We start from the raw sequence: 72,089 nt of genomic DNA on the forward strand, positions 1-72,089 counted from the left end.
TTATGAATAAAAGGGGAGAAAATAAATCAATTTAAATCCTTAAAATTATGGAAAAAATTATAAAAATCTTGTGCATGCTTATATATATATATGTGTGTGTGTGTGTGTGTGTGTGTGTGTGTGTGTGTGTGTGTCACACCTCCTTTTTCATTTACACCCCGTAAAGGGTGTAAAGGAGTTTTTCCAATTAAAGGACAATCGAAATGGGATTTATTTAAAAGATTCAGAGTCGCCACTTGGGAGATTTATGGTGTCCCAAGTCACCGGTTGAATCCCGAATCGAGGAAAATATGACTCTGTTTAACAGTCTGCGAACCAGAAATCCGAGTAAGGAATTCTGTTAACCCGGAAGAAGGTGTTAGGCATTTTCGAGTTCCGTGTTTTTAGCACGGTCGCTCAACTGTTATTATTGGCCTAATTATTTGATTTTAAAACACTGTTGGACCTATGTGCGTTTTAACCTTTGAAAGTCGTTTTTACTTATTTAAAGAATTAATTCAAAGTTATTTAAAGCATATCGCAAGCCACGCTACATGAAATGCACCCGTGGTTCACGACACTCTCTATTTAACCTTGTTGTCATTAGAACCGGGTCATATGAAATGCACCCCCGGATTTTAGCATGTTTACTTTTAATGAACAAAATTATGGTAGGGTCACATGAAATGCACACCCAAGCCCCTTTAATCTAATTTGACGTAGTTCAGTTGATGAATAACAACCCAATATCTATATTGTGACAACATCGTGTTCAGCTATAACCAATTCGAGTAAACATACGAGCAAATAACTAAGCGGGCAAATTCGAAATTACAACGAAACTGTGACTATCCAGCTAGAGGCAAAGAGCAATCTGTGTTGCTTGCTACAAAGAAAACCGAGAAGCAGAACAAGCCTTCAAGCTTGCTAAACGAATTTGCAATGAATAAAGGATTCCACCACATGGCCAAGGCCGTTTCCAACAGGTTGCAAACAACTATTTGTGATGCCATGTAATAGAAAATTTTCAAATAAACATGTAAATAGACTCAAAAGAGTAGAGTTTCAAAATAATCCAAACGTCCAAATGATAATATATGATAATTACTAACATCATAGTTGCAAATACAATGCAACTTCAAAACGATAGCAATCAAGTTATGACAGCCAGGCCACAACTAAATGTTGTTCAAAACCATAAATAAGAATCTAGGCATAGCTCGCGTTTCATTCATACACCAAATCCATATCATCTGAACACTAAATTAAGATTAATCATGTTGACAGAAGAAACGAATTGAGAAATATGAACCTGAACTTTCGATGAAACACAATTTCACACACGAGCACTGTTTTGACGATCGAATAACAGACACAGACTCGAACAAAATGTAGCAGCACCGTAACCTCGCCGAAAATTCAAAACAGACGGAATCTCAGATAGTGTATCAACGAACACCTCGACGGAATTGAACAGATTCACTCGACCTGGATTTGGGTAGCGTTTACGAGTTGACTTTCACACTGATTTGGGTTAGTTTCAGGGAGTTTTGGAGCTAGGTTTACCGTTGGGTTCGAACCCGGTTCGCTGGATTCTATGGTAAGTCGTCAGAATCAAACATTTTCGGTCAGATTTGGTTCTGTCTGTATGTGCGTCCAACTGTTTCTCATTTCTGTGCGTGTGTGTGGCTGTGTGCGTCATTTCAACTTTTGCATTTTGTTCTGGCGACTGTTGCTGTTGAAGCAGACGACTCAACAGGGCGGGGGTCGTTTGTGTTCTGGTTGCTGGGGTGGTGTGAAAGAGATGAGGTTTCAAGGGGTGGGGGTCGTTGGTTTGGTCGATGTAGAGAGCTGGGTCGTTTGGAGAAGACGATGGGTAGGCAGAGGGGTCTCTGTTGAAACAAACGACATGCAGGGGGAGGTGAAGAAGACGACGCAGGGGGGTGGGGTCTTTTTCCAAAAGTTGCGCAGCTTTTGCGTATCTCCTTCTTTTGTTCTCCATCCCCCTTAGATTTTTAGGTCTCCTCTTTTTTATATTGTAGATTGTAGGGTTTTTTAGGTTATGGGGTATGGGCCTAGGAATTATGGGCTTGGCAACTGTGGGCTAGGTCCAAAATTAGGCCTAAAGGTGGATTGCTCGAGCCTAAGTTCTATTCTTTCGCTGCGAACGAGATTAAAAATACGGGCCCATTTATTAATTATTCCTACTATTCAAATAATTATTAAAATAAAACTAACCATTAAAACAAATCTATTTTTGGTATTTTCAAATATCATATTAAAATAAAAATATGATACTATTGTTTGTATATTTTTTTAAGATTAAAAATGACTACAAAACATTAATGAACCTATTTTTGTAATTTTTGATTTCTTGTAGTAAAATAAAGTAAAAGAGTCAAAATTACTTAAAATATCTATATTATGCCTAAACTAAATATTTTACGCTAAAATATAAAAAATCTTGTGGATGGTCAAAAATCACATGTCTGTAACACCCCTCATTGGGTATATATATATATATATATATGCTATTTTGAAGGTATTTATGCATATTTAAAATATATAGGGAAAAATTGGGTATCAACAGCTGCCCCTCTTTACCCGGGAAGGATGAAAGAGTTTTCAGGTAAAGAAATGATGGCTAATTTTGACCGGATGGGATGTTTCAAAAGATGGAGGCCGAACTCCGATTTTCGAGTTACCTACATATCCCTGGTTTTACAGGAATCAGGCCATGTGTAGTTCTGGGTTCACCTTCGAAGTATGTCGATGAAATTATTGCAAGAACGGACACGAGATGTAGAGGCGACTATGATGAGCGGTTGAGGTTCGGGACGGTTGGAGGGAACTGTAGCGAGATCGCTCATGCTAGGATAGCGTTTGCTTGTTGGTTACCTGTAGATAAAAAAATTCTACAAACGTAAACATGATGCAAATTCCCTTTGGACCATGAAAGTTGTCTTCCAACGGTTAAAGATGACGTCTTCTGACCATGACATCCCGGGCCATGAATTGTTTAGTGAGGGATTTGCAGGCCATGAAATTGTGTTCTCGGGCTATGAAAATGGTGCCTCCGAATCATGACACCTTTGAATAATGATATGCAAGTTCGAGAGATCCTCAGGCCATGGCATGGTGTCTTCCAGCTATGAGAATGGTGCCTTTAGACTATGACGCCTTCGGATACATTGGCGATATTTCAGCCCATGATATGCAATAATATAATGTAACAAGACAAGGCTTAGTCTTATGAAATGGAGGGAAGAGCTTAGCCCGATTGAAAAGCAAGTAGAAAGTAGTAGAAATTGAGCGCTATCTGTGCAAAAAGGGACAGTGCTTAGTCCCGTGCAAGTAAGGAGGCAAGGATTAGCCTTATTCAAATAGGGAAACAAGGATTAGCCTTATGCAAATATGGAGGTAGAGCTTAACCTCATGCAAGATTCAGGACAGGGCTTAGTCCCATGCAAATGGGGAGTCAGAGATTAGACTCATGCAAGATTGGAGACAGGGCTTAGCCTCATGCAGAGATAAGGAAGTGCTTAGCCTTATACAAATATGGAGGTAGAGCTTAACCTCACGCAAGATTCGGGATAGTGCTTAATCCCATGCAAATGGGGAGTTAGAGATTAGACTCATGCAAGATTGGAGACAAGGCTTAGTCTCATGCAGAGAGAAGGCAGTGCTTAGCCTTATGCTAATATGGAGGTAGAGCTTAACCTCATGCATGATTCAGGATAGGGCTTAGTCCCATGCAAATGGGGAGTCAGAGATTAGACTCATGCAAGATTGGAGACAGGGCTTTGTCTCATGCAAATATGGAGTCAGAGATTAAACTCAGGGAAATATGTAATCAAGGATTAGACTCATGCAAATATGGAGTCAGAGATTAGGTTCATGCAAATGTGGAGTCAAGGATTAGACTCATGCAAATGTGGAGTCAGAGATTAGACCCATGGAAATGTGGAGTCAAGGATTAGACTCATGCAAATGTGAAGTTAGAGATACAAATATGGAGTCAGATATTAGACTCATGCAAATGTGGAGTCAGAGATTAGACTCATGCAAAGAGAGAATAACAGATAAGGGTAGAGTATGTCTTAGCTAGGATATGTTCAGTGTCTGATGGCTGAATGGATGGGGAATTTGCTTTGTGTATATATGTTTCGCGAATGGTACCGTTAAGTCAAATGTGCTTGTGTTCAAAGAAAAATCATAAGTTTTATGAGGGGAGGTTGGTTCTTGCTTCGTCTGCCGGCCTTGCTCTGCTCCGCTCTGGAAGCCCCCTTCGAGTTCCCCTAGGTAGCACCTGACGGTTATGAAAAATAGAATTTTTGAAAAATATGCATTGATAAAATAGAATCGTTTTTGGAAACGTATTGATATATCAAGTAATTTTTGATGAACTAGCGACTGTGACACATTTCCGAGGCATTGCAACTCTCTTATGTTGGAATTTTGAGGGTCCTCCTCAAAATTCTGCCCCAATTTGGTAGATGATTTTTAACTGTTTGTGGATAGAGGACCCTGCTGAATCTTCTTCAAAATTCTGTCCCAGTTCTTGACTGATGACTGACTTCTTGGCATGTGATGGCGCTGGCTGGACTTGTTTCGGAATTTTGAGGACCCTCCTCAAAATTCTGCCCAGTTTCTAATTTTGGGAAAAATGAAAATTTTATTATGATATGACCGAACCCATAAGGCTCCCTACGTATCCCTTCTTAAACGGGAATCAGGTCAAGCGTAGTTCAATTATATCAGAAAAGAAATGTGAAATAATCTAGGCATAATATCTCTTGAATGCGTCTGAATTGATTGGTTTTGGCCAGATCTCTCCATCCATCTTTGCAAGTATGAGTGCTCCTCCTGTTAGTACTCTAAGAACCATATATGTACCTTACTAGTTGGGAGAGAATTTCCCTTTGGCTTTATCTTGGAGTGGGAAGATCTTCTTCAATACCAGCTGCCCTGGTGCGAACTGTCTTGGTTTGACCCTTTTGTTGAAAGGATCTGGTCATTCTGTTATGATAAAGTTAGCTGTGACATAGTGCGTCCATTCTCTTTCCATCTATAAGGGCCAATTGCTCATAGTGGTTCCTTATCCATTCTGCATCGCTGAGCTCAGCTTCCTGTATGACTCTTAAAGAAGGAATCTCTACCTCGGCTGGGATGACAGCCTCGGTACCATAAACTAACATGTAGGGGGTTACCCCGGTTGATGTGCGAACTGTGGTGCAGTACTCTAACAGAGAAAAGGGTAACTTCTCATGCCACTACTTGTGATTTTCTACCATTTTCCTTAGTATTTTCTTAATGTTTTTGTTGGCGGCTTCTACGGCTCCATTCATGTGAGGTCTGTAGGTGGTGGAATTCTTGCACTTGATTTTGAAAGTTTCACATATAGCCTTCATCAGATCACTGTTGAGGTTGGCGGCATTGTCAGTAATAATAGACTCAAGAACTCCATATCGATAGACAATACGATCCTTGACAAAATCTGCGACAACATTCTTGGTTACAGCTTTGTAAGATGTAGTTTCTACCCATTTTGTGAAGTAATCAATGGCTACCAGAATTAACCGGTGTCCATTCGAAGCAGTGGGCTCAATCAGACCAATAACATCCATTCCCCAAGCAGCGAATGGCCACAGTGATCTTGTTGCATTGAGCTCATTTGGTGGAACTTTTATCATGTCGGCATGAACTTGACACTGAAAGCATTTGCGGACATACTGAATACAATCTGTCTCAATGGTCATCCAAAATTAACCTGCCCTTAGTATCTTCTTGGCCAAAAAAAAAACCATTCATGTGCGGACCACATGTCCCAGCATGCACATCCTCCAGTAGCTTAGAAGCTTCCTTTGCATCGACACACCTAAGCAAACCCAAATCCGGAGTTTCTTCTGTACAAGTTCCCTCCATCGTAGAAGAAGTGATTTGACAATCTCCGGAGCGTGCGTTTCTGAATGTGATTTGCATGCTTCGGGTAATATCCTTTTGATAAGTACTCCTTGATGTCATGGAACCAAGGCTTTCCATCTGCTTCTTCCTCGACATGGGCACAATATGCCGACTGATTATGGATCCTCACTAGAATGGGATCAATATAGTTCTTACCTGGATGTTGTATCATGGATGACAAATTGGTTAATGCATCGGCAAACTTATTCTGAATTCTGGGCACATATCGGAATTCTATCTTTGTGAACCTCCTTTTCAATTCCTGCACATGGTGCAGATATGGCAATATCTTGGAATTCTTGGTGGCCCACTCTCTTTGTACCTGGTGCACAAGAAACTCTGAATCACCAATTACCAATAACTCCTGAATGTTCATGTCGACTGCCATGTTGAGCCATAGTATACAGGCTTCGTACTTTGCCATGTTGTTAGTACAGGGAAATATGAGTTTATCAGATACGGGATAGTGCTGACCCATTTCTGACACCAAAACTGCTCCAATGCCTACATATTTGAAATTTGCGACTCCATCAAAGAACATCCTCTAACCATCATATGCTTCAGTAATGTCTTCTCCTACGAATGATACTTCTTCATTAGGGAAGTACGTTTTCAAGGGTTCGTATTCTCCTCCCACCAGATTTTTAGCGAGGTGATCTGCCAATGCTTGTCCCTTGACTAACCTTTGAGTTACATAGACGATGTCGAACTCACCCGGTAGTATCTGCCATTTAGCCAACTTCCTAGTAGTAATGGGCTTCTAAAATATGTACTTCAGAAGATCCATCCTGGATATGAGGTACGTAGTGTAGGCACAGAAATAATGCCTCAATTTCTGGGCCGTCCAGGTCAAAGCACAGCAAGTGCGTTCAAGCAGAGAATACCGTGCTTTATAAGGTGTGAATTTCTTACTCAGGTAATATATGGCTTGCTCCTTTCTTCCTGTCTCATCATGCTGTCCCAAAACACATCCAAAGGCTCCATCTAACACGGATGATAAAGTAGCAAAGGTCATCCTGGTTCTAGAGGGACCAGAACTAGCGGTGTGGACAGGTATTCCTTGATCTTGTCAAAAGCTTTCTGACAATCCTTGGTACAACTTGTCTCGGCATCCTTCCTCAGCATCTTGAAGAAGGGTTCACATATCACTGTGGACCATGCTATGAATCGACTGATGTAGTTGAGCCGTCCCAGGAAGCTCATCACGTCCTTTTTGCTTTTAGGTGGTGGTAACTCCTAAATAGCTTTCACTTTAGTCGGATCTAGCCCGATCCCTCGACGAGTGACAATGAATCCCAATAACTTCCTAAGGGAACCCCGAATGCACACTTTGCGGGGTTCAACTTCAAATTGTACCTCCTGAGCCTGTCGAAGAATTTCCTCAAGTCTGCTATGTGATCTGCGGCCCTCTTGGAATTGATAATGACATCGTCCACATACACCTCTATTTCTTTGTGTATCATATCATGGAAAATGGTTGTCATGACCCTCATGTAAGTAGCCCCAGCATTATTTAGATCGAATGGAATCATCTTGTAACAGTATACACCCCAAGGCATAATAAAAGCTGTCTTCTCTACATCTTGTTCATTCATCCAGATTTGGTGATAACCCGTGAAGCAATCTATAAAGGATTGGAGTTCCTGCTTGGCGCAATTATCGATCAGGATGTGTATATTTGGTAGTGGAAAATCATCCTTGGGACTTGCTCTAATTAAATCCCGATAATCAACACATACCCTGACCTTCCCGTATTTCTTCGGAACTGACACAATGTTAGCTCACCATGTTGGGTACTCAACCACCCTAAGAACTTTGGCTTTGATCTGCTTGGTAACTTTCTCCTTGATTTTCAAACTCATGTCTGGTTTGAATTTTCTGAGTTTCTTCTTGACTGGCGAACACATGGGGTTGGTAGGCAACTTGTGACCTACTATAGATGTGCTCAAATCGGTGATATCGTCATACGACCATGTGAAATGTCCTCATATTCCTTTAGAAAATGGATGTATTCTCCTTCTCCATTGGTGATAAGTGAATGCTGATGCAGGTCTCTTTGACAGTCTCTGCATCTCCCAAATTTATTGCTTCTGTTTCGTCCAAGTTGGATTTAAGCTTGTTCTCAAAATTCTCAACTTCTTTGACAATTTTCTCGGGTATCTCATCTTCTTCCTCTGAGTCACTATTTTCATGTTGCATTGCCTCATTACATGTCACCGTCACTGGTTCATCAGGAAAAGTAATAATAACACTGTAGAAGGTAAAAGTATAAAAATAGTAATGAATAATGATAAAGGACAAATGCATTTGATTAAATTTGAGAAAATTGTTCAAACAAAGCTTGGCTCGGTGGATCGAGCATTTATTTTGAAACAAAGAAATCTTAAAACAAAATTGCTGGAAATTTTAAATGCCTAGAACAACTATAAATTCTGCCAAGCTACCCAGAGACTCGGCGGGCTCGAGATGGTGTGGCGGTCCAGTTTCTGACAACTCTCTTTGCCACAGTCTGAATGGTGAGGCCTTCTTCCTCCTCCTCCTCAATTATGGCCCAACAATCCATGTCCTCGTCTTCCAAGAACAAATCCTTCAGCCTAGTTAGTGCTTCTTCTTGAGATTCCGAATGTAGAAGACATCCGATGCATTCTCTATGTTGAATCTGAACTGGTCCATGAAATCTTATGCCATGCTTACCCAATTAGACCATTTCTTGGGATTCTAGCTGATATACCAAGACAAAGCATCCCCAGTAAGGCTCCTCATAAAGAGCTTCATTGAATTTTTTCATTTGTTCCAACCCCAACAAGCTTGTCATAGTAGGTCCTTAGGTGAACCCTGGGATCACCTGTACCATCGAACTTGGGAGTCTTGTACCCCTCTGGTAATTCCTCATCAGGCTGTATGCACAGATCTTCATAGTTCAAACCTTCTATTCCTATATCACCTTCAACGCCTTTAACTCGGCTTGTTAACTTCTTGAGTTCTTCGACCATGTTCTTAATGAACAGGTCCATTTCGGAGGGTTCCGGTGTACAGGATATTGGTTGGATAGAATATGGTATAGTTTCCACATATATGGGGTTGCTCTGATGGGTGCCAGGAACTTGGGTATATAGTGATGGTCATTGGAGGAGTTTTGTGGACCGGGAGTGAGTGATGGTGTATTTTGGGAAGTGTGGTAAGTGGTGGTTGGTGGGTACTGAATTGGTTGATGATGTTGTTGTGGAGTAGGTATTGGCAATGGATTGATATTTTGGGGTGGAGTTGTGTATTGATTTGGTGCGATAGGATTTTGTGGCTGTTGGTTTTGTATGTTCTGAGGAGGTGTTGGGTTCTTTGCGTTTTGTTGGTGGATATCAGGGACATTGAGGGTGAGTGCCAAGTTTTCCAAGTTGGTAACCTACTCAAGTTCTCCTTGTAGTTCTAGTATCTTTTGTTCCAGTCTCAAAACTAGGTCATTCGGGGCTGGAGTACTGCGGCCGTTGGAAATCTCTACGTTCTCAACGTTTTCCTTTCGTATTCCACTTAATTCGTCCATCTTTGATTTTCCTCTGCCTTTTGTGTTGCTTGGAGGAGGAGGAGGTGGAGGGCCTCTAGATTTGGTATGATATGCTGATGAGACCAGTATGAGCGAACCAACCTAAGGGGATGCGAAAAATAATAAAAAATAAACAAAAAAAGTTAACAAGTTAGTGAAGATTCTGAAATGTTTGCAGTATTTAAACACATATTGCGAAAATGTAAATCTGTGTCCTACTTTGGAAACCTCGTTGTACTCAAGGTAGGCCTAGCGACAGATAAATTTGGAAAATTTTAATGTCAACAAATGCTTCATTTCATAATATATAAAAATAGACGAATCCCAAAATGACACTAAGATAATAGGAAAATAAGTCACTACTGACACTTGGCCTTATTACATTTTAGGAAAATGCAAATAAATCTAGCCTATTTGGTCCCAAAAGGACCTTTCTCAGATTGAATGTTCTCGTTGATCAAATCCTCCAATTCGCGTAGGTTCACCAGTAAGAAGGTCTTCGCTAAATGTCCTCTTTCGTTTCCCTCGACATTCTAGCAGTCGGTGACTCTCTTCCTTACTTGTCCTTCCAATTCCAACAGGCTGTATTATAAGTATTCTAGCTTTTCGCTAGATTTGGCAGCCTTTTCTTTCCATTCATTGATTTGGACGTCTGATGGAAGATTCCTTCACCAGTCTAGCAAGAGTGGGGGTGAGCAAACCATACCGAAGCTGGGGACCTCGTTCCTCATTTTCTACAAAACAAAAGGGTTAGACCTTACCCCCACCGGACTCGACTATTTATACATTTATGATCAATATATCGACATCTACTTCTCCAAATTAATGCACAAAATGTGGTTGCGTCCGTTGGGATTAATGAAAACCCGATGGACTTTGGATAAGGCTTATCTTAAAGGATGATTATGTGGACAACATAACTGACCCGACTAGGTTTGACCATGAGGCATGCACAATTTTAAATAGAGTAAGGTTTCTATGGGTTTTTAGACTAGTACCCTCAAGCGGACAACTCGAGGGGCAAGTCACGGAACCATCGACTGCATCTCTAATCGACTGGTTTGACCGCAAATAAGCCTTTCCAAATTGAAGGTTAGTAAATAGGAAGAACGTAACCACTCATTAAAGTGTTGCTATAGGATTTGATACGCACGAGTGGAATATGATGCCGAGCATGATTTATGCAGCAATTAAATAACATGTAGTCAAGTATTTTCATGTAGGAAAAGTAAATACAGTATTTAAATAATTGAAAGATAGTTACAGGAAAAAGAAAACAAAGAGACAAGTAAGTTTCAGGGCAATAAAGAAATCATAAATGCTTAAAAACATAGACAGTTAAATTCAAACAAGGGAGCAGGGTACGGGAGCCTAAAAATATCCTCAGCAGAGTCGCCATGCTGTCGCGCCCCCTTTTTTCTTGTGAAAGCGGGTTTCGACATTCATGGGGTGTAATGACTCATTTCCTTTTGGTAATTGGGTATTTGAAGAGTTGCCACCTAACGGATTATGGTGCGTTAGGGCACCTAGAGAGATTAACTCTTGGGTTGGTTTGCATTACCAGAGATTAGGGTAAGGGCTCGAAGTAACCTCGAGGGGAAGGTGTTAGGAACCCCTCTTGGTCCACAACTGTGGGTCCCGACCAAACTTATATTCATAAATTAGTCCATATAAACAGTTGAATCAAACAAGTTGCAAGTAAAGCACGATAGATAACTCAAGTAACAAGATAAAGGTTTTGAACAAGTTGTAAAAAAAAAAGGTTTAAATAAAGACAGGATTGGACAAAGAGGAGTCCTAGGTTGGTTATCCTATAGGATCACCCCATGCAATGTCCGGTAAACACCCCTCAATGAGGGGCTACATGTGACATTAACGCATAGTCATCATATCCCATGTCTACCCTTCCCATCCCCTTATTGGTCATGCAAAGCGAGTGTTTGGTCAACGATTCCTATTACGTGCTGCTACCTGTCCCTTCTTAATGGCCCTGGAGGGAGTTAGGACCTCTACCTATAGGTAGTTCTAGACGTACCCCTAAGGTTTAGAAAGGTAAAAATTCTAAGGCGACAGTCAAAACATTTAGGATTTTTGCATAATAGGAGCAATTAAGAGGTTCAGAGTTTCCTCCTCAAACAAACACACAAGCAACACGACTCAAACACAGTTAAGGTCTTTTATGAGTCAATGTCCTAAAGCAGGATATCTAAGTGAATATGCAGAAATAGACAAAACGTTTTATACTCAGAAGTTATACCCTAGTAGATGCCTAGGGACTCTTTTAAAAGTCTGTTAGAATCAGAAACATTAAGCGACAGAGACAGTTTCAGAGAAATGCAACTTTTGAAGACGCCCTAAAGGCTTGCCTATATGCAGAATACTAGTGTCTGTATTAATACAGAAACAAACAAATTTTGACATATACTCCTTTAATACTTATAGGCATGATATCTAATGAGGTTGAGGTAGTTTGAAAGAACTTGTTTTAGAAAACGCTTAATACTTAACAAGACTAGTTTAAAAATGAACTAGGCGTAATGAGGTTGATTTATTAGCCTAAATTAAATTATCAAACAGTATTGCGAGTAGAGATCCCTATAGGCATGATATCTAGGTGGATTACTGATTTTAATCGATTTGCAACAATATACAGAAATACTCATTATAACATGAATCGGAATTGAATCCTATAGACATGGCATCTATTATTGAACTGATTTTAAGACATGATTGTTTGGAACCTATAAACATGGTTTCTAACATGAAAAAATGCAAAACCTTATAGACATGGTTTCTATTTGATGAATAACAAACTTAAAAGTGAGATCCTATTGGCATGATATCTATTAGGAAAACCAATAAAATTTTAAAATAAAGTCCTAGGAGTAGGATTTCTACCCGTATTGCCCCATAAAGTATACATCTACCCATCCCCTTTTCACTAAATACCCCAATATCTATTTACAAATCATTACAGGCCAATGAATGAATTACATAAGTAAAACATATAAAATCAAGAAGATATTATATAGGGAGCCTTCAATTAGGCCCAGGTTTCCCAAAGTCTCCAATGGCCTCATAAGCCTCAGTTCCATAGACAAATTAGGGTCTAGGTGCATCAAAGTTCCCTAAGGATCTCAAGGATCCCGGACAGTGCTTACACCCAGACTTAGCAACCAAACAATTAAACAAATGCAGTGTGGAAATGCCAGCCTCAGTATGCCAGAGTTCAGAGGGTTCTCAAAAGGATCCCAAGGCAGTACACATACTAGAGGGGCAGAACTTATTGACTAAGAGTAAAGTGAGAAGTGAAGGACACAAGTTGAAAAGGTTTTAGTAAAACTGTACTTTAACAAAAGTAATTCAGTAAAGCAACAGAAGTTGTTTGAAAAAGAGATTGGAGTAGTTAACAAAGTTCAAACACCTTAGGATAGAATCATACACAGCTAGTTCACAAAACCAATTAAGTTCAGTAGTCACACATGGGTCAAGAGGGTTTGGGACATATAGAACATTTGGCTACAAACACATAACCCAACAAAGGTCTTAGGATTGGTTTAGACATGCAGGAGGGCGCAGTCCAGCTGGGGGAACGGTTGCATAAGAAAGCTCCTATTTGAGCTGGGAAACAATGTCCTTCTACCCCATGCTGAGAGAAGATCCATCACTTCCAAGTCTGATCTGTACTTGATGGAAGCACTGGATAGGTTCCTAGCTATTAATCTGCCAGCCACAATGATTGAACACATGCAAAAGGTGGCAGCTTTCAAAGATGGGAACCATGGTCTTCCTTATGAATTTTTTCTCACGAATATCTTCTTTGATGTGCCTTTGGGACAACCCAAGATGGGGACAAAGAAGCAGGCCTTCTCTCAAACTACTTTGGAGAAATGTGAATGTGTTAAAAAGGTGGAGGGGTAGGAAGCAATTCGACAATCTCACAGCTTATCAATGCCCAATAGTTCTACTAAGGAGATTAGCAAGTTGAAGGCAAGGAATTCCATTTTGGAGAATCAACACGCTCAAGGGGCACCAGGGTCAAATGCAGAGGTTGCTCGTCTTACCAAAGAGAATGCTGATCTCAGGCAACAGGTTGAGAACCTAAAGGAGAAACTGCTCGCAGAGCAAATGTCGGCTGATGCTCGAATTGATCTCGTTCTCAACACTCTTGCTATAGCTTCTAAGCCCTCTTCCTCTAGTGTCCCCTAGGAAAATCCTTCAGTGACCAGCTTTTGTTTAAACTCTTTTGATGTGATGACTTATGGTAGTTGTTTTTTTTTTGGTATGGATGGAATTCACCTACACTGCTCCCACTGTTAACTGTCCAAATTGCCCTTTGCTGCAATGGCAAAGGCTTATGTTTTATAAGTATTAATGAAAACTATGCTCTTTTGCTATGAATGCTTATGTTTCTCTGCTTCTCTTTTCTATCATGTGGTGTGCACATATGTGACATGAGTTAGCTAGTCTAGACTTCTTTATGTTGCTTGCTTGATTGTGCATTTTTAATGATGCCAAATGGGGAATAATAATTGAAACAAGGATCTGATTAAGGGGGAAGCACAAAGTCATGGGGAACTTGTGAAGTTCTTGTTACTTCATCTGGTTTATTTTTCTCTGAAAATGGGTTATCAATTTCTATGTTTGTCATCATCAAAAAGGGGGAAATTGATGGGTTTACAATACCTTAGCTTTATATTTTGATGATCTAACAAACTTACTCTCAAAGAACCAGATAAGGAACCTGTCACACTTGGTACGCAACTCAATCAACGGACTCGAGCTAATATGAGTTGTTATGACTTCAGAAGATAAAGAATCAACACAGAGACCTGATCCCCTTGTATTTCACTGACATCAGTACGAAGTCAACTGTTTACAGCTAAAAAGTGATTGCCTGCACTGTACACGCAAACAGTGTTGCACAGTACTGTAGACACTCCCCTTTGACCAACCAAGTGATTGCATCATTTAAGTGATGTCATCCAAGTTGTATTAACAAAGAGTATTACAACAAAACATCACTTGAACGCTTGGGAATTTATTCAAGCACTCCAACCACTCATCTCTCAAGCATTCAATTCTCAAGTGCATCAAGAACAAAGAACAACACTACTATGGACCAGTTCCTACAATAAGTATCTTGTATGTCCTTAGTTGAGTTGTAACTTTGTAATTGTTCTTCATTGTAATTCCTACTTAGCTTACCTAGAAGCGTTACTTTGGAACCCCTTGTAAACCATAAACCTTTAATGTTTGTGTCGTGACTAGAGTTAGTCATGAGTTGAAGTCTTTGTAATAGGTGTATTGCAAAATTTCTTGTAATATGTGTATTACAAGTTAGTAAGGAATTAAGAGTATAATTCCTAGATTGCATAGGTTGTAATCTAAAGTTGCTCATGATGAAGTTGAAATCCTACCGGTGTAGGTCGTGGTTTTTTATTCCTTTGAGCAGGGATTTTTCCACGCAAAAACTCCGCCTTCTATTTACTTACTGTTACATTAGCATTCTCTGTGGAAACCTATATAGGACTTGGTCTCTATATAGTTTGGTAGACTCATATATTCTATCAGTAGCTAAAGGAGGAGCTGAGGAGAGACAGAGAAAAAAATGCCTAGCAGATGACTAACTTGGTGAAATTTCCCCTTCCCCATCCACATCTTGAACTAGTCCTTTGGGTCAGACCCTTCCTTGTGTTCCCAGTTTAGTTTTCATGTTTGATGTCCCTTTCTTTTGTCTGGTAGTCTTGGTTGTAGACATGAGTTTATTGGAATAATTTCTTTTTATATTGTTATTTTGATTTGGGCGTTATTGGCTTAATTGGCACTATTTTGTTTTAATGAAATTGCTCTTTGGGTTATTTCATATTTTTGTGAGATGGATAATATTCTTATACTAATGTTTCAGAGTATGTTATATGTGTGCTTGTATTGTAGCTCCAATGACCATGAGTTTTAAATTTCTTTTTCTATTATGCTCTAAAGATCTTTGAATGTGCAACTTTTTAGTGATGGCAAAAGGGGAATAAGTTTGGGTGGTGCTTGTACACCGAAAAAAACTGGTTATCTGTAAAGAAACTGGTTGAAATCCAGTTGTGCATGTGTTTTGCATGTCTGGCCATGAACAGGTTTGAATTCATGATGTAATCTAAAAACAAGCACATTTGTTTGTCATCATTAAAACGGAAGAATTTGTTAAATATTAATGTATTTTGATGATTAAGAAATTAAATATGGCCTTGTATGTGTTTCGTACAAGTTCATATATCCTTAAGTGTTTTTCAGAACAATTAGGCTGCAATTGTTAAGGACCAGGTACTTGGGTTGCGAGTGTCCCAGTCCTAATAGGAATAGGACTACATTAGTAAGGATTGTAGGGCACGTTTGAGGATCTTTGTGTATCTGCTATTTTAATGCATGCAATACGCGACAATTACACAAAAGATTTTGCTAACACAATGAGTTGTAAATAGTCCTTTTATGGTCTGCAATGTGTTGTCTTTGGAAAGTATTTAGGGCGGCCAAGGAGTCCCTACTTGAAAAGGACTTGGAATTAGTTAGTGTTAGTAAACACTATTCGTAAACTAATTATGGAAAAGGTAAAATAACATATAAATAAAAAATGTAAACAAAATAAAAGTTAATCCGAGCCCACTGAATTCACAGTGTTTCCTTAAGGAATTTAATCCCCTCCTAGTATCCAAGGTTATGGATTATTTTCTCCCAGGATAGAACGAATTACACACTGATGTAGTGGTACTACGAACCCAAGTGTTTCAATGAACACAAAGTTCCTTAGCAAACCACACTTACTGTTGCTTTCTTTGAAGTTAAAAGTATGCAGAAGAAAGAAGGGGAACTCAGAAAATCGAATGGAAAATCTGAGAGAATGGACTTGTATTTATAGCCAATGTTGGGCTGAAAACCGAAGAAGTGCAACTCTTCAGAATGGTTGTTTATGCAAAACGGTCATAGCATAAGTGTCATAACATAAATGGCTATTTACGCAACAATAAACCGGGAATTCAAGAGGGAGGTTAATTTTCAGTTACACAACTGAAAAACGGAAAACGGATAACGAAAAAACGTTTAATATTCCGTTGGATTTAATATTAATATTAATATTAATTTGGTCCAAAAAATTAATCAATCAATCATTTGATCAAATTCGAAGCCGAAGTCGAGCGAGCGACAACGACGACGGCGCAAGACTTGTCTTCTTCTCAACTCTTTAAGAGCTAGAAGAAGAACAATTGCTTATATACCCATAAAAAACCTCTTCCTCTTCTAATATGGGACAATGTTCCTTTGTCAAGGAAAGAATCTTAAATGAAACTCAAATATTTCATTTTTCCTCCATTTCCCATTCACCCTCTTTTAAGCTTATTTTAATGCTTAAAAACCCAACAGTTAGTCCGTACCAGCGTACCTGCACAGGTGTGCTAACGTTTGATATATAATGTGATTTTTTTTGAGAGATCATGCAAAGGAGTTGAGAGCTTTCAATCAATTCATTGCTTGAGAGTTCGAAGACTGTTCATCTGAGAGTGTGTAAAGAATCGCTGGATTTGTTTGTCCTTTGTTTCATTGTTTCATTAATTTAGTCCAATATTATTGGCTATCGACTTGTACTTTTTAGCACATTTAGAAGTACTCTTAGGTTGTTTATGTTTTGAAATAAACAAATTGTTTCAAGTAAGAATGACTTGAAAGGAGTTCAAAAGTTGCGAATCTATGCGAAGGGCTTGCGAATCCTAGTTCAGCAAGCGCTGTAATTTGAATCTTAAACTCGTTTATTTGGTGGGTTTTAGAGGAAAATCCTATAGCGTTAGATCGTGATTTTTATACCTTTTAGCCGGGTGATTTTTCACATAAAAATCCTGTTTTCTTTAATTTGGCACTTTACAGTTTTAGTTATCTAAACTAATTTTCCATTTTGCAGTTTATTATGAGAAATAGATAGTATGATTTTGCTTCTGTGGCCAAGTATTATTACAAGATGTGGGGGAGGGGGAGTGAACCACTACATATAGTTGTTTTGCAACCTCACCCAAAAAAGTACCATACGTTGATCCATTTCAGTCTTTAAATTCTGCAGCTTTCTGTTATATACACTCTGATACCAGTTGTTGAAAAGTGTGTTAAGCTAATAGAAGGAAAAAAATATTTAAGAGAGAAAAGTAATAAATTGTACAAGACAAGATAAGATTTACGTGGTTCGGCAATTTTTGCCTACTTTACGGCCACGCAAAGAATAGCTCTTTATTAATTGAAGAGAAAGAAGAAGTTGAGGGACTTTTTTTTTCTTTTGTTTTGTCTTTCTCTCTTTTCTGTCGTTTACAAATAATATGGTTTGATCCCATCAATCAAAACCATCACTGATAGACATGCTTCTTAGTGCTTCATTCTGCAAGAGAGTTATTTGCTTTTTTGATCACGGTAATGGGGAGCTTGCAGGTTGTTGGGCCACATCCTTTTTGTGATATGTTTTTGTATACGGTCAAAATCGTATGCCTCCGACTTATAGGATCAAGGTCCCATCCTAAGTCCGAGTCCGGGTAAGATCAAGTTCGAGCTCGAGGGACCAGACCTGAGTTCAAAGGCGGAGCATGATGCATACAGGGTCAAGTGTGGTCGACCCCAAAATAGTACCGTTATGGATTTGTACCAGAACGAGTTAGATTCCTGCCACGTCCCAAAAGTCATGGCGCAGATCCCGAAATATGATTGTACGATTCCGTACTAGGTGGTTAGACAGTTGTACCAAGAATATTCCTTACTTTAAATGGAAATATTCTTTATTTAGGGTTCCCCTATTATATAAAGGGGACCCCAATTATTTGTAAGATCATCTAATCATTGAGAAAAAAATATACTCTCTACCTTTTCGCCTACTGTTCATCAGCATTGTCCTTTAGCTCTACTGCTCTTACTTTAATTTTCTTGCTTAATTGTTCATATTGCTCTAAGCCACCTCGAGATCACTAAGCTCGAGGTTACTGTTATTGAGTAACACTGGTTTGATTTACCTGTCTCTTTCATTTCTGTTTCATATTTCTTGATTATTAATTGGTATTGAACTAAATTACATATCCTTAAAACCACAAATCAAATTTCATTATTACTCGTATTTCGAGGTAAACAATTTGGTACCCACCGTGGGGCTAAAGATAATAGTGATTATTTCTTTACTGATTCTCGTTACACATGTTGCTTTTACACTTTTTCTTGTCAAGATTTTTTGATTCTCAGGTTGAAACATGTCTAGCTCACAAAACGCACTCGTTCATGACAACGAAGGTATTGGAGAAAATAGTAACGCAGGAGTCTGTCCCACCGATAAACCTAGGGGAAGTGCCAAATGTGGAACCTGTTTATGTTAGTTCGCATATTGCTTTGAATACAAATCTACGCACGGACCCTGAAGGAAATATACACAGGGAAGCCCGGTCTGGTGGCCAAAGAACGCAAGGAATGGGAGATTTGGGAATCAGCCTCCGGGTGATATTTGAGATACTGCAAGCTCAGCAAGTCGCCATCGCTCAGCTTCAGAGTCAGAATAAGACTTTGAATACAGCCGAACCAGTAAACACTCGACGTACTGAACCAGTGGTAGAAAGGCCCGATGAAAGTGGCTCGGGGACTAACCACATGATTATGAGAATGCTCGAGGAACTAACTAAAAGGATCTAGTCCGGAGAACAGAAAATTGAAGACAATGATAAGAAGGTGGAAACTTATAACTCCCAGGTAGACCAGATACCGGGGGCACCTCCAGTTTTGAAAGGTCTAGACTCCAAAGAGTTCATACAAAAACCATTTCCCCCGAGTGCGGCTCTGATACCCATTCCCAAGAAGTTTGCGCATACCCGATATACCCAAATATAACGGGACAACCAACCCTAACGAGCATATAACTTCATACACTTGTGGGATCAAAGGAAATGACTTGAATAACGATGAAATCGAGTCAGTTTTGTTGAAAACATTTGGGAAAACACTATCAAAGGGAGCCATGATTTGGTATCACAACTTAGCTCCTAACTCTAATGATTCATTTGCTATGTTAGGAGATGCCTTCGTTAAAGCACACGCCGGGGCCATAAAGGTGGCCACGAGAAAATCGGACGTCTTCAAAATAAAGTAAAGGAACGACGAGATGCTAAGGGAGTTCGTGTCCAGGTTTTAGATTGAAAGAATGGAGTTACCGCCATTCTCTGATGACTGGGTAGTACGGGAATGTAGGGTTTGAATGAAATGAGCTCGATTGCATCTTGACAATTAAAGCAAAACTTGATCGAATATCCAGCTGTGACCTGGTCGGATGTGCACAACCGTTACCAGTCAAAAATCAGGGTTGAAGACGACCAATTGAGAGCCCTCTCGGGTTCAGTTCATCCTAACATATTTGCAGCCAAGCCCCCGAGGGACATAGACCGGGATTCGAGATTCAAAAAAGAATGGTATCAACCGTATGCCGATCGGAGGAACAGCGGCCTGAGCCGCAACACTTCTCGGAACGATCAGAGAAATGATCGAGGTAAAAGTTTTCGGGGAATCATGAGTAAATGCGGGTTCGATAAGCACACCGATCCCTCTGAGTCCCCTCGATTATCATAGTACAACTTCAGCATAGATGCATTGGGGATTGTCTCAGCTATTGGGAGAATCAAAGACATCAAGTGGCCCAGGCCAATACAGACCAATCCTTCTTAAAGGAACCCGAAGTTGATGTGCAAGTATCGTGGCACACATGGTGATAGAACTGAAGATTGCAGGCAACTAAGGGAAGAGGTGGCTCGATTGTTCAACGAGGGCCACCTTCGAGAATTCCTAAGTGATCGAGCTACGAATCACTTCAGGGAGAGAGATGCTAGGAAAAATGAACAAGAATAACCACATGTAATCCACATGATCATTGGCGGTGACGTCTTATTACATGTTGAATCCCTGTAATATCTACATGACCCGGAGCTATGTGCCCGATGACGTCTTATTATTCTGTGACGAGGAAGCAGAAGGCATATCTCAGCCTCACAAGGATGCCCTGGTAATCCTTATACTTTTGAATAAAATTCAAGTTAAACGTGTTTTAGTTGATTCAGGTAACACACCAAACATAATCAGATCGAGGATCGTGGAACAACTCGACCTAGAAGATCATATTGTACCTACATCCTAGGTCCTGAATGGCTTCAACATGGCAAGCGAAAAAACAAAGGGAGAAATTATCTTGCCGGTAAACATAGCCAGGACCATAGAAGATATAAAGTTCCATGTCATCGAATATGGTATGAGGTATAACGCGCTCCTCGGGAGACCATGGATACACGATATGAGGACAGTGCCTTCAACTCTTCACCAGATGATGAAGTTCCCAACAGAGGAAGGAGTGAAAATAGTCTATGAAGAGCAACATGCTGCAAAGGAGATGTTCGCAATAGAGGAATGGTGCAGATACCAGAGCCTTCGACCTCGGAGAAATCGAGAATCGGAGGTAAAATAGGTGGCCAAATAGCAATCACCGCCTCCAATCTCGATGGAATTGGAGCAACAGGTAATCGAAGATGAAGATGAGGATTTCCTTATTCTCGAAACTTCGTCGTTCTTGAAAAATTCGATGCAACCAAATCAACCATCGAGGAGCTGGAAAAGGACATTTTGATCTAATACATACTCGAGAAAAAGGTAAAGCTGGGATCGGGGTTAAGCCCTGAACTCAGGAAAAAACTCATTCAATTTCTTATTAATAATATGGATTGCTTTGCTTGGTCCCATTTAGATATTACAGGGATTCCACCAGAGATCACTACGCATCGGCTAAGCACCGATCCCAGGTTCAAACTGGTGAAGCAAAAAAAGAGGCCTCAGTATGAGGTAAAGCATGCTTTCATAAAGGATGAGGTAACCAAACTCCTTAAAATAGGATTTATTCGGGGTGTAAAGTACCCCGTGTGGCTAGCCAACGTAGTTGTAGCTCCTAAAAAAGGAAACAAACTTAGAATGTGCATAGATTATAAGGACTTGAACGAAGCATGTCCAAAAGATTCTTTCCCACTGCCCAAAATCTATCTATGATTGATGCCACGGATGGCCACGAGATCCTAACTTTTTTCGACGCATACTCCAGGTACAATCAGATTCAGATGAACTCGGGGGACCAGGAAAAGACTTTGTTTATTACAAGATTTGGGACTTATTATTATAATGTAATGCCCTTCGGGTTAAAAAATGCAGGAGTTACATACCAACGCCTAGTTAACAAAATGTTTGAAGAATAAATAGGTAAAACAATAGAAGTTTACATTAATGGTATGTTGGTTGAGTCCCTGCGCGCAGAGGACCATTTGACTCATTCGCAGGAAACATTCAAAATCTTGAGAAAATACAACATGAAGCTCAACCCGGAGAAATGTGCCTTCAGAGTCGGCTCTGGTAAATTCCTCGGCTTCATGGTGTCGAATCGGGGCATTGAAATTAACCCCGATAAGATCAAGGCAATCGAGGACATCACGGTCGTGGATAGTGTGAAGGTTGTGCAAAGGTTAACAGTTCAAATAGTTGCTCTAGGTCGATTCATTTCGAGGTCATCGGATTGGAGTCATCGGTTCTCTTCCTTGCTCAAAAAGAAAAAATGATTTCGCATGGACCCCGGAATGTCAGCAAGCCTTAGAAGAATTAAAGCGATATCTGTCGAGCCCGCATTTGCTTCACACCCCGAAGGCAGATGAAATTTTTTATCTATACTTGGCAATGTCCGATATAGTGGTAAGTGGGGTGCTAGTTCGAGAAGATCAAGGTACGCAATTTCCTATTTATTACGTAAGCCGAAGTCTGGGAGATGCTGAAACTAGGTAGCCTCACTTAGAAAAATTAGCACTTGCATTGATAAGCGCATCTAGAAAGCTAAACCATATTTTCAATGACATCCTATATGTGTATTAACCACATACCCCCTTCAAAATATTTTGCATAAGCCCGAGCTATCGGGCTGATTGGCCAAATGGGTCATCGAGATTAGCAGGTACGATATCGAATATCAACCCTGAACAACCATCAAGTCTCAAATCTTAGCTGACTTCGTAGCCGATTTTACGCCAACCCTCGTACCCAAAGTGGAGAAAGAACTCCTGTTAAGTTCGGGTACAGCATCGGGGGTGTGGACCCTTTTTACAGATGGTGCCTTGAATGTGAAAGGGCCTGGAATTGACATTGTCTTGAAGACACCCATGGGTGATACCATTAGGCAATCCATCAAAACTCCAAGATTAACTAACAATGAGGCCGAGTATGAGGCCATAATTTCATGTCTCGAGCTAGTTAAAAGTTTGGGAGAGGAAGTCATTGAGGCCAAGTGCGATTCTTTATCTGTGGTAAACCAAGTGAACAAAAGTTTTGAGGTTCGAGAGGATAAAATGAAACGGTATTTGGACAAGCTACATGTAACTTTGCACCGCTTCAAAGAGTGGGCTCTGGATTATGTGCCTCGGGAACAAAATAATGAGGCCGACGCACTTGCTAATCTGGGATCCTTGGTCGAAGAAGATGACATCGTCCCGGGGACTATCGTCCAATTACTGAGGTCCGTGGTTAAAAAGGGTCATGCCGAGATAAATTCAACGAGTTTAGCATGGGACTAGAGGAATAAGTATAACGACTATTTGAAGAGTGGAAAACTCCCATTGGACCACAAAGAATCGAGGGCCTTACGAGCCAAGGCTGTTAGGTTTGCATTAGAAGAATATGGGACATTGTACCGAAGAACATTCGATGGACCATTGGCGGTATGCTTGGGGCCAAGGGGAAATGATTATGTTCTACAAGAAATCTACAAAGGCACTTGTGGGAACCATTCCGGTTCCGAGTCTATGGTCCACAAAATTATCAAAGCAGGTTACTACTGGGATACCATGGAAAAAAATACTAAGGAATTTGTCAGAAAATGTGATAAGGTCAGCAATTTGCACCGATGATCCATCAGCCCGGAGAACAACTCCATTCAGTCCTATCCCCGTGGCCTTTCATTATATGGGGAATGGACATAGTTTGACCCTTACCAACGGCCCCAAGTAAAGCTAAATTTATTTTGTTTATGACTGATTATTTTTTTAAGTGGGTGGAAGCACAGGCCTTCGAGAAAGTCCAAGAAAAAGAACTTATTGACTTTATCTGGGACCATATAATATGTCGATTCGGGATACCTGCCGAGATTGTATGTGACAATGGAAAGTAATTCATCAGCAGAAAGGTAACGGAGTTCCTCGAAGCACATAAAATAAAGAGAATTTTAGGACACCGTACCACCCAACCGAAAACGGACAGGCCGAGTCAACAAATAAAACTATCATTCAGAACTTGAAGAAAAGACTAGACGATGCAACAGGGAAATAGGGAGAAGTTTTACCCGAGGTCCTTTGAGCATATCGGACTACATCGAAGTCTAGTACGGGGCCACTCCATTTTCCCTAATGTATGGCTCTGAGGCCCTCATCCTTGTCGAGGTTGGAGAACCCATCGCCAAGTTTCGGCATGTATCAGAGGGTTCAAATCACGAGGCCATGAATGTTAGCCTCGAGTTATTAGATGAAAATCGAGAAGCAGTGCTTGTTCGGATGGCCGCGCAGAAGCAAAGGATTGAAAAATACTACAATAGAAGGACCAACCTTCGACACTTTGGACTCGAGGACTTCCTAGGGAGTCACCCATCCTAGTACTACTCTCACCCAAGCACGCTTAACTTCGGAGTTCTGATGGGATCCGGTGCATTAGTGCTGGAATCGGGGACTTAGTTCTACGAAAGGTCACCCTCAATACTCGAGACCCAAGTGAAGGGAAATTGAGCCCTAACTGTGAAGGACCGTACCGAGTCTTCGGAGTTGTTGGTAAAGGATCTTACAAACTTAGCACAATGGAAGGTGAACAACTACCAAACAATTGGAACATATCATTTCTCAAATGGTACTACTGCTAAGGTATGACTTTATCCTTTTGTCTATTCGACTTTGAAACAAACTCATTACAGATTTTCGATCAAAGCTATCGAAGGCATACGATCTCGAAGACATTGTTTTTTTACATGAAGGCCTTAGGTTTTAAAGCATGTGTTGCATTCGTTTTCCCTTAGATCGGATTTTTTCCCAAATGGGTCTTACTGGCAAGGTTTCTAACGAGGAAACAACTATGTGCTACATAAGAAAAACACAATAGTATCCAAGGCTTCTTTTCAATCAACCTCGAATACTGGGGGTATCACCCTCAGGTGGTTATCTTTTGAGGAAAATACTTCACGTCTAAGAGGGCCTCGATAGGTGAACTTTGTAATAGGCCAAACAATCAAATGAACCATGTCCATATAGAATAGTCGAGCCTCGACGGCAAAGCATGTACGCTTGTATCAATTATTTGAAGAAGCATTCTAGTTATATCAAAAACACTTTGTTTCTCAAAGAAGTTTTCTATCATACGAGCTCTACACTTACAATCCTACGGGAAGAGACTCAAGAGCCAAAACACAAATGTACCCCAAAATACTCGGGGACTGTCATCGATGGTCAAACATCTGAGTCACCAAAAACTCAGACACATAAGACCTCAAAGAGGCACCCTCTCGAAACAAAGGTCAAGGCCAATGTACTCAGGGACTAACTTTTCAGACAAGTTTGAAAAGTTATCAAGAAAAAAGTCGAAGTGACATGCCCGAAGGCTACGACCATATTAAAGACTACGGTCATATAAAGGATACGGCCAAAATATTGCGGCTCAGAGACGTCCAACTTCTACCATAAATTAAAAGCCTTTGAACATTGAAAAACCAGTTAAATTAGGCTGCCCTCGGCAAAAGCAGAATATAAAGGACTTCGATAAAATCAGTCCTCGAAAATATAAGGGCTTCGATAAATTCGGCCGTTGAAAAAACCTCAAGAGGTATTCGATGATGTTTACACAAATAAATTACTAATAAGGTTCCGATACGTCGAACCTTCGAAAAACCCAAACGGGTACAAAAAAGACATGCTAAGGCATACAAAAATTTTTGCTAAGTCTTTTAGCCGAAAAGAGGGAAAAATTATAGTCATTTTAAAGGCCGAAACGGCCCTACATAAAGAGCCTAAGGGCCTATGTATAAAAGCCTAAGGGCCAACATAAATAGCCTAAGTGCCGATATATAAGATCCCAAGGGCCAACTTAAAAAATCCTAAGGCCAAAACATATAAAGGTCGAGATCTCGTTCTCACTCAACTCAGACTCAAGATCTCCGACGTCCCGAGATCACATCAAATCGATTTGAATTTAGCTCGAGGATTAACAAAACCCTAAGGGCTATTATATTGATCAAATAAAAACTTAAGTTTTATTACGTTTTGAGTCTGAACCGATACTCGAGCCGATTATTTGAATTATCAAAATCTTCCACAAATGAGAATAAAATAAAATTCAAGAAAAGTCGAGGATAGAACAAAAAGATTCTTTATATTCATAAGGGAAGTTTTACAAAACATATTTACTACACCCGCAAGGGGCCCTTGCACAGAAAAGAAAAGGAGAACCTAATTTTTGGGGTCATATCCCCGGGAGCGCCATCCTCAGGAGCTGCACCTTCAGCATCTCTATCTTCAGGAGCCTCATCTCCCTCGGGAACATCTTCTTCACCTTTCCCGTCACCGGAGCCACTCACTACATCCTCTTTATTGGAAGAGACAAGAAACCTGGCATCGGTTTCCCGCACCTTTGCCTCGGCTATCTCTTCGGCAAGGTCGAACCATCGAGCATGGATTACTTCGAGAGTCTCCCTCTGGGCTTGGCACTTGGCCAAATCATTGCTCCATTTTCCCGGTCGGAGGCCTCCCTCAACTCAGCTTGAACGGCCGCGGCATCCCTTAAGTATACGGTAATGGATTTATCAGTCGCAACCTTCATCTTCTCAGCTTCAGCCTTAGCCTATACAACTTCAGCCTGGGCTCTAGCTAGCTCTACCTCTAACTCCTAAATTTTCTTGGCCTGGGCCAGACCCTTCACTTTAAATCCTCGGAGTTGAGTTTTAGCCGAGGTCAGTTGGGTTGTGACGGCTTCCTTATCGGTAGCAAGTTGATTTATGCTCTCCTTCCATCGATGACAATCAGCTTTAACTTGATCAACCTCGTCTCGGAGCTGCCCAATCATCAGTAGCTTTTGTTGCAGCTGAGATATCAAAGTGTTATCCGAAGTAGGGCCAAGAAGGCCGTACTCTATTAAAATCACAGTTACCTACTCATCTAGCTCAGACTCATTTTTTTGAGCTTTGGCTAATTCGGCCCAGAGATCCTTAAGCTCCTCTTCCTTTTGCTACAGAGGAGCCTTAGGGCCTTCTCTTTGCCCGAAACTTTCCTAAGCTCGGCCTCACATTGGCTCAGCTCAGCTCTAAATTTGACGATGGCCTATACATGAAATGAAATGAAGATATATCAGTCAAAGGAAAAGGAGGAAAGAGAAAATTACTGTAATAAAAGTAAGTATTTACCAGAGAGAGAAGATGTTGAGCCTCTTCGAAGATGGTGGATGCATCATTAAGGTCAGTGGCATCCTCGACCCCAGAAAAGCAATCCTGAAAGGGATCTTCCTCGAGGACCTTGCTCGGATCAGGCATACGCAGAGTGTTAGCTTCTTCGATTTCCCCCTCAGAATAAGTTGGCAAAGAAAGGGAATGACACGTTGTCGCGGCCCCGAGCTCTTCACTTGGGGCGTTCTCGTTGGCTTTGAGGGTCTCTGCATTTGCCCTCTAAGGTACATTTGTTGAAGGAGGAGGAACGATCTCAACATCCGGGGACACGGGGGCCTTGCCCGCATTTTTCTTTGGGGTTCCCTCACCACGGGATTAGGTCTCCAGTTTGGAAGGCTTGGCGGCCTCGATTGGTTTCCTGGTTCGAGGAACCAACGCTAACTCTTCACCATCATTTTCCTCATCTAGGGAATCATGGGCCGAATTTGCACCCGTTTGAACAAATCTTTTCCGCAGCCTTCGAGCAGGGGTTTTCCTGTATTGAGGGTCTTCAAGCTTCGAAACCCTTTTTCTTTTGTTGTCCTTCTCATACTTCAGGATTGAAGACTTGGTCCCTTCCCCAGGCGGGGCCGGCCTTATCTCGGATACATCTCCGAGGCCTACACAAGTAAACGTGAATAAGTTGATGTCACCAACATATGAAAAATATTTGAAACTTGAGAAAAGCACTTACCATGATTCTTGTCCTCCTACTAGCCCTTCGATAATTCGCGCCATTTGTGCTCATCATACGGGGAGGTTGCGGCTAACTTTCGAACCCAATCTTCGAGATCGGGGACAACGAGAGGTGTCCAAGCAACATTTGCATAAAAGATAAAAATATTATTATGGGATGTGGAAGTTGAGTATATATAGATATTAGGAAGAAGGACTCCACTTACGATTGTAATTCCATCTCTCCGGGAACGGCATTTTGTCCCGAGGAATGACATCCGAAGTCCTTACTCTGATGAACCGGCTCATCCAGCCCAGATCCTTGGCTTCATCGTTGCTGGTAAAGAAGGCTTTCTTCGTGTGATATTGCAACTTGACAAGCCCTCGAAACAGCTGGGGCTGGTACAATTGAATCAGGTGGTTGAGGGTGAATTCCAATCCATCGGCCTTTTCGGAAAAATAATGCAGCATGACCATGATGCGCCAAAAAGAGGGGTGAATCTGGCCGAAGGTGATTTTGTACGTTTTGCAAAAGCCAATCACCATCGGATCAAGTGGACCCAATATGAAGGGGTAAGTGTAAACACTTAAAAACCCCTCCACGTGGGTAGTAATGCTTTCCTCGGGGCTCGGGATCTGAATCACGACCTCATCTCCCCAGCTGTAGTCCTTCTTCATATCCTTAAGGTGCTTCTCAGATATCAAGCGAAGATATCGAGATGCATGCTCGCATCGACTTAGGATGTCGGGGGGATGTTTCAATACTAAAGTCCTTCTTAATTATACAAGGGTCGGGGGTGATTTTCTCAAGAGTTGGCAGCGCCACCGGTTTGGCCGGCCGGGAGGTAGAAGAAGACGACGCTTTATCCTCTTTGGGGACCGTTTTGGAAGTTTTAGCCACAATTTTAAGCTAAAAAATACGGGTTGTACAGGAAAGTGGTGTTTCTTACAAGAGCTTGGCATTTTCCGGCGCTTAAAGAGGTGGTGGAAACAGGTGATTAGGAAGAGATGAAGAAGGGAAATGTGTCAAGAAAGAGTAAAGTTCTTTACTTAAAGGAATCGCCTCATATTTATAGAAGGGCAACGATGGTTCGGCGGCGCTAGTGGCCGACCAATACCTGTGTGCATTCAATGTTATGGAAAAATAGACTGACTGGACGTTTCGGTCACTTCAAATTCCTGCATCACGGAAATGATGTCATCATTAAAGACTTCAGGAAAACGAGAATCAAATTGTTTCTTATCATCCTACTCTAAGAAACGCGGTGACTATCTGTATGCGGTCAAAATCGTATACCTCTGACTTACAGGCTCGAGGGCCCATCCTAAGTCCGAGTCCGGACAAGATCAAGTTCGAGCTCGAGGGACCAGACTCGAGTTTGAAGGCGGAGCACGATACATACCGGGGTCGAGTGTGCTCGAACCCGAAATAGTACCGTTATGGATTTGTACCAGAACGAGTTAGATTCCTGCCACGTCCCCAAAGTCATGGTGCAAATCCCGGAATATGATTGTACGATTCCGTACTAGGTGATTAGACAGCTGTACCAAGAATATTCCTTACTGTAAATGGAAATATTCCTTATTTAGGGTTTCCCTATTATATAAAGGGGACCCCGATTATTTGTAAGATTATCTAATCATTGAGCAAAAAATATACTCTCTACCTTTTCGCCTATTGTTCATCAGCATTGTCCTTTAGCTCTACTTTTGTTACTTTACTTTTCTTGCTTAATTGTTCGTATTGCTCTAAGCCACCTCGAGGCCACTAAGCTCGAGGTCACTGCTGTTGAGTAACACTGGTTTGATTTATTTGTCTCTTTCATTTCTACTTCATATTTCTTGATGTATTTTTTTCACAAAGACTAAGTTGCCCTTATATTAAAGATATAGTACAAAATATTCACAATGTTATAAAAATCAATAAGTCTCGTCAAATACATATTGCAGATTCGCATGTTTATCAAATCAACTCGTCAAACACATGTTTTGGGGATCTTCTAATGAATTGACATTAAAATTAAGTAAATTTTTGCAGAATCATCTTAGGTCTCCAATAATGGATATGCACTAATAAAGTTGACTTCTACAAATTACAAGCGAAGTTTCAAATGGTAGTGACAATTACAAAATATAAGAAAGAGAGAAAGTACCCTAAGAATGTTACTAAACTTGTTGAAACAACACCTTGGATATATGAAAGTCGATTACTTCCTCAGTAATATGTGTAGTGTAATAAAAGGTCTTCGCAACTGCAAAAAATATTTGCTTAATGTCTTGATTGACGTTGCTTGAGTAGTTACCAAAAACTAGGTTTACAAGAGCTTGCATGTCTAATTCAATGTCAGTGGCCTTTGAGCTGCCAGTAGTCCTACTACACCATTGGTCAGCAGATATCTAACAATGTTTTAGATGCAAACAAGAAAAAAAATAGAATTAGAAAGCTATAAACAAAAAGGAAATTAAGACATGATTATTCATAAGTATAATTTCAATTCACTAGAAATGTAAACAATTAAAATTTACACTATTAGATCAGCTAAAAGATACTGCAACTATAAGTAATCATTTATAATAAGTTGGATTAGTAATATGTAAAATAAGGTTGGTTCGCTAAAATACACGATAGTGTAAAAAGTTAGGTAACCTGTTATTACAGGATAATATTTAATGATAACACAAATTTATACATCATGTTATTTATTAGGTAAATGCAGGTAAAAATATTAACTAATAATATCGCAAAAATGGTAATTAACCTGCTATCACAAGTTATAATAATTTTAATATCTTTGTATTGTCCATATATATAACTTAAAACAAAACTATATACATAGTGATTCTAACCTTGTCGTTTTGGAGCTCATTAAGCATGCGGCATATTTTATTGGTCAGGATGGATAGGCTATTGTACTCTGCATCAAATAGTATTTCATCATGTTTCATATGGCCAGCTGAAAGATAAATTGTCTGCACTAGCAACTCTGCTTCTTCTTGGCAGGTATTCTTCTCCTCCCTCAAGGACATCAACCATGTTTCCCACTACATCCAAAAGAAAATAAATAAGATCACATATCATAGGATGAATTTGAATTTTGGGCATCATTGGTTAGTTTCAGAGGTTCTCGTCCTGTTTGCAAAGGCGAATTTAAGATATAAAATCAATGAGTATAGAAAAAATATGTTACCTTATTATGTGTATACATTTTAAATTTTTATAAATATTTACATAGTTAGAGCTAAAATAATAGATTCGGTTGAACTCACAAAACTCATCAAAAATCTGCTTCTCTTTGTTTTGATTTGTTTCTTCCTTAGTTAAACGGATAAAGTGAATGATGAATCTAATCACGAGTAAGACTGCTGCCTTTTATTTCGTAAGTGTAAGTTTTGATTTTCATCAAAACTTTATCTTTTCCTTACCCTCTTCCAGACCTCTTGTTAGGAAAGTTTGTGAGTTAACCAGCATACAACTACAACAAAGCAAATTGAGAAGAAAAAATTACACAAGGAATCAATGAGCTTCGGCTTAGCCTAATCCTCAGGGCAGAAGCATAGAGAATTTTTCATTATGAATGAAAAAAATAAATAGTACAATACACTATAAAGAATCACTACCTATAACCTCCATATGTAGATCCCAAGTAGTCTTAAACTTATAACATAATGGTTTTCCTAATCCTACAAGGACAATAGATTTTTTCTTTCTCAAATCTATTAGAACAATGAGTTTTCTAAATATACAAGGAAAAAAGTTCAAAATCCAAATAACAAATCTTTCTCTTGACTTGAATTTTCTTCATTAATAGGTACAACGCCTCTATGTCTTGCCCTCAGCCCTCACAAGGGCTTTATCCATTACTGTACATTAACTAAGTTTAGACTTGATCATTCAAAGTCAAAAGAGAAATTAAATTCCTCCTCATCCGAGGAACATGCCAATATTCAATGATTCCAATAATTCTATCGAACATTCTTAATCTAATATTACCAATCGCTTCTAGCGATAACAGATTATTATTTTCTAAGTAAACAATCTTTCTCATCTGCTTATACCTTTCTTGTGTGGACACACGCGGAAAGTTATACTAGAATCAAAAATCGAAAGATTTTGCCCATGACTAGAACTCGGCATAGACTTCCCCTACATAGTCATTATTATTAGAATTGTTACCAGTATAAATAATATTTGCAAAATTGTCTACTTTTTATTTTTTTTTCTATTTCAGCTTCTTCTCCTATAGTAACTCTGCTCCTGCAATTACGGCAGTTCTGCTCCTTGCTCTAGACTTCGATCTAGCGTTAGACTTTTTCCTATTAAGGTCTTTCTATTGTGTTCTTTCTCTATTTACAAGATCCTCGCCCTCAGTTCCGCTATCCGGAAAGCTTTTTTCAATTCTTTAGATTTTAGTACATTACTAACATCATGTAGTGAAATACTGTCTTTTTCAAATAGCAATTTATCAGAAAAAATTCGAAAGATAGTGGTCAAAAATATAATACAACCAAGGCTGCATCCTCCCTCTCAATTTTGTTATATCGACGTTCTTCAGGTCCATTATAATTGAATTAAGCTCATCAAGGTGAGTTTTAACATGTGTACCTTCGTTCATATGGAGATTATACAATTTCATTTTCAAATAGAGGCGATTTGTCTGCGATTTCTTAGAATACAAATCTTGCAGCTTTTTTCATGCTGGTGCTGCAAAAATTCTCAATTTTTCGAAGAGAGCATTTTGTAACTTTCGTGAATATCCACATTCAAGGCCCTCTCCTTCAGGTCTACCTCTGACTCTTTCATCTTTTCAGAAAAATCCTCATCAATTGCTTTCTATAACACCCTTATAAAACCAAGGATGTTCTCTTCCTAACCTTCCATACACTTAAACTAGATCCCATATCGGATTTCTCTCCGTACTTTTTAAAGATTATGAAGATATTTTAACCGTAGAATATTTGTAGAAATCCTAGCTTGCTCTGATACTAATTGTTGTGGAAGATCGTGAGTTAACTAGCACACAATCACACACAAAGAAGATTGAGAAGACAAATAACACAAGGATTTAACGAGGTTCGGCTAAGCCTAATCCTCTGGCAGAAGTGGAGAAAGATTTCCAATATGAATCATGAGAAGAATAGCGCAGTACAATACAAAAAATCTCCACTTACAACCTCTATATATCGATCCCAAGTAGTCCTAAACATATAAGAGATTAATTTTTCCAATCCTACAAGGGCAATAAGATTTTTTCGAAATTATTAGAACAATGGATTTTCAAATAATTCAAAAAAAAAAATCCAAGACACAAAAAATACATCTCCTGTGTTACCCCAAGAAAATTACTGGAAAAAATATATGGATAAAAAGTAGTGTAATTGGTAAAGTTACTATTTGTGCTTTATCATGTTATTCGTGTCTCTTTTGTGATATAATAAGGTACAGTAAAAGGCCTTGTATATACTCACTGCATTGTGTAGTTGGTGATGGATCTCTCTGCCGAGGTCTTCATATGTTGCTTTCGAGAGTTGGTGCAAAAACTGACGAAGATTATTGAGAACCATCTCTTTTGTTTTATTACTGCAACGAAAAAGAAAATTGTCATAGCTAGGTTAAATATCTAATCAGCTCAGCAATCAGCTATGGTAACTTTTTGCGTCCTATGTGATAAGAAATCAGAGAAATTAGAGATGCCTATGTAGGGACGTAGTTGGAAGATGGAACTAAAGTAACTCTAGTTTGACAGAAATGTTGGTGGTTAGGATAGATGATGTAGTGATCTTTGGTATTAGATACATGTTTGGTGGCAGAACCTATGACCTAAGGGGATTCAAAAAAAAATTTTAGGATGTCGCCCTTGAAATTTAAACCTATGACCTAAAGAAACTTTAGAACCCTCTTCACTACAACAATTCAACAAGCTAACTGTGGTTCAACAATTCAACAAGCTAACTGTGGAACTTGTACTCACTACTGGTGGTTCAAATGATTCAAGGAAAAGCAAAACCACCATAGAGGCTTCACAAGGACATAGCAGCTATCAAAGAAAAGATATGATATAGAAACATTAAAGTATGTCATTACTTCAGGGAAGGAAACACTGTAGCTGATTCACTTGCAAAACATGCAACTACCATCATGGAGGACAAGATATACATGCAAGACAATGATCTGCCTTGGGAGACAAAAGGATATCTGAGAATGGACAAACTCCAAATGCCTTCCTTCTGGATTAGAGCAACCAAACACCCAGGATGGTTCTTGGAACCACCATAGCCTGTTACTGATAGCTGGTAGGATCACATGGAAGACACATTACACCAGCTAGCACAAGTTTAATTTTTTGAGAAATTAGGCTTTCATGTCACTATGTACTGAATGGATTTCCATTCCTTTTGAACAAGGAGGTCAGGCCTAGCCCCCCTCCATTGTAATTGTTTTATCTGGAACCGTGGATTCAATTTTAAAAAAAAAAAAATCCTCTTCACTATAATATTTGAATTTTCTTCATATCAAAGAGATTCAACAGGTCACATATAACCAACAAAAACTATTTTGTCGCATTTGCATAGTATAATTTTATAACGAAGTTGAACCCCCTCCGTACTACATAGTTCCGCCATTATGGCTAGCACCTTGGGGTAGAATCTTGTAGTCAAAGTATAAGCCTAAATGAATCATGTTTGGGTTATTGAACAAGTATTGATGTAAATTGAATATCTTGGTGTAGATATTGACTTGTTAGCAACCTTAGAAAATCGAGGGTGAAAAGCAAGTTAAGGTTTATTTAGACTTAGTATATAACAGTCCAACCAACTAGTGATATTGTCCGCTCTGGACCTAGGCCCTCACGGGTTTAAATATGCGTCATTAAGGTCTAAGACTTATTAACTTATATACCCAGCACCCCTCTTGTGTTTTGCCGATGTGAGACTCTATCCAAAATCTGGGGTGTTACATACACCCCCTTTTATGGACTCAGCGTCCTCCCTGAGATTTGCCCCACTGTATGAGATTTGACTAGACTCAGCATTGAGGTTTGCCCCCCTAACCGGGATTTGCCTAAACTCAGTTCAATTCTGATCCACCATCTGCAAAGCTGACACAAGAGTGGCTCTGATACTATCTGTAATAGCCCAGCCCGCTGCTGATATTGTCCGCTCTGGGCCTCACGGATTTAAAATGCGTCATTAGGATCTAAAGCTTGTTAACTTATATACCCACTATCCCTCTTATGTTCTACCGATGTGAGACTCTGTCCAAAATTTAGGGTGTTACATAGTACCTCTTGGGGCATTTCTTCTGCAAATTCATATGTTTGAAATGGTTTAGAAACCTGATACTAATAGAGAATCCTAACTTGTGGGACGCGCGGATTAGAGTTGTACTGTTATTTTACATTATGAATTGCTTAACTGTTAGTATTTGATTTTATATTTCATGAAACAGGACGAATTTATGCTTTTGAAGCATAAAGGTTTTGCAATAAGTTTATTTCTCATTTGGTAAATGATTTGACATATTTTACATTTATATATGTATTAAGATGTATTGGATTGTCACAAGTGCCAAGATGTGATGAAAATATATTACTCTGAGGTTATTGGTTTATTTTAAACTAATAATTTAAAGTACTGGGATGGAGAGTGTACCTATTTTTGCTCATGTCATGAAAACCCTTGAGTTCCATCAACAATGAATTTCTAGTGGTCCAATCGGTGGCTTCTTCATTGAAGTAGGATGTAATCATCTTACATATTATACGAGATTTAGCCCATGCAAGTCGTTCCCTTGACTTTTCTACCTCAAATGTACTTGCAGCAGCTAAGAAATAAGAAACTAGGAGGTATTTTTTGCTTATTCCAAAATGTTGGAAATTGCACTTCTCGTACCACCTGTTCATGTGACATATGGAGCAAAATTATTAAGAAGATTAAAAGGCTGGCATTTAATAATTTATGAACATATAGAAGAAAGTTTCAAGTGCATACTCTTGCATAATCAACCACTCAAATCGATGTTGACTTTGGCATCTGTTGTAATCTAATTTTGCAGCTTGTAAATATACATTGTTGCTTACATCGGGCATTCTATATTGGCGAACAAGTAAGTAAAATTATCGTACGTGAGAGAATTGACACAACTTTTATATCTTCATAACGAGATGCAAATGCAACCTTGTTTACTGCTTCCGTTGAACTCATTAATTTCGACAAAGAACTTGCGTAAACACATGTAAAAATTTAGTAAAGTTTGAATAAATATTATATTCTGAACACATATTTTAAAAAATGCAATTAATTAAATGGTAATAACTTAAAGATTAAAATTATCAAATCTAAATTTTGGATCCGCCCTTGTGTATTGGGCAATTGGAAAAACTATTATTTGTTTGAAATAACTTTTGGCAGGACTAGAATGTTGCAGTTTTACTAAGTGAAAAGCTCTCTAGCTAGTTCTTATCTTTGAATAGCTACATTATGTGCAGTAATAAAAACTAATTCGAAGTAACATGAAAACAGTTTAATCGTGTGGGAACCTGAAAACATTATTGACACAGGAGAAAATAAAGTTTCGCAACACATTTAAAGAGGTACCTGTACAACGTCTTGCCAATCCAAATATCATCTGCTCCACCATACTGTTCGATGTATAGCCTAGATTCTACCCGAGGTAAGCTAGCATACCATGGAAATTCTAGTGCATATTGCATCTATGAACAAATGTTTGCACAACATATTTAGTAAATCACTCACTGTAAAGCAAGAGAGTATTAAATGTTGCAGCATCGATAGAAGATAACTTCTATACATTGGCAGTAAAGAATTATTACTCTATCAATGTATTTGAGCCCATTATAGCAAGTAACTTAGCTTATTTTCCAAATGAATTTGGTTTATATGCACAAAAAATGTAAAGAAACTTGTACACTACTAGGTAGTCAAAAGATTTCTACATGTAGCCCTCCATAAAGTGAGTTTTTCAATCTTGAAATAAGACGTGTTTCTTGCTACAAGTAACGGTACCATGACAGTGCAAAATTCATAACTTTAGTGAATATTAGTTAAACTGTTTCCAAGTTACTAATCTTAGCTTTTTATGGGAAGTTACCTGTAGTTAGCTTAAAATTAAGGTCTTTTTTCACTTTTAGCCTATGCCAGAAATTATTTTGCATTCGGTAACCGAAAAAGTGTATAAAATTTATATATATATATATATATATATATATATATATATATATATATATATATATATATATATCGGCTATTATTTTGAGAGCGGCTATACAACGTCATTTTTCCATAATTAACATGCTAGTGTAAAAACTAATTTTACATTATCAATGCACAGAAGTTAAATTCCTTTTTCATATTTACCTCCCCGGGGATGTCCTTAGCTATAACCCATTTGTCTGAGGATTGGTTGTTCGCAAGACATTGCTGCAAGAAATTGTAGGTAAAATTCTTTGCCTCCTCAAGAATCTTTTCTCCTGGGAATAAAGCTTGGGAACATCTATAGAGATTATACATAGCTGTTGGTGACTTGTTTAATTCACCTCTTAGACAAAAGAATTGATCACCATCTTTGAACTTGTTTAGCACATCTGTGACAGATAAGAAATTGTATTAAGCCATCAAATGCTAAAATTCTGCAATATTACTAAGGTACTTAGAGCTATGGAGCATCAAACAAGGTTCAAATGCGATATAAGGAATTAGAAAGGACATAAGATATATCACCCTCTTATGACTATTATTGAACCGACGGATTCAAGATTCTTAAATAATGGGTGCTCAACGGTCTTTAACTAAATATCTACTCTCTATGATGGGTTCTGTCAATATTTTTGTATATTAGTACTAGTTTCCAACATAAAAATATACAGTTTCGGTAAACACAATGGGTGCTTGAGCACCTATGAGCTTCAATGTAGATCCGCCACAATTGTAATAATTTGCTTGAAACTGACAAGGCAACTGTTATGCACATTTAATAGTGAGAGGCCGAAAAATATACAGATTCTCTAGCAAACGAATGTCACGGGTGACAAATATGTCGTAGATGTGTTAGTATGAGAAGATGCGCTCAAGGAAAGAAGATTGATGCTTCAAGCATTCAATCACTTCTCTGACGTCTCAGGTCTTAAAGCCAATCAAGAAAAGAGTTCCTTGTATATAACTGGAGTCTCACAAGCACTGAAGGAGCAAATTTTATCTGAGACAGCAATTTTCATTAGGGGAGATCCCATTTAAATAGTTTGGAGTACCTCTATCCTCTCGGAAGATCAATATGCATCAGTGTCTTCCACTGGTAGAGAGGATGACAGCCAGAATCAGGTCTGGTCAACAAAATTCTTATCATATAGTGGTAGAGTGCAATTAATCAAGTGTGTGCTATTTGAAATGCAAACTTACTAGGCTCAAGTATTCCTACTGCCAAAAAAAGTGCTACAACTATTCACTAGTGTTTGTAGAACCTTCTTGTGGGATGGGAATGCTCAAGCATCTAACAGAGCTTTAGTGGCTTGGGAAAAATTATGTATGCCAAACTCTAATGGGGTTCTAAACATAATTGATTTCTTCACATGGAAAAAGGCAGCTATTTGTAAGCTGCTTTGGGTAGTATCATCAAAAAAAGACACTCTTTGGGTCAAGTGGATCCACAACTTCTATACAAAAGGCAAAGAACTGAGTAGTATGAAGACTCCACAACAAGCATGCTGGATTGTAAGAAAGATAATTGATGCTAGATAGTGGTTGCTAGGTGGTGGCCCTCAACATCAATTGCAGAAATTTGTCCAAGGCGGAAAGCTTAGTATCAAGAAGGTATATCTATCTCTCACCTCCCCAATACCACAAAATAGAGTGGAAGTGTCTGATCATGAAGCCAATGCTACCACAACATCAATTCATTGTTTGGCTTGCAGTACAAAAAAGATTAGCTACATCTGATCGATTAGAAAAATGGAAGGTACATTTTCCTAAGGAGTGTGTATTATGTAACACTCGTACAGAGGAAACCTTAGCTCACCTCTTCTTTGCTTGTACATTCTCTGCTACTATCTGGAATGGATGGGAGAGCACATGTAATTGAGAACATGGACAGAGGAAGTTAAGTGAATAACCAGGAAAGTGAACAACAATAGAGTGCGAACAGAAGTGTTGGGTTGACTCTTTGCTGAAACAATATATCACATTTGGGGGGAACACAATGCTCAAAGATTCCAACAGAAGCAACAGCACACCAAGCAGATCATTAGGGAGATTGTACTCCAACTACACATTTGAGGACAACAACAAAGTAGATGGGGGAAGATACTAAATAGCTTAGATAGCTTTCCTTGCTAGTCATAGTGGATAGATATAGAGTTTAATTCTGTCTATGTGATAGATAGAATATGAAATAGAGGCCTTGTTCTTATAGTCCAAAAAGAACAAGCGGATGTAAATATATACTTGGTTAAATAAAATTTTAATGTTTGACCAAAAAAATAGAGTTTTTTCTCCTAGTATACTTAAAACATGCAATTTAAAAAATACTTTTAAAAAGTTATTTAATCTTCTCCCATGTACCAAAAAAGAAAAAAAAAGAACTAATTAAGGTAATCATTTTCCATTGACTTGCCTGGACTAACATCAAATCCGTGTAGCCTTAGCAACCTAATAGCCATGCATGTATCATCGACATCACAAAAGTTTGAATTTCTTCCTCCAAAAATTCCAATCTCCTCGTTCCAATATCTGAAGTTCAACAAATAAAATAAACTTGTCGTACAAATTGCTCAAAATTGATGATTCTATGCTCTTGATTATGTGAATTAAGAAAATAAAAAAGAATTATGTTGCTCCTTTTGTTTACCTGCTCACATGATCTAACAGTTGTTTGAATTCTTCCGCAAAATAATAAGAGATTCCAAGGCGTTGTAATCGATCAATTGCCCAAAGTCGTGCTTGCATGTCAACTGGGTAACTATGTGGCACTAAACATAATAAAATTGGAAGTAAATATACACACGTTACCGTGAATTCAAGAAGAAAATTACTCCATTTGTTTCATTTTATATGACACTCTTTTATATTTGTTTATTAAAAAAAATGCTCCCTCCATTCCAATTTATGTCAGCCTGTTTGGTTACGCGCGAAATTTAAGAAAAAATGAATACTTTTAGAATTTGTGGTACTAAACAAGTCAAAATCAAGGTTGAAAGTATTTGTGTGGTTATTAAAGTTTCTCATTAAGGGTGAAATTATAATTTTTAAGTTAAATTGTTTCCAAATTTAGAAATGGGTCATTCTTTTTTGAACGGACCAAAAAAAAAATGGATTCACATAGAAATGGAGGGAGTACCTTTTACATTTACTAACATTTTAACTTATACATTGTCGCAGAGATGCCATGACATTATTTCTTAAATAAAATGAAGGGGGGGGGGGGTATGTATTTGTATGTTTTCTGTTATTAGACTTGAAACTTTTATAGACCTAATTATATATTAAACCCGTTTGAAACATTACAAAAGAAGCGTTATACGTACCTCCTCCATTACACTTTTCAACAACGTTTTGAAGAAATCCCAAACACTTTTGATCATTTGTTTCCATGAATGCAATGGCAGTAGATGCAGGGGATGTTAAGAATGAGCCATCTTGCATTTGAAGCTTCAAAAGCCTTTGCCAGTCCAAGTCCCTTAATCCTTCTAATGAAAACAATACTGTTGTCGGAATCGTATGGATAACATCTTTAGGGATTCTGCAATAGGATGTGTGACTGTATATGACTTATATATTAGTCAGCCAATGTCGGGAAAATGCAAAGATATTAAGACATAATATAATTACATAATTAAAAGCGAATTCTATATCTAAAGGATGAGTTAGCCACACAATTTAATTAACATGATAGAATACTAAACAAGAGATTGTTGAAGTTTGGCAAAATGCCAAAGTCCCACATTGGTTGGGAGTTAAGTTTGGGGGGGATTTTTCCCCTATAAAAGAAGGCCTAATGTTTAGGATTGAGACACACCTCTCATTTGCCTTCTCATCTGTTTAAGGCATTTGTATCTTCTCTCTTTAGTATTATTTCACTTGTATTTTTGGAGTGGAATAAAATATTGGTTGTGTCCGAGGAGTAGGCAAAATTAGCCGAACCTCGTAAATTCTGGTGTTCCCTTTATTATTGCTTTATTGTCTTATTTATTATTTGGTGGCTGTCATAATTTTTGGTATAGTAGTTGTGACTTATTCACACTCTATACATTTGGCTTCCGCAACAATTGGTATCAGAGCCAAGGTACTGTCTAAGTATGCTCTGTGGTTGCAGCATAGTCTGATCTTCCACATCAGAAAAGATTTATCTTGGTAACTGAGTCAAGGTTCTGTCTGAGTATGCTCTGTGGTTGCAGCTTAGTCTGATCTTCCACACCAGAAAGGAAATAATCTTGATTTGTGTCGTCAGCTATTAAATAATATTTGTGTCAAAGATGGGAGACAATAAACAAGAAGAATCTACATCAAGTGTCAACAATACGTCATCATTGGCATCTTCGCTTATGACAAGAATTGTGTCAAATGCGAAATTTGCGATCGAAATATTTGACGGGTCCGGACATTTTGGGATGTGGCAAGGCGAGGTTCTAGATGTCCTTTTTCAACAAGGGCTAGATCTGGCCATTGAAGAAAAGAAACCAGATGTTATTGGAGAAGAAGATTGGAGAATTATCAACCGTGTTGCTTGCGGTACCATTCGATCCTACCTTGCTAGAGAGCAGAAATATCCATACACAAAGGAAACTTCTGCAAGTAAATTATGGAAAGCACTGGAGGATAAACTTTTGAAGAAAAACAGTCAAAATAAATTGTACATGAAGAAGAGACTGTTTCACTTCACCTATGTTCCTGGTACCACAATGAATGAACATATCACCAGTTTCAATAAGTTGGTTACAGATTTGCAAAATATGGATACAACTTATGATGATGGTGACTTGGCCTTGATGTTGTTGGCGTCACTTCCTGATGAGTACGAGCACCTTGAAACTACTCTACTCCATGGAAATGACGAAGTTTCTCTCAGAGAAGTTTGTTCGGCTTTGTACAGCTATGAACAAAGAAAGCGAGAAAAACAGAAGGGCGGAGAAGGAGAAGCACTATTTGTGAGGGGTCGTCCTCAAAATCAAACGAGGACAAAGAAGGGAAGATCCAAGTCAAGATCCAGACCCAGCAAAGATGAATGTGCCTTTTGTCGAGAAAAAGGGCACTGGAAGAAAGACTGTCCGAAGTTGAAGAATAAGGCCAAACATAACAATGGAAAGGCCATTATGGATTCAAATGTAGCTGATTGTGATGATTCAGACTTCTCATTAGTTACAACAGAGTCATCAACATCATCAGACATATGGTTGATGGACTCGGCTTGTAGCTATCATATGTGTCCCAACAGGGACTGGTTCATGGAATTTCAAGAAGGAGAATATGGAGTCATCCACACAGCGGATAACAGCCCTCTTACCTCATATGGCATTGGTTCAATACGATTAAGGAACCATGATGGAATGATCAGAACATTGATAGATGTTCGATATGTACCGGATTTGAAGAAGAATCTCATCTCTGTGGAGCCCTAGAATCAAAAGGGTTCAAAATCATTGCAGAAAATGGAGTGATGAGAGTATGCTCCGGTGCACTAGTGGTAATGAAGGCTAATCGGAAGAATAATAATATGTACCGCTATCGTGGCAGTACAGTTATTGGGACAGCGACAGTAACATCCAGTGACGACAAAGAGGCAGAAGCAACCAAGCTATGGCACATGCGCTTGGGACATGCTGGAGGAAAATCCTTGAAAACTCTATCAGATCAAGGATTGTTAAAAGGAGTAAAGGCTTGCAACTTGGAGTTTTGTGAGCATTGTGTCAAAGGGAAACAGACAAGGGTTAAATTTGGTACAGCGATCCATAATACTAAAGGCATTTTGGATTATGTACACTCTGATGTTTGGGGTCCTTCCAAAACACCTTCATTGGGTGGGAAGCACTATTTTGTAACCTTTGTTGATGATTTTTCTCGAAGAGTGTGGGTGTATACAATGAAAAACAAAGATGAAGTGCTGGGAATTTTTCTCAAATGGAAGACGATGGTGGAGAATCAAACAGGCAGGAGGATCAAGTGTATTCGCACAGACAATAGAGGTGAATACAAAAATGATCATTTCAATAAGGTCTGTGAAAATGATGGCCTCGTCCGACACTTCACTGTTAGACATACACCACAACAGAATGGAGTGGCAGAACGTATGAACCAGACCTTGCTGGAGAAGGTACGGTGTATGTTGTCCAATGCTGGCTTGGGCAAAGAATTTTGGGCTGAGGCAATTACATATGCATGCCACCTCATTAATCGTCTACCATCTGCTGCTATTGATGGCAAAACACCATTTGAAAAATGGTACGGAAAACCTGCTGTAGATTATAACTCTTTGCACGTGTTTGGCTCAACTGCATATTATCATGTGACGGAGTCAAAATTGGATCCAAGGGCAAAGAAGGCTATTTTTATGGGAATTACTTCTGGAGTCAAAGGATATCGCTTATGGTGTCCTATGACAAAGAAAGTAATATTCAGCAGAGATGTTACCTTTGATGAATTTGCTATGGTAAATAAGGTAACAGAAGATACCAAACAAAATGAAGGTGCTTCCAAGCAGGTGGAGTTTGAGGGAAAATTTATTTTTCCTACACAAGAAGCAGAGGAGGAAACAAATGAAGATTACCCTCTGGAAGGAGATCCAGTAGAGGATATTCCAACTCAGGAATCTCAACAACAACTTGAATCAATAGCAACCAGCAGGCCAAAAAGAACAATAACGAAACCTGTTCATCTCATAGAGACGGTTGCTTGTGCAACCTCAATTGTAGCTGATGATGTTCCTACTACTTATAAAGACGCTGTTCAAAGTTCAGAAGAAGATAAGTGGAGGATTGCCATGAATGATGAGATACAGTCCCTTCATCAGAATCATACATGGAGATTGGCCAATCTGCCGAAGGGAAAGAAAGCAATTGGGTGCAAATGGGTATTTGCAAAGAAGGAAGGATTTCCTAACCAAGTAGATGTTCGCTACAAAGCAAGATTGGTGGCCAAAGGATATGCTCAAAAGGAGGGAATTGATTACAATGAAGTGTTTTCTCCAGTTGTAAAACATTCCTCCATTAGAATTATGTTGGCTTTGGTAGCACAATTGGATTTGGAACTAGTTCAGATGGATGTAAAAACTGCGTTTTTACATGGAAACTTGGAGGAGGAAATCTACATGACTCAGCCTGAAGGATTCAAAGTTGCTGGAAAAGAAAATATGGTGTGCAAACTTGAAAAATCGTTGTACGGATTGAAACAATCTTCTAGACAATGGTACAAGCGATTTGACGAGTTTATGTTGCGGCAAGGGTACAAGAGAAGCAAATACGATCATTGTGTGTATTTGCACAAGCTTAAAGATGGTTCCTTTGTATATCTTCTCCTATATGTTGATGATATGTTGATAGCTTCCAAGAATTCGGAAGAAATTGATAAGTTGAAGATTCAACTGAAGAAGGAGTTCGAGATGAAGGATTTGGGTGAGACAAAGAAAATTCTTGGCATGGAGATAATTAGAGATAGACGTTCAAAGAAACTCTGTTTATCTCAAAAGGAATATTTGAAGAGAGTACTTCAACGTTTTGGCATAGATGACAAGACTAAGCCAGTTAGTACTCCACTTGCTTCCCATTTTAAGCTAAGTACTACTATGTCGCCAATGGATGAAGCTGAACGAGAGTATATGTCAAAGGTACCATACGCAAATGCTGTTGGTAGCTTGATGTATGCAATGGTTTGCACAAGGCCTGACATTTCACAAGCTGTTGGAGTTATTAGCAGATATATGCACAATCCAGGGAAGGAGCATTGGCAAGCTGTGAAGTGGATTCTACGGTATATTCATAATACTGTAGATGTCGGGTTAGTTTTTGAGCAGGAAGACAATCAGTTTGTAGTTGGATATTGTGACTCAGATTTTGCGGGTGATATGGACAAACGAAGATCAACTACTGGTTATGTGTTTACTTTTGCAAAGGCACCAGTTAGTTGGAAGTCTACTTTGCAGTCAACAGTTGCTTTGTCTACAACAGAGGCAGAGTACATGGCTATTACAGATGCTGTGAAAGAGGCAATTTGGCTTCAAGGATTGCTAAAGGAGCTTGGTGTTGAACAAAAAGGTATCACAATTTTTTGTGATAGTCAAAGTGCTATTCAATTAGCGAAGAACCAAGTTTATCATGCAAGGACGAAGCACATTGATGTTCGGTATCATTTCGTACGAGAAATCATAGAAGAAGGTGGAGTCACGGTGAAGAAAATTCATACTACAGAGAATCCTGCTGATATGCTGACAAAGGTGGTGACTGCGGTCAAGTTTCAACATTGTTTGGATTTGATCAACATTGTTGAACACTGAAGATTGAAGATGAAGACACAACCAAAATTTGTTATTGAGAGAGAATTGAAAATGTGGAATTTTGCCAAGGTGGAGATTTGTTGAAGTTTGGCAAAATGCCAAAGTCCCACATTGGTTGGGAGTTAAGTTTGGGGGGATTTTTCCCCTATAAAAGAAGGCCTAATGTTTAGGATTGAGACACACCTCTCATTTGCCTTCTCATCTGTTTAAGGCATTTGTATCTTCTCTCTTTAGTATTATTTCACTTGTATTTTTGGAGTGGAATAAAATATTGGTTGTGTCCGAGGAGTAGGCAAAATTAGCCGAACCTCGTAAATTCTGGTGTTCCCTTTATTATTGCTTTATTGTCTTATTTATTATTTGGTGGCTGTCATAATTTTTGGTATAGTAGTTGTGACTTATTCACACTCTATACATTTGGCTTCCGCAACAGAGATCGTGTAATCAATCTCATTGTCACCCAAAGAGTAAAACAATACTTCCACATGTCTAGCCTATGAAAAGAAAATCAGGCTCAGCGTGTCGGGACATAATATGTAAAATTCATAAAAAAATATTTTCTAGATGAGATGATCACGACATTTTTTTTAAACCAGGAACCACTATGATGGTGGGGTTGTGCTTGAAGCGTAAGTTTCAAATGTAATGATCACGCTATTTAATATATTACCAAAGTATACAAGCAAAGGGGAACTCAGGACTTGGAGGTTGCGGATGCACTTTTGGATTCAACCAAAATCTGCTTTATATATAGGATGACCACTACTAATATATCATTATTTTCTAACGACATATACATATATATAGAATTTTTGCCGAACTTTACGGTTGTCTGTGCCCCTTTCTGTAGAGCATAGGTCTTACTCTGTATACAAGAGATGCTATGTTTAAATTTCACCATGACCCAATAAATAAAATACATTCACATGTTTGATTCATGAGAAAAGAACCAGACTCACGAATTAGGGAGCGTGGGTGAGATAAATAATTAAATAATTTATTTTATCTAACCGTTTGAATTATTAGATAAGATGGTAATGTACAAAAAGTAGTCAAATTACCTCGTAAACTTTGCCTCTCTCCTTGCATAAATTTCCATTAGGACTGGCACATCGTACGGTATGTCAATGTCTAATTTTTGAGCTTTCTCAAGGAGAGCAGGAAACACAAATTCAAATCCACAAGTCATGTTCTCAACTTCCCCGGTCTCTAGCTTGCTTAAGTTTTCTTTGATAAACATCACTCCTATTAAAGAAGAATATATAGCCCATGTCAGCAAAATTCAATATTCCAACCTTTTTCTTATATATAAATATTGTTTCATATAATGCATAAGACCACTATTTTTCTACTTTTCAGGAAAGATTAGAGAAGCTGATACTGATGGCAGCTCAGCTCTCTCAGCCCAGACGTGTTTTTGGAGTAGAATAAAATAAAATACTGGTTATCTAAACAAAAAGTCCTTTACCGTTTTAATCAAAAGAAGAAATTGACTTCAGGCGTATGAACTAGGAAATAGCATTAATATTGAGGCTTGGAATCGAACTGCTGACGTCAAGTTATAAACGATCCTTTACCACTAAACTATTCCTGTGAAAACCTGAATTTTCTAAACCGCCTCATATAGTATTTCAATCATCAGTATGACCTATAAGAAGTACAACAATAGCTACTTTTAAGCCCGCTATTTAAAATATATTCACAATTTACAATGCATTTAAAAATTAGCAAATTCACCCAAACTTCAGGATTAAGTATCCTGAATTTAGAAATTGAGGACTTAATGTCCTGAATTTTTGAGCTGCTAATTTGAAATTCAAGACTAAATGTCCTGAATTCCTAAACTACTAAGTTAAAATTCAGGACATAAGATTCGAACTTCTGGACACAATTTTCAAACTTTAGGACATGATGTCCTTTGAATTTTGAAATTTAAACTCTAGGACTTCAGGACTAAGTATCCTGAATTTGGAAATTCAGGACTTAGTGTCCTGAATTTTTGAGCTGCTACTTTGAAATTCAGGACTAAGTGTTCTGAATTTCAGAATTACTAATTTAAAATTCAGGACATAAGATTCGAACTCCAGGATACAATTTTCGAACTTTAGGAACCGATATCCTGAAGTTTGAATTTTAAGGTTTAAACTCTAGGACACTGTGTCCTAAAGTTTGAGCGAAATTAGCTAATCTTTAAATACATTTTAAACTGTGGATATATTTTAAACAACATGCTTAAAAATAGCTATCTAGTGTCATTTCCACTCAATTTTTACAGGGGAAGGCCGCCAAGGTAGCCTTCTACCTAGGCCTTCACCTGTCGCTAAGCGTCGCACTATAGCCTAGGCTTGGCACACCCACCTTAAGAAAAACAAAGAAAAATATTCCCTCCATTTAAAAAAGATCGACACTATTTCATTATTAATTTATTTCAAAAAGATTGACACATTTTCATATATCCTTAATGAAAAGCACATAACCACAAATACTATGACAGATTTTAGACCACAAGTTTTAAAAGTTTTACAGTCACACAAATGTTATGGCTTATTTAAAACCACATATCTCAAAGTCTTCATTTTTATTAAAGTTTGTGTCATGTCAAACTAAGACAATCTTTTTAAAATCAATGGAGTATATCTTTTGGAAATACTTATACGTAGTATTTATCTGTGACCTAGTAGCTACTAATATACAGAAGATAATTTTTTTTCATAAATTTATCAATTAATGATTATCATAAATATTTACCTATAATTACTTGTAATTAGAGGTGACATACAAAATTAAATTCGGAGATTGAAAATACTAGATATGCAAAATTTAAAGACTTTGAACTAATAATTTAGAAAAATACAGTAACTTTCAATTTTTATTTCAGAAAGTAAAGTATAAAAAGAAGTTTGGGTAATGTTGGGGGTCGGTTGTGCCGGTTATTAACTTTGGGTTGGTCGGTTCATGACCTATTTTGACCAGTCAAATTTGACCTCTAACCCGCTAATTTGCCACCTTTCTTATAAGCGATTCAGTGCGAAATTTTTTTTTATATTGTCAGTGAATAAAATTTAAAAATACCTAGGAATCATGTAAAACCAGTCATGAATAATATAACTTGAAAGTTCACCTTTGTTTCTTTTACGAAGGGATGTGTTCCATAAGGTCAATGCAACAACACATGCTAGTGTGTTCAAGAGACGATCATATATGCAGAATACAAGCTCCTCGCCCCATGAACCATCAGGAAGTTGATTGTCTTCGATCCACTTAAGACAAGATGGAAAAAGGGGTCTTTCGCTGCTTCCATTAATATTAGTATCACGAATAAAGGAAACCCAAGCTGTGTCATAAGGTGAGACACTTGACCTCCCATCTCCCATCGAACTCAACATATGTTTGATCTCCTCTGTCAAATTCTTGATCTGTATTGCTGTGGTTACCTATTGAGAAAAGCTGTTTTTAAGTATAACATGTATATAACTTCTATATTAATTCGAAGAACTAGTGAAACATTGAAAACTTATTTTAGGAGCGTTTCAACTAAATAATCTATTTCACTTACAAAACTTCAACTTGTTGTCTAAATTAAATTAATGTGCAACACAATGACCTCGTGATGTTTTGCTTAAGATGTGAAAAGAAAGAAAGAAAGATGATGAATTTTTTAAATTTCACGGTGACCATCAAAGAGCAGATATTTGGTGAGTTATGTGGGTTTAATTGAACCAGTTGCTTTTTTGCTTTAAACTGTGTGTATAAGTATAAAAACTTCAAAAAATATACATTTAATAAGATCATACAATAACAATATACCCAGTATATTCTCACAGTGTGAGATATTTAATACGATCATATTCATTTTAAATCTACTGATTCTATATCATGGATTTGCCTCTGCTGACCATAAATTAAACGTCTAATGAGCATCTTAAGTCTTAATATACGTATATTGCACCATTTTTAGAAACAATTTGTCACAAATTTGAAAAATGTAAAGCTAGTAAATAATTTTATTATCACCTGAATGTCTTCCTCTTCGTAGTTACCTGGGTAATCAGATTGTAGCTCATCCACATTACCTGAACAAAATGTCGATCATATAGAAAAACTTGCTTTCTGGTTTTATTTGTAAAGAAATTAATCTTTACGCAATAGATGCTCATACCAAAATTACTTGCAGCAATACGGGCACAATTGAAACGAACTGGTTTATGAACAAGCGATGAGCCTTTATTTTGGAACAACCAATTTCCTGAAAATATACAAAATAGAAAGACAATGGCTTAGTAATTATAATTAGTTATAAGCTATTACTATTAAGGTAAAAAAGACTATGTAATTGCCAGTATTCCGTCCTAATTCTTAAAATTTAAAATGTGCTAATGAGAGTGTACGTGAGGACGAACAGAGAACTTTGTCACTAATTGACTAAGTACCATCAATGGCGGAGGCAGGATAAAGGGAATCAAAAAAGAAAAAAAATTAAAAAATTAAATGAAATTGTAACTAGTGGGAATTGAATCAATGATCTCACAATTGTTCTGAACCCCCTTAACCACTAAGCTATGCTTTTGGACTATATCAAGGTGATTCAAAACATAATACAATATATAAAAATAAAACAAATTTTACCGTATATATACAATGTAATTTTTCGGCGAAGGAGGTTTGGGTGAACCCCTCCTGGCCCCCTAAATCCACCCCTGAATACAATACTTAAGCGGGTGAAATTAAAAAATAACCAGATTTACAAGTGGTAATTGAAAAATAGCTACAATTTCAAAAGTAATCGAAATTTAACCAATTTTCATGTAAAGATAAATCTAAACGAAAACACCGTTCAAAATCCGGTAAATATTCCAACATAATATACTGGAGTTCCAGTACAACATGGTGGACTTCCAGCATAATATATTGGAGTTTCAATATAATATGCTGGAAGTTTATACAAACGTGCTCCAACTTTCAGTATATTATGCTAGAACTTTCCGTGTATTGGAGTTCCAGCATAATATACTAGAAGTTCATACACAGGTGCACCAATCTCTAGTATATTATGCTGAAGTTTTTTGTGTTACGGAAAAATAGTGACTATTTTTTAATAACTTTATAACGATGACTATTTTTTAATTACCATTACAAAAACTGGCTCGCCCGTGCTATTTTCACTGCTTAAGCCACCTTATAAAGGTAGACCTCGCCTCCCCAGCCAATTATTAATATAGTAATAGACTTATGGAATATGTTACGAGTTTATGGTTATAATATATATCACACATGTTATATTTTATATACCAAAAGCACCTCGCATCCCCACCTAAATATTGTTTGTTAGATCTCTCCAACTCAATATCAAAGGATAAGATTAACTCGTTCTTTTACAAGTCAGAAAAAATATAGAGATATTAAACAAAATATTACTAATTGACTGTTCATGTTAGTGGTTAATAGAAGGCTGGGCTGTCAAATGGGAGGATGGACTCATTTTGAGCGGGTCAACATGAGCTGAGTCAATAAATAAATGGATTAATGACCCGTCCAAAATTATATGGGCTGAGATGGAGTAGGTCAAGATAGACTAAAATTTAGGTCATAACCCAACTCCGCCAACTCATACCAAATTTTAATTAATGTGTGTTGTTTTCTTATAAATTGTTCAATTATCAAGATTTTTTTATGGTCATATATAACATATCAAACAAAAAAGAATTATTTTAAAGATATTTTAGCAAAGTTACTCATGAATCTATTTGAGTTAAAAATCAACGAAATTTTAGATGGGCTGAGATGTACTGTATCAAGATGTGCTGAGTTCAACAACAACACAACCCAGTAAAATCCCATAAGTGGGGTCTGGGGAGGGTAGTATGTACGCAGACCTTACCCCTCCGAAGGCGTAGAGAGACTGTTTCTGAAAGACTCTCGACTCAAGATAATAAGAAAAACAAAAGGCAAGGAATAATGACCGACCCAATTTTTGATGGATTTTTTTTTGGGGGGGGGGGGGGGAGGGTTAAATGACTATTTTGCTCAAATTGTCGCCCCTAGAAGCTGCATAACTTGGGAACACTAATTATCAAGGGTAAGGAAAGTTCTCTATTTTGTGCACAAGGTAAAGAGTGTATTATTTTAAAACATTAAAAGCTCAGGCAACTTATGCATGTGAAATTTACTCTGAAACAGTTAAGCTTATCAACTATATTTTATAGGTTATATATCGTTATAGCATAAGAGACCAAAATGCAGTCACTACGATCAAATGCAAGATTAACTAATTCTTGCAGTAGTGCATGCTGAACATTTGTTAAACAAAAACTTTTAGGCTGAAATATAAGCGGACAGATGCTAGTCTCGGTAAATGGTCAAGCAATAATTTAATTGAAAAACATCGATCAAAGCAAGAAATATCGATCTCTCTTACTATTACTCACTATGTTTAGTTTATGCAATAATATTTGAATGAACGTGGAGTTTAAGAAAGAAAAAAAAGATTTGATGTATTAGGATAAAATATATTAAGAAAAAAGAAGAGAATATAAAAAGTAAAAGGTAAGTTTCTTTTCAATCATGGACAAATTTTTTATGTATTAAGGTCTTTAACGTAGATATTATTTGGGAAAATAGGAGCAATATTAACTTTTTTTTCCTTGTATATCTGACGAATTTCATTAATGGAAATATGTTTCACATTCATGCTTCTTGGCGGGAACTTACAATTCTAACGAGATGTACTATTAAAAGTAAGATATTTTGTACCTAATTAAATATATATTTTAATTATTAAATGTAGTTTTTAAATATTACACGAATAATATATTATTTGAGTAGGAAAAAAGTTCAAAATAATTTATATTTTCTATACGATCACAAAAGCATGAAATCTCAATAAATAATTAATTTTTTGAATTAATAATTTAGTAAAAAAATTAATTCATTTCTTTTTAAAAATCATTAGGTAAGTAAAATTATTTATCAAGTTGACAAAACTCTTAAATACATAAATTTATTCACAAAAAGAGCATCAGCCATGAAAGAAATAAAAAAAATAGAGAAAACATTTATTATAATATTAAAAGTTAAATTGCTAAAAATGCTAAGTTTGAAGCATTAAGGATGTAACATAAAATAAGAGGTATTCAAAAGAAGTTATCATTATTATTTTTCTTTAAATGATAGCTTTCTATAATTTTTAGTATAGTATTACATTGTTTTTTATAATTCAATATTAGTTATTTAAAACTTTATATTGTTATTTGTCAATATTTTTCTAGGAGCTATAGTTCTACCTCATCACTCACAAATTTCTAAAAGATCAAAAGATTCAAAATTTTTATTTATGCTATTATGTTTAAATAATTATGGTAAAATTAAATATTTTTTATGTGTTATTTGTTTATATTATTTGGTAATAAAGATAATAATAATTTTTAGAAGATATTTCACTCCTCATAAATCATAGTAAGATATATAAACACTTACGTGGAGTAGGATTTCTTTGTTTTATTAATTTTAGGAACTTATATTTTTTAATATTTAACTCAAACACATTATTTAATAATATTTACGTAATTTTTAAAATTTATATATTTATTGATATAGGTACACGTGCAAAGCGCGTACCCTAAGACTAGTTAATTAAAAAATGGAAAGGGCAAAAACGGACAATTTAACTCAAACGTAGCTCTTTATTTTTTTTTCCGGTATGAAGCAGTGTCAAACAAAAGTATTACTTCCAAGTTCCAAGTTCGGATTAAAACTTTTCTCTATATAAAAATAAAATCAAAGAAAACCCTTCCTCTTTGAGAATTGGGTGGGAGGATGAGCTTCTCCTCAGTAGTAGGTCGAATGAAAGACAAAAGTGCAGGACAGGAAAAATAAAAAAGAACCAATTTGACTCAACATTTTCTGACATAGTTCTGAAATTCTATTACAAAAATACCAAGATTCCATATATAGAGCCCGTTTGGACATAAGGAATTTTTTCATTTTCCTTTTTTTTTGAAAAATTTTACTTTTTCTTGAAATCAGTGTTTTATCATAAAATTTTCAATTTCAACTTGAAGATAGATTTTGAAATTTTTCGAAAATGTGAAAAACTCCAAAAAATTGTTTTTCAAAATTTTTACACTAATAAAAATATAAAATTATATTCATGTCCAAACACAACTCTAATTTTCAAATACCATTTTCACTTTGAAAAAAATTTCACTTTTATTTGAGACTTCACAATTCTTTATGTCCAAACGCCCACATAGTGTGGAAAAGTTGTCAACAGTATCCAAATATCAAAGCACCTAACTTTCTCTATCTTATGAAATTTTGTTCTAATTTCATGCAAGAATGTCGGATTTCATATTATTAGAAGCAAAAGGAAATGGGAAGTTATCATAAGAATAAAAAAATGGGGAACTCTACACGTCCTGTCGCCCATACACACACCTTTAATTTTTATACATTAACACTGTAAATTTTACATTATCAGAGATTCGTACATATACTACTCATAATAAATGCAATGAGAGACCTGAAAAATAAAACCCTTAGGCGCCATTTTGTTACCAGGATAAGGTATAATAATTGGGGATAAAATGTGAGATTATTTTATCAGGTGCTTGGATAGATTATTTATTTTGGTATAAGCAATTCCTAATTATTTATACCACGATTGTGATATTATTTTTATAACACACTCAAACACGAGATAGTAACCTCGAAATTGCTAATCTCGGAATAAAACAACAAAATGACAAATTACCCTTCTTCAAAGCTCTTTTTCCGAAATCCTTTAAATAAGCTTTTATATATATATATATATATATATATATATATATATATATGTGTGTATATATATATGTATGTATGTATATATGTATGTATGTATGTATATATATATATGTATGTATGTATAGTGGGAGATCCAAAATTTTGATTTCATAGGTCTAATATTTAAGTTCTTATCGTTGCATATATTGTACTTTTGAATTTGTGGGTTGAGCATGTAACAATTGTTGAAAGTTTATTAAATTTTCACAAATAAATATGCTTCGTATTGAGATTACTCAACAAATAAGATTGCATCCGCCTCTGCATGTATATCACATTTTTACTCCATCGAACCAATATATACTAATTTTTTTTTAAAAAACAAATCTTCTCAATGAAAGTATATACAAAATAATCTTGTCATTACATAATCTCTATTTTGTAATCCTCACATTATAATTTCAATATACTTAGGTCAAAAAACTAAATAATCTCTTGCAGTAAGATGATTAAAGTAACTTACTGGAGTGGCCGTGTTTAATAAACTCAGCTTGCTGCGTAGACAACAAAGTAGGATTGTTGAATTGATGAATTGTGCAGCAAACTCCATAACTGGATATAACCTGCATTTTCTGGTTGTTTTTAATATTATTCTTTCTCCAGAATATATAGTGGGGGGTGGGGTGTGGGGGGGGGGGGAGCGAGAATTAAGTTTTGAGAGAAAAAGGCACTCTGAGTTGTGATGCAATGGAAATGGTTTGAGCTGTTGGGATACTGCTCGCCTATTTATATACTGACTCTGCCTCTTCAGCCAATTCGATGTGTTCATTGTTTTGGAATCTTTTCCTCTTCAGCCTAATTCTTTTTCATCGTTTTGGAATTTGTACATGGAAAAAGGCGTCAGGTGCCCTCTAAATATATATTTCTATACCGTTTCCTATTAAAGTATATTTTAGTTATCATACTTTTGATCTGTTTTCTGACTTAAAATTAATTAATGGAAGACTATAGTGCCACGATCGAAAAAACCCACGACGTCATGATTGACACCTAACCCAACCCGCTAACTAAGTCAAGCAATATAAGTTTCTTCTAACTGTAGCCGGTCTCAACAGGACTCAACGTACTCGGTCTCGAGAGGACTCGGTAGTCTCATGTTGCTCCAAAATGCACATGCAAGTATACGTGGTCGTACAAGTAATATAGGATTATAAGTCTAGATATCGTACACACATGGACTTGTAATTAACTAATTACTAAATTAAACTAAGACAATTAATCTATTCAAGCGATTTTCTAAAGTGTGAATATTTAACTAAAACTAATCTAGAATTGCAAAGTAAGAGATTAAAGAAAACAAGTCGACAATCTTAGAGATGAGTCCAATGGGAGAATGTTCTAGAGCTATGGGTTAGCTAATAATCCTATTTAGTTTTTTCACTTAAATTGTCTAGTTAATTTATCCGATTTATTAATTGACAAAGTTAATATTACTCGTAGTATTCTCCCAAAGTACTACTCGCTTATTCATGTGATGACCCGAAAGGTCATCTTATGTTTTAGAACTTAATTTTGCGCTTATAAGCCTTAAAAATCTCAATTTTACCCTTCTCAATTTGCGTGCACAGTCCGAACATGTTTCCGGAAAGCTTTTATGTTAAAAGTTGATAAAAAAATAAGAAATTTTACATAAAAACTTCATTTGGATTGACTTTGGTCAATATTTTTGGTAAACGGGCCCGGATCCATGTTTTGACGGTCTCAGCGGGTCCGTATCGTGATTTGGGACTTGGACGTATGCCCGAAATCGAAATCAGAAGTCCCTAGCCTGAGATATCGGACTTTGTCGAAATTTGAAAGTCTAAGTCTTAATGAAATAGAGATGTTTGACCAGGGTTTGACTTTTAGGATATCGGGTTTGTATTTTGGTTCAGGAATACGGTATAAGTCCAATACCAAATTATGACTTATCTGTGAAATTTGATGAACAACGGAGTTGACTTGATGTGATTCGGACGTCCGGTTATGAAAAAAGAAATTTCAAAGTTTTCTTGAAAATTTCATGTGATTTGGGGTTCAATTCGTAGTTTTAAGTGTTATTTTGGTGATTTGATTGTGCGAGCAAGTTTGTATGTTGTTTTTAGACTTGTGTTCATATTTGGTTTGGAGCTCCAAGGGCTCGGGTGAGTTTCGGATAGGCTACGGAGTAATTTCAACTTGGAAAAAATTTTGCTGGTGTAACTGATCTTGTTGCAGGCCTCTGATCTCGCATTTGCAAGATCAGGCATCGCAATTGCAATCTCTGAGAGATTTGCATTTGCGAGCATCTCATCGCAAATGCGAAGATGAGCTGGGCCACACAGGTTTCACAATTGCAAAACAAACTTCGCATTTGCAAAGGTGGTCCGGGGAGGGTAGCCTTCGTAATTGCGATGATTGTGTCGCATTTGCGGTCATCTAGTGTTCGCATTTGCGAACGTTTCCTTGCAATTGCGAACTATGTAGAAATGAGAAGGGGTTCGCATTTTGCGATGCTTCCTTCGCATTTGCAGGCTTCGCATTTGGAAAGCCCAGGTTGCAAATGCGATATCTGTTGCTGATGAAAAGAGACTTAGACGTGATTTTTGATTCATTTCCAAAGTTTGAAATCCTAGAGCCCTAGAGGCGATTCTTTCAAGACCAATTCTTCCCAAAAACTTTGGTAAGTGATCCTAACTCACTTTTTTTTATTTCCAATCACATTTCATGAATTCCCAATCCAAAATATAGGATTTTCATGATAGAAATTGGGGTTTGGGTAGGATTTCAAAACTAATTACATAATCAGGGTCGGGGATGAATAGGTGAATGGGTTTTGGTCTGAACCTCGAGTTCTGACAAAGCGGGCCCGGGGTCAACTTTTGACTTTTTGGGGGAACGTTTGAAAAAATCAAAATTTATGCATTGTAATTGATTCCTTTAGCGATATTTGATGTTATTGAGTTAATTGTCGCTAGATACGAATGGTTTGGAGGTGTATACTAGAGGAAAAGTGGTAATTGAGCATTGAGTGGCTCGTGGAGCGAGGTAAGTGTTGGGTCTAACCTTAACTCGAGGATTTGGAACCCTTACTTATTTGCTATATGTAACTCATGTGTGCGGTATATATGTGAGGTGACGAATACTTATGCGCCGCCAATTTATCTGTTTTTGCCTGTTTCTTCCCGTTCTTCTCATATTGTCCTTTTCCCTATCGTAATTGTTACATGCTTTACATGTATTTCCATGCTTAATTGTTACTTGTTAGACATTTCTTCTCTTTGTTGAGGGTATTAGTTATTTCATAGCTTTGTTGTCTCCTATTATTTACTTAAGCTGGTTATCGATACTTTCATGGTATATTCTGGATTGGTCTCGCTGAGCAGCATTACTTGTGTAAAGTTTCATAGTGTACAAGCTTCCTAATTGTTTTGGTTTGAAGTTAAGCCTTGTGAAGGGTTATGTGATTTGAACTGTGAAATTTATGTATATACTGAATAACTGATACTGATATGGTGGTATCGGGTTGCGTGCCGCAACAGGTGGAATAAGGACGATATATTTAGGAGGAATAAGGGTGAAATGATATGTACGGTAGGATCGGGTTGCAAGCCGCAACAGGTGTAATAAGCGTGGATTGTGGTGAAATAAGGGTGAACTGTGATTCTGATTATTGTGATATGGTGGGATCGGGTTGCACGCCACAACACTTTTATTTATATTCTGTTGTTTATGTTAATAAGAGGAAAATAAGGGAGGGATATGATATGTACGGTGGGAACGGGTTACACGCCGCAACAACCTATGTGTTTATAATTTTCCTTGACTGTGTTCGCTATACGGTAGTCTTTAATTGCACTTAAGGGATTGGTAGTAGCTGAACACTGATGAAATACTTTGAGAGCTGTAATTACTTCTTGCAAGTTATTGTTTCAATTTATTATATTTTCCTTTCCGCCTTTATTATATACTGCATGTAGATTATATTATGAGTTTCCCGCCGTAGCCTCGTCGCTCCTTCGTCGAGGATAGGCTCGGCACTTACCAGTACATGGGGCCGGTTGTACTGATACTGCACTCTGCACTTCCTATGCAAATTTTGGAGCAGGTTCGGGCTGATCGAGAGGTTGGCTGTAGGATTCACTTGCTAGGAGACCCAAGGTAGTCATGTTGGCGTCTGCAGGCCCTGGCGTCCCATTCTATACCCAATACTTTACTATTTTCTTTATTTCGCAAATTGTTGTATTTTCTTTCGGACAAATACTGGTAGTAAAATCTGAGAATGTTCATGAATTGTGACTCCGGATTCTGGGTAGCAATAGTATATAATCAAAGTTGTTATTTATTTACTTCCGCATTCATTTTATAGCTTGCTTATTTGTAATCACTGAAACATAAAAGGTTTGGATAATAAATCTCTAACGTTGTCTTGCCTAGCAAGTGTAATGTTAGGCCCCATCACGGTTCCGATGGTGGAGATTCTAGGTCGTGACAATTCAAGCTATCCTAACACCTATATTTCTATGAAATTAGGATTAACAAGAAAGCATTAATAATTTTCGTATAGTAACCAAGCAAGGCGATTAGGTGTATCCATATTCTAACCGTAAATCCATTCCTAGTGCTCCGGTTCAAGATCTTTCTGTCACAACCCTAATTTCCCACCTTAAGATGTCGTGATAGTATCTAGTCTCTAAGACTAGGTAAGCCTAACACATGATGATTTAATAACATAATTGAACTGTTGAATCATTTATCATAAACCATAAAATGCTATACACATCCGCAAGCGGCCAATAGTTATACATTTTCCAAAATCGGTAGTACGGAGTCAAAAGCACTACTGAAACATACTAGAATTTCTAAACATAATACTGTTTTGAATTACAATTTAACAGTAGCATAATGAAGTTTGATGGTGACTCTGAGGCCTGTGAACGTCAAGCAGGTATACCTTGAAGTCTCCTGCCGTGCCGACGCAACTCTCAACAACACATTCAAAATACCTGGATCTGCATAAAAATATGCAAAAGTGTAGCATGATTGCACCACAATTGTTCCCAATAAGTATCAAGCCAAACCTCGATAGAGTAGTGATGATGTCAGGTCAAAATACCTACTATACATAGAAACCTGTTCAAGATATACCTAAGCTAACAATGGAAAGAACATCAATGTAAGATGAACGGCGGAAAAATTATTGATTTACAATTAGCAATGAAGTAATATGTTACACCCCATCTTTTTGTACGTGAAGGTGCGCCATAAATAAATTAATTGAAGCTCGAAAATGAGATGTTACATCCCACATTTTCGTATGATAAAGTTTCGTCGTAAGTTAATCGACATAAGTTCGGGAATGAGATTATTGTGAGATTATAAGTATTATGCTATTTCAAATAAGTGATGAGTAAATTTGTGAAGGTGATAGGGTAAGCAAATCGAAGAAAATGAATTTCGTCAAAATTTGGCATATTGGGGAAAAAATACGGTCCAAGCTATAATACCCTGTATTTATGGACTAGTGCCATACAAGGTATCACATGACCGTGATTATAAGATGTATAAAGTGTGTTAAACGTGAGTAGTATTTTAAGTAGTTTGAGATAATTCTTAATTATATGGGTAATTGGTAATTGTCTAAAATATCTTGGATAAGACCACCACGTGGAAGACTTTGCCTTAGCAAAATTTGTGACTCATGCATTAATTGATATATGTGGCAAGATTTGAGAAAGGCTTTTGCTTATATCTGATTTGCCCAACTTGAAGACGGTGGTATTTGTAAGGCTAAAATACAGAAACATAGTTAAGGCTTTAGGTTGGATTTTCGTGAAAATGAATAAAAAGAAAGTGGTACTGCCATTGTGTAATGACATATTCTTGCTAAGCAACATTGTGTACTTTGTAGTATCTACTTGATGACTAGATTGCCATTAGGGTATATAGCAGAAACTTATAGTAGTGAAGAAAGGCCAAAGATTGCGTTACTTTAGAATTTTTGGGTTAGATGACCTATTTCCTTATGTATGGTCATGGGCAATACTTAATTTAGCACAAAATAATTCATCAAAAGTATTCTTGCTTATAATCTTTTTGTGTTGCAGCAAACTAGGTTTCACTAAAAGGAAGTCTAGGGAGTACGTTGTAATCTTTCTCAAGAATATCATACGGATTTTTCCCTACTTCGATCCGCCGTTACGTGTTTCATCACGACTAGCATGTGTTAGAAGGATTTTCAAGAGAATCGGTTCAGGTATGTTAAGGCTATCCCTTCTTCCTTTTTGGGAATGATCCATACGATACAAATAAAATGAGCAAATGCACAATTTCCATAAATGACTCTATTCATAGAAGTATTAGAGGTGCCTATGTTCTTGAATTCCTATGTGTCTTACTATTATATCTTCTGTTCATGGGTCTTAAAAAACACGTACATTGAAAAACGTTTACCTCATGATATTACTCAAAGGCATAATGGTCTTATCAGATTCTGAAAGATTTTATTGATATACTTCTCATGCATTGCATTCATTTATACATGTATATTGACCCATGAGCAGATGACGTTATATACGCGTATATATGTATGTATATATTTTTACATGTGATATGGGAAAATGTTACGGCATGCACCACAACCAGATCAGCTGGTATACGTTGATGATTTTTCCTATAGTGGCTGAGATGGTATGATGGGATGCCATCAGAGGCCTGATGATGTTATGAAACATGTACCTATGCATGACATGACATTCATACGTATATGCATGACACTATAATTATTTCATGAATTACAGAGTTATCCAGACTTACAGGTTGATTCATTTATTCTATATTTCTTCCATGTCTGTTATGTACTTGTTTATGTGTCTTACATACTCAGTACATTATTCGTACTGACATCCCTTTTGCCTGGGGACGCTGCATTTCATGCCCACAAGTCCCGATAAACAGGTCGAGAGCCCCCAAAATAGGCTATCAGCTCAATGGAAGATGTTGGTGCGCTCCATTTACTTTGGAGTTGCTTGTTAGGTTAGTATGATTTAGATGTGTATTGTTTGGTATGACATGACTCTGTCCCGACCTTTATGAAAATTATGTATTTTTATAGGCATGTAGACAGATGTCATGTATGTAAAAGATTGTATGGCCTTGTCGGCCTATGTTCAGTATACGAGTGATTATTTTGGTCTTATAAGCTCGTATGTCTTATGTAAAAGTTGGTATCACATGTTATATTATATTTATCTCACGACAGCCTTCCGGCTCAGTTATCTATGAAAGTATGACATGAAAAAATATGTTATAATGGTACTCGGTTGAGTAAGGTGCCGGGTGTCCGTTGCGGCCCATCGATTTGGGTCATGACAAAAGTGGTATCAGAGTAGTTCTATCCTAGGGAGTCTACATGTCGTGTCTAGTAGTGTCTTGTTTATGGGTGTGTTGTGCACCACACTTATAAGAAGGAGGCTACAGGGCATTTAAGACTGTCACTCTTTCTTCTTGCTCTAGATCGTGTGGTAGAGCTCAGTTGTAAGAACTCAATTTACTAAACTCTATCTTATTGGTAATACAACGATACCTACATCCAGAAAGACAGTTGGTAAGAGATATAGTTGTGGAATAGTTGAGTTAGAGGAACTCGATTTTGCATGATGCTTATGATGAGTAAATGTAAGGTCTTCAGTTGATCATTTGTGTACTAAGATGTGTAATCCTTTTGATAATGAGCCTTAAGGCAGGGATATCTATCCACCCCTATGGTGAAAGGCAATGAGAGATTCAGAAGATAGATACAAGTTTCAGCAAGTAAAAGAAGTAAGATGAAGAAGGGTACAAGGTGCCCAGTTAATGAAGATTAACAGTATTTACAATTCAAGCAGAGGAACATAAGCCTTTTGAGTTACCTTCGACAGTAACAGAGGTATGTACAAATGGTCACACCGATCTCAGTTATGCCCTATGAGAGCTAGGAGATATGGTTTAAGACAAGACAGGATATCAGGATCCGGCTGGGGTTAGAATAGCCCAAAATAGAGAATGGATTGTTTGTGTTGGTTGACATTTTCGAAGAATATTATAAAGGTGCTTATAGATCTCCTTGTGAGACACCCAAATGGTGCACTCTAAAATAGTACAACTGGATATGAGTACCACAGAGATAGGCACTGGAAGCCTTGAAGGGATAAATATTACCTTAGTATGGATGCCGTCTCTAGTAGAGAAAAAATGTTAGGTAACCCAAAGAACTAATGGATAGAGTGAGGGGCGCAAAAAGCAAAAGAATGTCTTGTTCGAATTTTCAGAATATAGTGATAGACCTAAATGTTAGCGGGAAATAAGAAGAGAGTTAATGAAGCATTATGAGTAAGATATGATACATGGATGACATTGCTAAATCAAAAAGAAGAAAGTATTACAGAGTCTATAGTCAAGTGAAGGAAAAGACGAGAGGTGACAGGCCTTGAGACAACAAAGAGTATAGGCCATAAAGTCATATCCTCATTTCGAGAAATAAGTTTGTGACTCCAACATGACTACCAGAAGGAAAAGTTAGACCCTAGAGCAATAGAAATCAGTATGGGTTGGTGAACAAGATAAACTAAACATGAATTAAGGGATGAGTGATTTGACAATGGCCGGCATCATGAGAAGTTCAGATTGTGTTACGGCGATAATAGAATGGATAATAGAAGGAGATTCATGAGAAATTCAGAGAATGATCATTTTGGAAAATGCTTCCCTAAAGCAAGAAATGTGAGAATAGTTAAGCTTAAGGGACTGTATGTGCTAGTTATACTAAGTGTCACCCTCGCAAGTATTCAAATTTCTTATCCTTGGTACAGAAGGATTACCGCAAGGCAAGTGAGGGTTATCGATGATGTGAAAAGAAGCCGAAGAGGAAGAGGAAAAATATCTATAGGCAGGTCGTCATAGCTCCATAGTACTCCCCCAAGAGGGGAATATGGAATTGTATTGCATTATGTCAGAATTAAGGGGTTCTAGTAATTATGGAATGGTAAAGGAAGAATGCGATAAAAAGATGAAAAATGTACGAGATTGCACTTATTCAAAGACTACAGATATGCTACAATTCTAGAACATTACACAAACACGACGTCAAGGAGAGGAAGTATGAGTTCTTGCCCGAGATATTATTGATAAATAAGGATCCAGTATGAGACGTAAGTTAAGATAAAGGAAATAACCCAAGGAAATTACACGGAATATTGATATGAGAATGGGCCAACGAGTAGCTAGTAGTTGATTCAGGAAGAGCCTAGTTAATGGCTAGACAAGAGGACAGAGACAATCAACAGATCGTGCAAGATAAGCATAGTAAAACCCAATATAGTGAATTCAGCCTCACAGTAATGTTATTGTAATACTTGATAAATATTCAGATAGGAGTCGGGGTAGTTAAAGGTACCATATGAGTGTTACTAAAATAAAAGAAAAAGCCAATGGGAAGACAGTCAAAATATAAGTTCAAAAGCAACCCTACAAACACAAGGGCATATATGTAAGAAACTACGGATAATTATAGGCAATGAAGGATATCAAAAGGTCCGTAATAAGCTCACAGCTTTACAAGAGTCAAGGTTCTCCCTAAGTACTACAATGAAAGACTAGGTGAGGAAATAAGGAATAAGGCTTCAACCTAAGCTAGGTGACCTAAGGAGGAAATGGTCTTATAACAAGAGCCTTACAACAATATTGTATGCATTCCACAAGAAAATGACACCTATTGTGGCTAATGAACGGGAAGTAAAATCAGAAGTGATATTAGAGATCATATGAGTTGTATGGAATTCCAATATTCACGGGCACCAAGATAAGCTAAGTATGCACGCAAGAAGGAGGCAGAAAGACCAGAAAAAGTAATTGCTTACGTTTGAAGAAAGCCGAACAAAAAGAATTATTCGATTCATGATCCAGAGTTAGTTACGTTATGAATGCACTTATGAGTTTGGAGTTTTTTACATGCAGCATATACAACTGTAGAAGATTTCGATATAAGTTAAAAGAAATAATTGAGCGCATGTCATAGACAAAGGATTGAATTATTAAAGGATTGTATCATGGATATTCCTCAGCACCCATGAAAGGCTAAACGTAATAACTAATACCATGAACCGCAAATCGGGAGGTAGCTTAAGCCTACATAAAGGCTGATCAAAAAAGGAGGAAACTAAAGAGATACATCAACGAAGTAAATCAGGAATTTGATTATTGGACCAAGGAAATTATAAAAATCGTGATTGAGAACATTACAGGATCACTCTTATTATCAGAGGTACCAAAGTGATAGTACAACAACCATATTCTATAACGGCTCTACGATAAAGCCAGTTTTTTTCAATTAAAGGACAATCGAAACGGGATTTGCTTATTTATTTCAGAGTCGCCACTTGGGAGATTTAGGGTGTCCCAAGTCACCAATTTTTATCCCGAATCGAGAAAAATAATGACTCTATATTATAGTCTGCGTACCAGAAATCCGGATAAGGAATTCTGTTAACCCGGGAGAAGGTGTTAGGCATTCCTGAGTTCCGTGGTTCTAGCACGATCGCTCAATTGTTATATTCGGCTTGATTATCTGATTTTATACAAGTATGAACTTATGTGCAAATTTTAACTTTTAACCACTTTATTATTATTGTTTTTACAAGAATGTGAACATCGCTTAAAACACGTCTTTGGACTGCGTCACATGAAATGCACCCACAATCCGGAACGCGTTTTATTTGATGTTTTGAGATTTGGATTTGGGTCGCATGAAATGCACACCCGAGCTTAAGAAAGTAAATTATTAAACACGCGCCTAAAGAGACTATCGCGTTATTATTTTGCGGAGGTCGTGAAATTCGCTAAACGACCCTCCTGAATTCTAAGTAATTTTAAACAAGTATTTACTGAGGGCCCCGCAATTTGTGTTTTTATTCGGTGAGGCTCATCTCATTCTTATTTTTTTTAAAAGGAATTTGCAACGTCATGGACATGCATCTCGGGCCGCGTCACAATCAATGTGCCCGTGACTAGAGACATATTTCGACTCCGTTGAGATTTGGATTTGGGTCACATAAATGTGCACCCGAGTTTAGGGGGATAACATTATTAAAGGCGCGCCTAAAGCAACTAGCGCATTATTATTTTTTGGTAGGGCCGCAAAATTTGCTAAACGGCCCGTCCCAGAATCTATGTATTTAATACACATATTTTGTGAAGGCTCCGCAATCTGTGCATTTTTATTTTTTGGCGAAGCTAGTCTCGTTTTTTTTGTTTATTTATTTATTTATTTTAGAAAAAGAGACAAGGCTAAAATAACTACATTTTTTGCTACTTTGCGAGGTCATGGGTTGTAGATTAAACTTATTTGATGAAACGAATATTTTTCCGTGGGATTAAAATTACTCCTATGATTTTAACATTACTACTATACGTACAAACAACTCTTAAGACAAGCATGTAGATAACAATAATCTTAGCATGAAGAAACAAAATGCGGAATAGCTACTTAAAATAATGAAACAAAGGAAGAGACATTCAACAAATCCGATACGCAAACAGTGCATAGGAAATCCATATCATTTCATTCCATTTAAGCAAATATAACAAGTTTGGAAATGTATATGCACCTGTTTGAAGCAAGAACAACAACCAAACTGTCTCGACAACTATCGGAAACCTCTCCAATGACGGAACCTCGATGTCGAACTCAACGATATCAGACCGGAAGCCACGAGCACAACCCGACGACGACCTCAGACGGTCTGCGCGACGATAGCGAAGAAACGGCGGCAGCTGGGCATGCTAATGCTAATGGCGTTACTGATGGTTCGTGGCTGGGGTGAGGAGGAGGCCTGGGGTTATGGTCGCCGGACTGTTTGGATCAGCTGGTCGGAGGAGGGTGTTTCTGCTGGACGTGAGGAGGAGGGGGGTTCGACTGGATGGGTTGTTGTCGTTGGTCGTGGTCGCGGTGGAAGGTGACGGACTGGGCTGGAGATTGACGACGAGGGGGGGGGAAGCTGTTGGTCGTGGTGGTAGGTTTCACGGTGGTTTTGGGTTAGGGTTGAGGGTGGTTTTCGGACATGGCTATGGCCTTGGAGTTTTGGAGGGGACGGGTGGTCGTTTGGTGGTGGTTTTGGGGTGATGCCTGGTGATGGGTGGTGGTGTTCGGTGGTTTGGGTGAGGCTAGAGCTGAGGTTGACGACGAGCAATGGCGGGTGCGTGGGGGGTGGGGGGGGGGCTAGTTGGAAGCTGGTGGGGTTGGGGAGCTCCTAGGGTTTTTTGGTTCTTCTTCTTCTTGAAGAAGAAGATCTACAGTGGAAAAAATCCACTCCCCTCAAAATCTGTCCAAATTTTCCAAGTCCCATGTCCGTGTATTTGTGTAGTTTTGCCAAGAAAAATGAGCCCCACGCGTGGTGGGGTTCGAGGTTTGTGTCCCCCACGCGTGGTGGGGTTCCCCATGTGTCCTGGACACGGTTTATTATGGGTTAGGTCCGAAATTAGGCCTAAAACCGGGTAGTTTGAACCCGAATATTATTCTTTTGCCCGGACCCGAGAAATAGGAACACGTTGCTTAATTAGTCCTATGTAAGCAAAATAGCTACCAAAAATAAGACTAGTATTTAAACAAAACTATATCCTTTTAAATATTTTCCAAGATTTAAAATAGCTACAAAATATTAATAAAACTATTTTTTTGTAATTTTCGTTTTTAAATATTAAGATAAAATATGAGGTAATATTTTTGTATTTTTCAAAGTTAAAAATGACTATAAAACCTTAATAGAACTATATTTTTTGTAATTTTCGAAATTATATAAAGTACAAAAATAAAGTGCAATTTTTGTATTTTTCAAGTTTATGAGAGATACATAAACTAAAATTTATATATATATTTTTTTGAAATTTTCTTTTTGCAACGAAAATAAAGTAAAAATAGTTAAAATGGCTATATTAGACCCAATTTCACATATTCACGCTAAAAATGTGAAAATTCTCGGGGAGCGTCAAAAATCACGTGCTTACAGCTGCCCCTCTTTGACTGGAAACACGAAGAGTTTTCCGGCAAAGAACGACTAGACGTGTTTTTGACCCGACCATTACTTGGACGGACTACACATAAGGAAAGGGAGGGAATGTGACCGAGCCCTGGTATCTGAGCTGCCTACATATCCTTGGTTATACAGGAATCAGGCCACGTGTAGTTCGGGATGAGAGAGATAGTGAAGTGTACCGAGGTGAAGAGCCGATCGAGGTGCCGTTCGGTTTGAGGTTCCGGTCCGCGGTCCTGTCATTACAACAAAAATGAAAACTGAAAAAGACTAACTAAGCCTATCAGCTACTAGTTACAAGGATTCCTATCTTTAAGTCTTCTGAAACTTGGTCTTGAGTCTTGAATGGTGCTTCATACAGACTTTGGATTTGAACCTTGACTTGCTAGTTGTAGGTGTTAGTTCTTGAGCAGACCACATCTGTTCTCCACTTCCGTAATTTGGGTTCTTTTTCTTTTTCTTTTTCCTCTTTTTTCTTCTTGTTTTTTTTTTGTGACCAGCTTCTGTTGATCATCCCAGACTATTGATTCGCGTTCTTGAGGCGAGCTTCTAACTTGGATTGAATGCTGGGGATTTCTGTTGTAATCCTTCTGCTTTCCAGTGGGTCACTGCTTGATTTTGAAAAATGTTTCTCCGTTCTACAGGCGGACTCCTGACTTCTTCTATCTTCGACACGCAACAAACTCCGTTCTACAGGCGGGTCCCTGAAAATCAAAACAAACAAAACAAACAAAATTTCCTAACCAGTTTGTACTGGGAAGATTTGTGAGTCGTTAGCAAAATTGTAACTCACTTACACTATTGATGCAATGATGAGAGTAAACTAAAGACTAGGATAGGATGTGCATCTCCTCTGAGTAAAACCAAAACTCTTGCTAGAAAATGTGTCTGCTAAAATAAAAACCTCAATGACTCAAACTAGAAAGTGTGTCTTCTATGGTTGAATCGGAATGAGCTAAACTAGGAATTGCGTCTCCTATGGGTGAAAACTTCAGTGACTAGAACTAGGAAGTGTGTCTCCTATGAATAAAATCTCGCTTAGGAAGTGCGTCTCCTACGGGTAAACTTCAAAAAACTGGACTAGGAATTGTGTCTCCTATGGTCGAACTTAAAATGAATCAAACTAGGAAGTGCATCTCCTAGGGGTGAAATCTGCGTCTCCTATGGGTGAAACCTTAATGATTTTAAACTAGGAAGTGCGTCTCCTATGAATGAAAATATTTTAGGAAGTGCGTCTCCTATGGGGTAAAAGTAAACTTAGGCAGTGTGTCTCCCTATGGGCAAAACTAAACTTTGAGGAAGTGCGTCTCCTGTGGGTACAATAAACTTAGGAAGTGCGTCTCCTATTGGGGATAACTGTTCTTAGGAAGTGCGTCTCCTACTGGGTGAAACTATTCTTAGGAAGTGCGTCTCCTATTGGTACAATGGATCTAGGAAGTGCGTCTCCTATTGGTGAAATAAACTTAGGAAGTGCGTCTCCTACTGGGTAAAACTTGCTTAGGATGTGCGTCTCCTTAGGAAGTGCGTCTCCTATCGGTGAACTGAACTTAGGAAGTGCGTCTCCTATCGGTGAAACTGAACTTAGGAAGTGCGTCTCCTATTGGTGAAATCAACTTAGGAAGTGCGTCTCCTACTGGTGAAACTTTTTAGGAAGTGCGTCTCCTACTGGTACAATGGATTTAGGAAGTGCGTCTCCTATGGGTAAAAATAAACTTTAGGAAGGAAATGTATGCCTCTGTTATCTGGGCGGGCTCCCAATTTCAACACTTGAAAAAAGACTGAATGTATGCCTCTGTTATCTGGGCGGGCTCCCAACTTCAACACTTGAAATAAAAAGACTAAATGTATGCCTCTGTTATCTGGGCGGGCTCCCAACTTCAACACTTAAAATAAAAAGACTGAATGTATGCCTCTATTATCTGGGCGGGCTCCCAACTTCAACACTTAAAATAAAAAGACTGAATGTATGCCTCTATTATCTGGGCGGGCTCCCAATTTCAACACTTGAAATAAAAGGACTGAATGTATGCCTCTGTTATCTGGGCGGGCTCCCAACTTCAACACTTAAAAGTAAAGACTGAATGTATTCCTCTGTTATTATGGGCGGGCTCCCAATTTCAACACCTAAAAGTAAAAACTGAAACCAACATATCCTATTTGAGGGCGGATGAACCCAACATATCCTATTTGAGGGCGGATGAACCCGACATATCCTATTTGAGGGCGGATGAACCCGACATATCCTATTTGAGGGCGGATGAACCCAACATATCCTATTTGAGGGCGGATGAACCCGACATATCCTATTTGAGGGCGGATGAACCCAACATATCCTATTTGAGGGCGGATGAACCCAACATATCCTATTTGAGGGCGGATGAACCCAACAGATCCTATTTGAGGGCGGATGAACCCAACATATCCTATTTGAGGGCGGATGAACCCAACATATCCTATTTGAGGGCGGATGAACCCAACAGATCCTATTTGAGGGCGGATGAACCCAACATATCCTATTTGAGGGCGGATGAACCCGACAGATCCTATTTGAGGGCGGATGAACCCGACAGATCCTATTTGAGGGCGGATGAACCCGACATATCCTATTTGAGGGCGGATGAACCCAACATATCCTATTTGAGGGCGGATGAACCCGACATATCCTATTTGAGGGCGGATGAACCCGACATATCCTATTTGAGGGCGGATGAACCCAACATATCCTATTTGAGGGCGGATGAACCCGACATATCCTATTTGAGGGCGGATGAACCCGACATATCCTATTTGAGGGCGGATGAACCCAACATATCCTATTTGAGGGCGGATGAACCCAACATATCCTATTTGAGGGCGGATGAACCTAACAAATCCTATTTGAGGGCGGATGAACCCAACCTATCCTATTTGAGGGCGGATGAACCCAACCTATCCTATTTGAGGGCGGATGAACCTGACAGATCCTATTTGAGGGCGGATGAACCCGACATATCCTATTTGAGGGCGGATGAACCCAACGTATCCTATTTGAGGGCGGATGAACCCAACATATCCTATTTGAGGGCGGATGAACCCAACATATCCTATTTGAGGGCGAATGAACCCAACATATCCTATTTGAGGGCGGATGAACCCGACAGATCCTATTTGAGGGCGGATGAACCCGACAGATCCTATTTGAGGGCGGATGAACCCTACATATCCTATTTGAGGGCGGATGAACCCAACATATCCTATTTGAGGGCGGATGAACCTAACATATCCTATTTGAGGGCGGATGAACCCAACATATCCTATTTGAGGGCGGATGAACCCGACATATCCTATTTGAGGGCAGATGAACCCAACATATCCTATTTGAGGGCGGATGAACCCAACATATCCTATTTGAGGGCGGATGAACCCAACAGATCCTATTTGAGGGCGGATGAACCCAACATATCCTATTTTGAGGGCGGATGAACCCGACAGATCCTATTTGAGGGCGGATGAACCCGACAAATCCTATTTGAGGGCGGATGAACCCGACATATCCTATTTGAGGGCGGATGAACCCGACAAATCCTATTTGAGGGCGGATGAACCCAACATATCCTATTTGAGGGCGGATGAACCCGACATATCCTATTTGAGGGCGGATGAACCCAAAATATCTTATTTGAGGGCGGATGAACCCGAAATATCCTATTTGAGGGCGGATGAACTCGACAAATCCTATTTGAGGGCGGATGAACCCAATATATCCTATTTGAGGGCGGATGAACCCGACATATCCTATTTGAGGGCGGATGAACCCAAAATATCTTTAAGACTTGAAAATGTCTTACCTCGAATACTTGCTGGGGATTGGGATGAATTTTCCTTTTCTACCTTCCCCATTTTTTATTATTATTCTTTTTTTTTAATTCCTTTTTTGTTTTGTTTTTGCGTAGCTTCTTCCTTCAAAGACTACCTCCCTTTATTTACTTACCTGTTGGGTGGTAAAATGTTATCAGCTGGGGGTACCTGACGTCCAGAAAATTTTCTAAATGGAAGGAAAATTTTCTGCCCCAGTTTGATAATATCCCTTGTGGCATGCAGTTCTGGCATCAATGCCATTTCCTTTACCTGTTTCAAATCAAACAAAATTTGTTAGTTTAAAACATGGTGGTTGGCTGTGATACTCCTATTGGGATTGCTTTCCCTTTCTCCTTCATTGCGCTGTGCTCCACGACTTGTTGAGGATGATATTATGTGCTGGGGATAATCCCTTCCTGCTGGGGATATCCCTCTTCTTTTGTGGCATAGCTTGGAAACTGGCATTTCCCCGACCTTTTAGTCTAGTATGGATTCCGCCAAATCATGCTCACTGCTTTCCTCGCTTGGTTCATGGGCCTTGGCCTTGAGGCTTATAACTTTTGATTAAGGCAATGGTATCCCTCTTGACGCTTGTCAATCCTTCTGTCAATTCACTTTGCTGGGGATATCTTTTTTTGACACTGGCCTCACGCTTGTTCCTCGCTGACTATACCATTTGGATATACTAGTCAGATCTCACCTTGGAAAGCTGATGGCATATTTTGAAGTCATTTCATACTTGTTCTGACCGGGCAGATTCTATTGGGGAAATTTTTATGAAAGGAGAAAAATGACAGAAACAAAATAAAAGACAAAGTAAACGATGACTCTTTTACAAAAGAAACTATAAATAAAAACCTATCAAACGCAGATACCGACTCTAATGGCCATGACATGCGTATGTGGCCTATCCTCTACCATCAATCATCTTTCAAGATCTTCAATTGGCGATTCCCCATCTGATTCCCAATCTTATTCGACTTGTAGTGCCCGAAGGGTTTTCACTATCAAGCCTTTCTCATTTGGGTTTTTCTCTCAGCTTTCATCGCCTTATGGTGCCTGTGAAGGTTTTCACCGATAAGACTCTCTCATTTGTATCACTTTCCAGCTGGGGATTTGGGTGTCGCCGGTATGACTCTTTCTGCTGGAGATTAGAGTCCTTTCTGCTGTGGAACAGAATGTTATGTTCGCCGGTAAGACTCTTCATTTGTCTGACTTGGCATCTTTTGAAGACTGGTCAGAAGGTCTTTC

General features: G+C 38.1%; 1 protein-coding gene and 1 pseudogene across 3 annotated transcripts; both read right to left on the bottom strand.

The window, feature by feature from the left end:
* Positions 1–24,150: 24,150 nt before the first annotated feature.
* Positions 24,151–24,271, bottom strand: LOC142181415 (5S ribosomal RNA; annotated as a pseudogene).
* Positions 24,272–29,670: 5,399 nt separating this feature from the next.
* Positions 29,671–54,593, bottom strand: LOC107762978 (copal-8-ol diphosphate hydratase, chloroplastic-like). Of its 3 annotated transcripts, none has more exons than XM_075253502.1 (15): positions 54,443–54,593; positions 49,322–49,408; positions 49,177–49,235; positions 48,284–48,596; positions 46,224–46,407; positions 40,205–40,419; positions 39,529–39,649; positions 39,295–39,410; positions 37,047–37,273; positions 36,267–36,382; positions 35,661–35,759; positions 35,322–35,564; positions 33,138–33,249; positions 30,519–30,713; positions 29,671–30,068 (listed from the first exon to the last, which is right to left on the bottom strand). In XM_075253502.1, the coding sequence occupies exons 1-15, from the start codon at positions 54,546–54,548 to the stop codon at positions 29,838–29,840; spliced, it is 2,424 nt and encodes an 807-aa protein (XP_075109603.1). In that variant the 5' UTR covers positions 54,549–54,593; the 3' UTR covers positions 29,671–29,837. The 3 variants fall into 3 exon arrangements, with proteins under 3 accessions (XP_075109603.1, XP_075109602.1, XP_075109604.1); XM_075253501.1 differs by having other exon boundaries at positions 29,672–30,068; positions 40,205–40,437; XM_075253503.1 differs by lacking the exon at positions 35,661–35,759 and having other exon boundaries at positions 29,672–30,068; positions 40,205–40,437.
* Positions 54,594–72,089: the final 17,496 nt, after the last annotated feature.

This window comes from Nicotiana tabacum, chromosome 5, assembly GCF_000715075.1.
Source record: "Nicotiana tabacum cultivar K326 chromosome 5, ASM71507v2, whole genome shotgun sequence".
In the NCBI taxonomy this organism is placed as follows: Eukaryota; Viridiplantae; Streptophyta; class Magnoliopsida; order Solanales; family Solanaceae; genus Nicotiana; species Nicotiana tabacum.

Coding starts and splice junctions, on each gene's coding strand:
- LOC107762978 (XM_075253501.1), bottom strand. CDS start 54,548: ATGCAGGTTATATCCAGTTATGGAGTTTGCTGCACAATTCATCAATTC. Junction 40,438..46,223: donor AGAGAGGCAAAGTTTACGAG/GTAATTTGACTA, acceptor AGTCATATACAG/TCACACATCCTATTGCAGAA. Junction 37,274..39,294: donor CGGATTTGATGTTAGTCCAG/GCAAGTCAATGG, acceptor TATCTGTCACAG/ATGTGCTAAACAAGTTCAAA.